Source organism: Lissotriton vulgaris, chromosome 1_1, assembly GCF_964263255.1.
Source record: "Lissotriton vulgaris chromosome 1_1, aLisVul1.2, whole genome shotgun sequence".
Classification (NCBI taxonomy): Eukaryota; Metazoa; Chordata; class Amphibia; order Caudata; family Salamandridae; genus Lissotriton; species Lissotriton vulgaris.
In genome coordinates this window covers 113,538,809-113,610,897 of record NC_141685.1, presented here as the reverse complement: position 1 = coordinate 113,610,897, position 72,089 = coordinate 113,538,809, and positions in this window count along the sequence as shown.

Here is a 72,089-nt window from a genome sequence, read left to right as displayed (position 1 = left end):
GTCACTCTCCGCCATGAGTCTATGGTGCAGGTGACAGTGGTAGGCGGCGTTTCGACATCCCCCACCGAACCCATCAGCATGCCCCTGAGTGGCAGTGGGTGTACGATCCAGTCTTCAGCGGCAACTTGGGGCATGAAGGGTGCGGGGTTAACCCAATGGTAGGCATGCTGAGCCTGGGCACTGAGGTAGTACACCTCCAGGTCTGGCACATCAAATCCCCCCCTGTCATATGGCTGTGTGAGGACAGTCCAGCTGAGGCGCGGCTGTTTGCCCCCCCAGAAGAGTCGCAGCAATTCAGATCGGAGACGTTTAAAAAAATAGGCCCCAGGGTAGTAAGGTATATTCTGAAATAAGTATAGAAACCGTGGGAGAACCACCATTTTTATCAGGGATGCTCTACCAGCCATCGACAGCGGCAGGGCCATCCAGCGGGTCACGTTGTCAGACAATTGTGAAATGGCCACGCCATAATTTAGTCGGATCAGGTCCTCTTTGTTAAGCGACACCTCGATTCCTAAGTATTTCAAGTCAGAGTCGCACCACTCCAAGGGGTAGTCTAGCGGAAAGCGGGTTACGGATGCCGTGAGGGGGAAGAATTGCGACTTTTTCCAATTGATGTGCACCCCTGAAATACCACCAAATACAACAAACTCCCGTAGCAGCGGATTGAGGTTGTCCTGTGGATGTCGCACATATAAAGTGACGTCATCCGCATAGAGGGATATGCCAATCTGCCGTTGGTTGCAATTAAAGGCACTGGCCTTATGTAGTTGTCGGATCCTGCAGGCTAGCGGTTCGATTGACAGGGCAAAGAGCAGGGGTGACAAGGGACAACCCTGCCTAGTGCCCCTCGTGATCGGCATCTGTGCCGACAGCACACCGTTAACAACAACCCTGGCGACTGGGGAGGTATATAGTAGTGTCACCCAGGCGATAAACATCCGGGGGAACCCCATCCTGCTCAAGACAGCCAAGAGATATCCCCACTCCACCGAGTCGAACGCCTTGGTGGCGTCTAAAAACACAGCAGCGACCGGAAGCTCGGGCGATATGGTGGGTGCGAGGGAGAACAGTGTGCGGAGGTTATGGGAGGTAGCTCTCCCCGGGATGAAGCCAGATTGGTCTGGCAGGACCAGAGTAGTCATGAGGAGGGAAAGCCTAGTCGCAAGCACTTTCGCCAGTATCTTCGCATCGCAATTTAGCAATGACAGGGGTCGATAGGCATCGGTATCCACCGGGTTCTTCCCTGGTTTCAGTAGCGAGGTGATCGCCACCTCCCTCATGGAGCCTGGTAGTATTCCCTCCTCCAGCGACTCTTCGAACACCTCCTTCAGTACCGGTGCCATTATATCGATATAGCATTTATAAAATTCCGCCGGAAGGCCATCAAGCCCTGCAGCCTTGCCATTGCTGAGCGACATGATCGCTTCCCGGATTTCGTCCAGCTCGAAGGGGCATCCCAGGAATGCCCTATCGCTGTCACTTAGCCAGCAGAGAGCTATATCGTCTAGGAAGTCGCCATACTCCACCGCATTTGACTGCTGAGTGGAGTACAGGCGTTGGTAATGTAGGAGGAAGGTGTCTTGTATCCCTTTAGTATCCCGGTAGGACCTGCCCTCACCATCAGAGATTTCCAGGATGTGTGTGGCGAAACGTTGGTGTCTCGTGAGTGCTGCCAGAACTTTCCCCGGCCTATCTCCCTCGCAGTACCGTCTGGCGGTCCAGTATTTGCCCCGGAACTTCACTTCTCTGGCAGCTTCTTCTTCATATGACGACAGTTTAGCCCTAAACGCCCTTTCCAGGTCAGGGCTGGGATTCCTGACCATCTCCGCCTCTAGTGTCTTAAGTTCTGCCTCAAGAGCAGTCAATGTACGGACGATTTCCCTTAGTACGCCACAGCTCTTGGAGATTGTGATACCCCTCACGGTAACCTTAAAAGCCTCCCATATCGTTTCGACCTTGTCGACAGACCCTTTGTTCCTAGGGAAGAAGGCTTCAATTTCCTCACCGAGTTCCTGTTTAAAGACAGGGTCAAGTAGGGCCGAAGGGAAAAGTCTCCACGGGGGTCGCATTCTTGCATATCCGGGCAGTTCCATAACCGTCATAACAGGACAATGGTCCGAGTATGTACGAGGCAGATGTTTTACCCGGACAATTCCGCCAGCCAGGCCCCGAGAGACAAAACAGTAGTCGATTCTTGCCCATGATCGTGCGTGTGTAGTAAAGTGGGTTCCTTCCCTAGTCCCCGGGTGTAAATGTCGCCAACTATCCAGTAAGCCCGCCTCCGTAAGTATGCCCTGTAGTGTGTCCCTAGCTTTGGTGTTATATTGTCCACTACCGTCCGATCTGTCCATCCCCGGATGCAGCGAGAGGTTGAAATCCCCCCCCCCAGACTATGTGTGTGGCCTCGACCTCTAGCACATGGCCCCAAAGTGTCAAGAAAAACCCCGGTGTGTCAACATTAGGTGCATAGCAGTTCACAAGCATTATCACATCGGTACCCAGGCGCCCCCACAGGATCACATACCTCCCCTCCCCATCTGTCCGGACCCCCAGCTTCTGAAACATCAACCGTTTATTTATCAGAATTACCACTCCTCTGGAGTACGTGGAATAGGAAGAAAATTCTCTCACATGCGCCCATCGACTGGCGAACCGAGGATCACATCGTGGGCTCAGGTGGGTTTCCTGCAGCATCGCTATCTGCACCTGGTGCCTATCCAGATATGCAATTACATTCCTACATTTCCGTGGGTCATTAAGACCACGAACATTCCAGGACAATATGGATACAGTAGATAAGGCTTGATCACCCGCGCTTATCATCACAATCTAAAAGCATGTACATTTCCAGCTCTCCAGCCCTTCGCAGGAGCGTAACCAGTACCAGTCTCTCCGACGTCATGAACCATCGTTGTGCTCGATCATCCACACAGTAACATTCCGCTACACTAGCAACAGCACACTTTCCATGTATTTCTACCTCAATTGCTCTACCTCTCTCAACAACATTCACCCCAACAGGTAACTTCCCCCCCTCCCTCCACGCGCAACATCTCAGCTCCCGTAGCCCCGTCCCTCCCCCCACCCACTGAAGCAACCCAAACTTGCCAGTATCAGAAACCCCCCCACCACCCCAATCCCCACTCACAAAAACCATAACTAAGCCACATGGGGTATCCCCTCTTGGGGGCATTAGAGGCACGCACCCATACACCCCTGCACTCCCCTCCCATCCCGCACAAGCCATACGGGGAAGACAGAGAAGAAGGGGTGGTGCCTGGCATATAGAACCCCAGTGGGCCGAAGCCTTTACATCACACCATAATATCTCCCGCTCGCCTCCCACCAGGCTGAGTCAACCATGAGGGCTGGGGGAGTAACCAAAGGTCCCTCCACTCCCCCCCTTTCCACCTGTAACACCAACAGTTTACGCAATCCATTAGTCATTCCAGTGGCGCATATTGGGCAAGCCATACAGTTCTCAGCAGCGAGTTGTCGTGTCCAGCAAGCATCTGCTCACGCCGCCACTGGTAGGTAGGGTCGCCCCGCCGGAAGCAGGGTACATGCTCCGAAGTAGGCTCCAGTAGTTCACGAGCAGTTCGGCGCCCAGACGACTGTGAGGGCTGCACCCCTCCGACGCCTCTATTTCGGCATTTAATGTACTATGCAAGCAAAGATTGTCGCCAACATGTAGTCCGCTGCACCTAATTATCTCCTCTGCGCCACAAGTACGCGCATTCCCAACACCATACCAGTGGCGGGGCAAAAATGTTCAAAAGCCCCCATCGCCCCACCGCTCATCTAGAGTGCAAGGTAGTAGTCATCATTGGCTCCGTAGGTAGGGTATGGAAGTCCTAGCATCCCAAGGGAACATTCTCCGAAGCAAGCATCAGCAGTTCAGAAAGGAGTCCTCGAGAACCCGAGCAGTAGGCCACCATCAAGATTCCTCTTGTTCGGCAGGATGTCCTCCTGCCTCACCCTCCTCATCATTATGCCTGTCCCTCCTAGCAGCGCGAAGTCTTTTTACGTAGTCCTCAGCTTGCTGCGGGTTCGTAAAGAAGTGTTGTTTGCCCTGATGAGTTACCCTGAGGCGTGCCGGGTAAAGAAGAGCATAGTCTACCTGCATGTCTCTTAGTTTCTTTTTCACATCCAGAAATTTTCTTCGCTGGTCCTGTACCATGGGTGTGAAATCTGGATACAGGGAGAACTGCACGCCATCGCAATTCAGGTTACGGCTAGTACGGGCCGCCCTCAGCGCCGCATCCCTATCCCGGTAGTTGAGTAGCCGTGCGATGATGGGACGTGGCTGCGCCCCTGGTTTGGGGACCGGGCCCAGTGAGCGGTGCGCCCGTTCAACAATGAACTGACTAGAGAAGGCCTCTTTACCTACTGCGGCTATCAGTATGCGTTCCACATAGTCCTCCATCCGTCCGGTATTGGTGGATTCCGGAACTCCCGTGACGCGGATGTTATTGCGCCTACTCCTCGCCTCCAACTCCTCATTCTTAGCCGCTATTACTCTGAGGACGTTATCCATTCGGCTTAGGCGTGTTTCGTGAGTATTGGACATGTCTTCAGTAGTGGAGATGCGCCGTTCCGCCTCCGTCAGCCGCTCCTCGTGGACCTCTATCTTTTGCGCCACTCCGTCCATCCTAGAAGACAAACGGTCGACCTTATCCACGATTGTTGCGAATCCCTGCCGCATCTCGTCGATAAGCAGTCTCAATTCCGGAGCGACTGGGGCAGAGGATGTGTCAGCATTCGATGGCCCCGAGGCGCAGCCGGACCCCATGGTGCCTCGTGTTGGTTTTTTGGAGGCTGTGGGTTCGAAGGATAGCTTGGGCTGCTTAGCGTCGTTCTTGCCCATAGTGCCAAGTCTGTTGGCGCCAATCAGGGTCGGCAAATGGCGTACAGTTATAGGGTTCTCCTCCTCCAGACTATGGTGCTCGAGTTGGCGGCCTCCAACGTGGCGATCCCCACCGAGGCAGCACCAGCCGATGAACAGGTCAGCAAGTCCCAGTGGCCCCCTGTCCCCCCTCCAGCCTCAACTGCAATGTCCAGGGCGTCTTGGAAGCTTACGCGCCGGCTGGGAGGGCGCAGCTCGCCCGTGCAATGATGTGCAATCTTCGGCGGCAGGAGCGCCTAGGAGGGTGAAGGTAGTGCGCCAGTACGGGGCCCAGTCCGCACCTAGGATGGTCACTTATCCGATCTGCCAGGCGGCCTTCCGTATTTACAACAAGGGGTGCTCCGCTATCACAGCCGCTAGAGCCAGCGGTAACAGTGTCCCTTAGGTGCCCCAGGGAGGCCGGCAGAGAGGCGCACAGTGAGGCTGGGTGGAGTGGTATCTCCGTGGCAGGCCTAGGCAGGACGCACTGTTTGTACCGGGAGCGCCAGCCGGACCCAGGTACCGGGTCCCTGCTTGTCTCTCGCTGCGGCGCTGCCAGCGGTGGCAAGACTCACCTCCGTTCGCCGCCGGTGCTCTGCCCGCTGTATGCCCGTCTCCCAGGCAGCGCTCCGCGACTTTGCGGCCTAGCCGCCTCGTGGGAAGCCGCGGCCTCGCGTAGGTCAGCGTCCTGTGCTCCACAGCGCTCCTCCGAGGCGTCCTCTCCCGGCGGAGACTCTCAAAGCCGTATCTCAGGCGTCGGACCTCGGATCCCCTCCAAACTCGGTCAGGCACTGCAGCACCTGTATGTCCACCCTCGGTGTGAGTTTCAGGCTCCAACTCCCAGGTTAAGCAGAGAAATGCAGGATAAGTCTGGCCAGGCAGCCAGAGCCTCACAGAAGTGCGGCCATTAGCTCGTGCGCCCTCTAGCGCCCCCTCCCACAGCCATTAAGAGACTTAATCAAGAAAGACAGTGTCTTCAATTGGGGTAAAGAGCAAGAGATGGCAATGATGGGCATAAAGAAGGCCATCATCGAGGCCCCGTTTATAGGAAAGTTTGACCCAAATGGCGTGACCATCATCTCGACGGATGCCAGCAACAGAGGTATTGGGGCCACCCTGGCACAAAGAGAGGGGAGCAAAATCAACGTGGTGGCCTTTGCAACTAGAACCCTCACTTCATCAGAGAAAAATTACTCTACCGTAGAGAAAGAAGCTCTAGCGGTCTATTGGGCAGTCTGCCACTACAAATTTTTCATCTGGGGAATTCCTTTTGAAGTGCAGACCGATCATAAACCATTGGTCTCACTGTTCACAAAGAAAGACATGGAAAGCATGACGCCCCGTATAGCTAAATGGACGGTGGGTCTGCAAGCCTACAACTTCAAAGTATCCTACATTCCCGGACAACAAAACAGGATAGCTGATTTCCTGTCGAGAGCGCCGGCAGAAGAAGAGGTGGAAGAAGAGTTGAGAGGTGACTCAATTCTGGAGTTGCGCTTAGCAGCGGTAGAAAAGAATACTTGGGAAACTCAGATGGAACGAGATGAAACACTGAAGAAGGTGAAGAGACATATACTCACGGGATGGCCGAAGAAGTGCAAGGACATGGAAACGGAGATCCAGCCGTATTGGAATGCGAGGGAAGATCTATCAGTAGAAGGAGATTTTATACTGAAATTCGGGAAACTAGTCCCTCCAGAAGCATTAAGGAACCAAATAGTGGATCTGGCACACGAAGGACACTTAGGCAGAAGTCTGAGCAAAGCTAGACTTCATACAGACTACTGGTTCCCAACGATGGACAGTGAAATGGAGGACAAAGTGCGTGATTGCTACGCGTGCAGTTTAAGTGACAAGTCTAAGACCACGAGAAGAGCACCCTTGTCACCAGTGGAAGTACCCGAAGCTCCGTGGAACAAGTTAGGCTTTGACATAGCCGGGCCAATCCATGGCAAAGGGCCCCAAGACTGGTACCTACTAGTCATGGTGGACTACTTCTCTAGCTGGATAACATGCAAGATTGTCCACAACGTGAACACCAGAGCGATCATTGAGTTCATGAAAGAGGTGTTCTCAAGAGAGGGGGTGCCTGCGACACTGGTGACAGATAATGGCGTACAGCTAATCTCAGAAGAAATGAAGGAATTTCTCAAGGACTGTTCTATAGTACATGTTCGCACGCCTCTGTACTGCCCCAAAGCAAACGGCAAGGTGGAGAGAGTAAACCGAATGGTGAAAGAGTGCATACAGTTAGCCAAGCAAGCGGGACAGAACATCGAAGAAGCGATAAGAGACATGTTGTGGGCATACCATACCACGCCAAAGTCTACCACCGGTTGCACGCCTTTCGAGTTACTGAGGGGGAGGAAAGCTGGCACCAAACTCACACCCAGTTGGATGGGAAGAAGACAAATAGAGGAGGCCAACCCCCAGGAGATCAAGAGGAGGATTGAAGCCAATCAACGCAAATACAAGGAATGGTACGACAAGAAGTGGGGAGTTAAGGAGAGAGGATTCCCGCAAGGACAAAGAGTCTATGTAAAGAAACCTGAGAGACTGAGGATAGGAGGTGACAAGTTTTATGCCCCCAGTACAATCAAGATACGAAACAAGAATTCGGTAGTCATGGAGGATGGTAGACTGTGGAGTCATGACAGGGTGGTGCCGGCTGGAGGGGAAGAATCCAGGTCTCACACGACAAGGTCAGAGGGTGGAGACATCAGTAGGGATACTAGACAAGACAGGAGGAGTGACAGACCTAGGAACGCCCCCCAGTGGCATAAACATTTCCAAATGAGATAGCTTCTTGTAGGAGAGCCCTGTTAGCCTAGCAGGTCCCCCGAGGTAGTCCCATAGCCTGGACAGGGAGGTGACAGCCCTATCATCTATCCCCTTGGGAGGGCCGTATATCTTCCCCATCTGCATCTTTTCCCTTTCTGTTATCTGTACCCATAGGGAGGATGATGTGTTGTATCTTACATCGTTTGCATTTCCCTTGCTTCATGTTTCCCCCCCTCTCATACAGCAGTACTTGGTACAGCCCAAGTGACAGCCGGCGCTCGCTATGGAATGTTGACATAGCAGCGCGGCTCCTGTGTTGACAGCTGACGGCATTCTGTGTGTTAACTTATCAAATAAAGAACCTACCTACACACCACGGCGTTCCTTATTTACTACACTGTGTCATTAACTCAACAAGAAAAAAACTGGATAAGGATATGGTAAGCAGGTTTGCCAAATTGTTCAATGGTACCATCGGAAAACTTAAGGGATTTCAGCATAAAATAAAATGGAAAGAGGATGCAATACCATGTGTCAATTAGGTAAGAAACATACCTTCCAATTTAAGGGAGGAGGTCAAGACACAGTTGCAGATGTTACTCAAGGCAAACATCATTGAGCCAACGGAGTCATCAGAATGGGTTGTGCCATTGGTGATCACGTGCAAGCCTAATGGCAAGATAAGATTATGCATTGACTTGCGTGACCTAAACAAAAACATCTTGGTAGACCAGTACCCACTACCAAAAATAAATGAAATGCTGTCTTTGACAAAACAGGGGAGGGGAATTCCGATTGCCCGACGCTCGAGACATCTAGATTTCTTGCAAGGTGTTAATGTCTGTTTTGTCCGAAGGACAAGAAGACTGTTCACTGTAGTAATCAAGACACCTGACGGAAACAAAGTGCTTTATATGAGATGCAGTTACTTTACACAGGGATTCATATTTTATTTTAAGGCACGGGGAGATTAAAAGATTTGCCCAGACTCACAGGATGTTGAACAGACACGGAGAACCAAACCTGGTTCTCCAGCTCCAAAGTCAGACGCTCCGGCTGTTAGGCAGCATCGTCTCCATTGAATTTGAATATGAGTATGAATATGTTCAAATTGGCAGGTTCAAACACAAATTGCACAGCGCTGTCAGCTGAGAGGTATTTGTCGGTCTCCACGCAGCTTTCATGCCGCTTCCAGGCGCCTCTTCTGGCTCTTTCAATCCTTAGAGCAAGAGGGAAAAATGATGCAGCTTCTGCCGTCCGAGAACAGCCACAGCATTGGCGGGTAAGAGCCTGGCAGACCCTGCTCTCACCTGGGCTCTCTGTTCACCCTTTTGATGCGCTGCCCTTGGGCCTCTCAGATACAGCCCCCAGCCCTCAGGTCACAACCCACTCACTCGCATTTGAGTCCAGGAGTGAAGTAACTATTCGCACATTGCTTTCCCTCTGCACTTATCTGGTGCCTGTGCTCCCCACCGGGCTCACCTGCAGCCCCTGCTCCTGCCCCTGGACATCTCATGGTTCAACCAGGGTGGACATTAAAGCTCCGGCCAGTACTTCCATTTCCATGAGCCTCTCACATTTCACTCGGTCCCTGCACTATGCCTTTATCTCTCCTCGTGGCTTATCTGGCCCTTTGACCCTTAATTTCAATTAAGTAATGTTACCAAAACCTTGCATTTAAAATGGTCAGGGACTTCACATGCTTTTCTGTGCAGCAGTAAGCGTGACTTTAGGGATGCACTGGGGCGCTAAACTAAGGGCGATCTCTTTAATTTAACACATGCCCAGGATCACACAAAGTGGTTAAGTGGTTGTGATTGGAGGCTCAGCGCCCTCATGTGGCAGCTGATAATAAAGCCACATTTCCATAAGAGCCTGGCGCATTGTGTGCCTACATAAGGCAGAAATGTACTTCAAATGTACTGGGAGGGGTAAATAAAGCAGCATGTATGGCAGGACAGTGTGTTTATGCAGTGTACAGAAACGTGTTTCTTAAAAATAGATAGGAAAGTAAACTGCGTTGAGAAGGTAATGTAAGTGTTTCCAAAGAAAATGTGCCTATAGAACCCCGGATTCTCTTTCACAGCTACATCTTGCAATGAAGCTGAACATGAAATTACACCACAGATCCAATACTTTTACTCCCAGGCAGTCAGGAAGGACGTTTTTTCTGCTGGAAAGTAATCCTATGCAAAACAAATAAATACAACACAGGGAAAAGTTCCAGTTAGAAGCTGCTTAAAGCAGAAACAGCTAACTTTGCAAAGCTCTCAGGAGAGGCAGCAGAAGCAATCGAATGTGTACTTATGCTGTGTTCCAGCTGGCATAAATTACAAACTTACCAACTATAGAACATCCTCTACTTGCTACGTAACACCCTAACCCCCTCAAGCTATGTCTACCACCCTTACCTTCTCCTGTTTGCAGTCTCAGAACTTGTCTTTTTTCTAATTCCCTGCTCACCCCATCTCCTTTCTCTTGCTGTGTCTAAAGTCTCTGCCATTAGTACAGTTTACCATTGTGGCCTAGTCTAACCCCCATGCTGTATTTCTTACCCAATAAAAGCCCCCTTTTTGTTGCTTTTTATATATATCCTTATACATCTCTCACCAACTTTGGCTCCCTTCCTTTGCTCTTAAACTACCAGGGTAAAACCACTATTCCTCCACTTCCCTGCTGCCCTCCCTTCTTTCTGCCCTCTACCAACCTTCTAGTTCCCTGTGTTTCTCATCTCCATTTTCTGTTAAATGCCAAACCATCTCTCTTCTTTAAAAATCAGCATAACCCCAGCTTTGTTGTATTCCCTACCCTGAAGCCAGAAGTGGTTCCTTCTTTAGGACCTCTCCTATATTTAGATGTTAACTAATGGGCCATCCGTGGTTCCCACTTTAACCCCCACCTAAGGGCATCGCTGCCTTCCTCTGCCACTCCTCCTTCCTCCTGCCCACCCTGTTACCTCGCTGCCACCCTGTGTACCTCCTCCCTCAGGACATCACTGCATCCCTCCGTAACCCACCCTGCACCCCCCCGATACGTCACTGGCTCTCCATGTAACCTCTTGATCGTCACTGACTCCCACTGTAATGCTGATGTGAATGTTTGTAAATGTTGTTACCTCTGTCATACATGTGATGGAGGGTTTTCCATGTTCTGGTGTCAGGGCGTGCTTAGAACATGTTACACCTGGAGGACTCTGACAGGTGCTTCATTTTAAAAATCTTGTGTACAGTGCACAGGTGCAACACTTGCCTCAGTGGTCTCTATTGACTTGTTCTCTGGCTGCTGTCCAGAGGGAGACACCTACGGCTTTGCGAAGTATTAATCACATACTGGGGATGTTATCAATTTTTGGAGGCTGAATACTGGGGCAGCCACCTCCATATTAACCGCATGACCAAGGTGACTGTCACATTTACTGTGAGTTCATTCTTGTTATCCTATTTTTCCATTCCTCCTTCTTCTTTTGCAAATGTCTGACTTTTTATGTTGTCTTTCTAACACCCAACTATGTAACCCTTTCTTTAAGTTGCCATTGATTTTTGACCCTATTCCATAACCTATCATTCCTTTCTGTCTATCTGCAGACTTGTGAGTTGGCTTTCCGGGACAAAATGATGGTTGACCACAAAGTAAAAACTATTCATAAGTTGTTGTTTCTGGTCAAAATCCTCTGTGTCTGCGCCTATGTCCTTTCAAAATGCCCCCACAATTTGCTAGAGTACTCTCAAGCCTCCATCTGAAAAAATTGAGAAAGTTTTGAAAACAAACAAGTTAATTCTTGTGGCTTTCGTCATCAGGCCCCGCAGATCTTTTTTTGCTAGATTTGTCCTGCCAGTCATATTATTCATGGTTCTCCCTGGATGTCTGCTTATACCACTGTGTACTTTATTAAAACATGCCAGTCTTGGTTCTAGCTGATTTGTGACAATCTTTTATATTCATTGTAAATATCTTGTACAAAAATATATGTCATGTAAGTATGCAATATTGATTTACCAGTATAGCATACACCGGGTAAAGTGTAATTTCTGATTCCTGTATGCTCCCTCTTTGTGGACATTGTTCTCCCAATGCTTCATTACTAGGATGCCTAAAATGCACTCTCTAAGATCAAACATACAAATTTGGCGGTCGGTTTAACTGATTTAGGAAATAGGTAAGACAAGTAGATTTCTTTGCAGGACAAGTAGTTTTCTGCACAATTTTGTCCACTGGACAAGTACATTTTTAAAAATATTCCACACCCCTGGACAAAAGGTATGAAGGTATTTTCAACAATAGTCTTAACTGCCGCATACCACCAGGCTTCTCTACACCCAGACAGTAGGTGCCTAACCAGCTTCATTTCACCGTTCGGATGTTATACGTTCAAAAGAGTACCTTTTGGACTAGCATCGGCAGGGGCACTATTTCAGAGACTCATGCATGAGGTATTTAAGGATGTCAAAAACATGCTCATCTTTCAAGATGACATCCTGGTAATGGGAAAAACCCAAACAGATAATGATCAAAAATTAATAAAAGTTCTCAAGACACTGGAAGAACGTGGATTGACAGCAGAATGCACCAAATGCAAATTTGCAGAGAGAACGGTGACGTACTTAGGTCATGAAATAACACAAGAAGGAATAAAACCAAAGAGAGAGTTGGTTAGGGCTATTGAGGATGCTTCTGAACCACAAACAAAAGAAGAATTAAGAGCCTTCTTAGGGCTAGTGGAATTTTATTCAAAATTTGTAAGGAATTTCTCAACAAACACATATGAATTCAGAAAATTACTAAAAAGTAAAAACAAATTTGTATGGTCTAGAGATTGCAACGAGGCATTTATAAACCTTAAAAAGGAAAGTTGTGATGCTCCACCCCTACAAGGGTTCGACCCAGAGCTAGAGAGTGTAGTCACAACAGACACGAGTGGAAAAGGTATAGGCGCTATACTTTCGCACGTTGGACCAGAAGAAAAGGAAGTGACAGTTGCCTTTGCATCACGGTCACTCACCCCCACCAAGGAGAAGTACTCGGTGATTGAACGGGAGGCACTTGCATGTGTGTGGGGTTTGGAGCATTTCTGCCAATATGTGTGGGGAAAAAGGGGGACCCTAAGGTGTGATCACAAACCTTTGACAAAGGTGTTGACTGTTAAGGGACTATATAACGCATCTCCCAGATTGGCAAGATTTTCTGTAAGATTATTGGACTACAACTACTAAGTAAAGTATCTTCCAGGTGCAAGAAACATAGAGGCAGGCTTTCTCAGCCGCTTACCCCTACCAGGAAGGGAAGAGGAAGAGGATAAAGAAGATGAGTTCTGCATGGCTAACATTAGCGAAGAATTTCCGAGCATTCAAAAAAAAGAATGGGAAAAGGAATATGAACAGGATGAAGTGATACAGGAAGTAAACAAATATATCATCAATGGTTGGGCAGACAAAAACCACATCAAAAACAAGATGAAACCGTACTGGGAACTAAGAAACGAATTATCTGTGGAAGGAGGATTAATATTAAGACAGGGGAGGGTAATACAACCCGAGAATCTAAGAAAGAAAATTCTGGAAATATGCCACGAAGGACATATGGGTATCAATAACACTAAACAGAGAATAACATTTTGGTACTGGTGGCCAGGGTGTGATTTGGAAATTGAGAGAAGAGTCAGGACCTGTGCTAAATGTGAAAACTCGGACAAGCCCAAAATCACACTCAAACCACCTTTGCATCCATTGCCTTGCCCTGAGATGCCTTGGGGGAGTGTGGGAATAGATGTCATGGGCCCAATACGATATCAGGAAGATCTGTTGTATATCGTAGTTTTGGTCGACCATTTTTCAAAATGCTCGGAGATCAAAATACTCCATATATATATCCGGATATCCGCGACGGCGGATAGAGAGTGTGGGGATGGGGGGAGTCCACGCTGTCCTTCCTACAGATACCTCACACGGGAACTCGAACGACCTTTAAGATGGCGTCGAGTGGAAAGGGGGCCCCCACCACGACAAGGGAAGTTACAGTTGGCAACAAGGGTAGAGTCCTCTGCGCATGCGCCACTCACACCGTGAATGCGAGAGTTTTGGTAGTAGGGATCTGACACCGGTTAAGACCTTGCCGTTGGCCCGTAATGCTAGGATGTACAATTTTAATTTAGAATGTATGCATTTGCAGGATGTTAGACTCGGCTAGGAAACCTTTGTATTAGAGATCTGTTAAGGTTAGCCAAAGAACATGTCTTCATCGAAATGTATAAATGTAAAATTGTACATAATTATGAAAATGAAACTTTTATTTATGTTTTAAATTTTGTTTCATATTTTAATAAATACGGCCGGGAGGGTGACTCCCTCCCGCCTTCCAAAAGTTCAAACCTGTGTCCGACTTCTCCCATCCTTGGGGATTGTGTTGGGAGGGGGTGACAGGCATCCCGGCCATATGGAAAGGGGCGACCACTCGGTCCCCCCGAACGTATGGCTGGGTGCCCCGATCCCCCCGGGAAGCCATTTTGGGCGAGGGCGTGGCTCAGCTGGTATGCCCGAAGCGGCGTAGCTGGGGCGCGCCTTTTCCCGCCCAAGAGGGGTTGTCCTAGACACATACACCGAAGACCACGCCCAGTAGGCGTACCGGAGGAGGGTACATGCCATCCCGCAGAAGAATAAATGGAGCGGGAATCCGAAGAAGCGTCCTCTTGTTCCTGTGCTCTGAAGGCTGCACCCACTCGTTGCTCGTGAGCCCTCGACGGAACAAGCAGCAATTTTGAGAACTTGTAATCTTGTTGTTTCTCTTTCAGTTATTCGGAGTTCGAAGAGTCCAGGACCTCGTTGATCGACTAAGAGCAGAATACTCGAAACCATGGCTGGCAAGAAAGCGGGAAAGGGTTCCGAGACGGATAAGGTGTTACGCCTATTGTCGAACCGGATGGCGTGCATGGACCGGAAACTCGGACAAGTCCAATCGATCGGTAGAGGTTTGACGGAGGTCAAAAAACAGCTGGCTGCACTGAGCAACCCGGGTCATCCTAAGAAGGTAATAGGCCCGGCCTTGCCGGGAGTCATCCCCGGGGGTAGAGGGAAACGGGTGAAGAAGAGGGCGGTTTCGGGGGAGGTCCCGGTTCCAGAGGTACCCCCAGTCGCCCCCCTCATGCCGGCAGACAACCCGGTACCAAACCCAGATATAGGTCAGCCGATCCCGGTTGTGGTTACTACCCCTAATGATGAGGAAATGCCTCCCGAATTGGCCATCCAGTTGGCAGCATGGCTCAAGAAAAAGGCAGGAGGCACAGTGGCCCCTGGAGACCCGGCCGAAGAGGCCAGAATACTAATCGAGCAATTGCGGCAGTCGAGAGATGTCGCAAAGGCGAATGTTCCTCTTGTTCCCCCACAGGTGGCACCAGTAGGACCTGCAGTTGGTCACGAGAAGACGGCGGGAACAACGGCCGAACTGGGTAAGCTCGCATTGCCAATGGCGGGGGAGGGTTCAATACCCTCGAGGCGGGAGAAGGTGGCACAGCACATCCCTATGGCCACGAAAGAGTTAATATGGGGAGACAAATATGTTAACATGTTTTCATTATTAACTGACCATCGCAAGATGGCATATGCTAAAACCCAGAAGGATTTGTGGCACCCGAGCGTCTGGCGCGCCAAGATGGCGGAATTTAGGGTGGATGAGACAGTAACGAACTGGGTTAAGGCCTTTCTATATTTACTGCAGTTATGGGGGAACGTAAACCCGAGGTGTTGACTGAATTGACTTGTTATCAAAATCGTATTATGGATTTTTATTCAATGTATGAGGGGGAGGAATGGAAAGGTTATGACATGAAATTCCGGAAAGCGAAAGAATATGATGCTACTTTGACTTGGGATTGCCTGGACTCGGTGTCATGGCACAAGCAGCTCCTGCCAGGGGCGGCAGGTACGTCCTCGCCAGGCGGGAGTGGGTCAGGAGTCGTCCGCCAAAAGCCCGCGGTGCCCTTTCGAGCGGGCGCCGGTGGGGATTACCAGCCTAAGACCGGCGGGAATGGCGGCAAGCGGGGGGTCTGTTGGGGCTTCAATCGAGGCAACTGTAACAGACCGCAGGGAACATGTAGGTTCAAGCATGTGTGTGCGGGCTGTGGGAATTCCTCACACCCGGAGAGTTCATGTAGATCTAAAAATAGCGGGACGGGAGGAAAAGGAGGGTCTAAGCAGGAGTGAGGTAGGACGTTGTGACCGATTGCCTACACCCGTTGATCTCATGGCTATGACTCCTAGGTTGAACAAATACCCTGATCATGTATCCGCTGGGGTGTTGAGGAAGGGATTCTTACATGGCTTCCACATCCCGGCGGGGGATTTTCGGGGGGACTCCTTTTGTAGAAACCAGTTATCGGTACAGCACAACCCAAGCGTGGCAGAGAAGAAAATAGCAAAAGAAGTCAGCTTAGGGCGAGTGGCTGGGCCGTTTCATCGCCCGCCGGTGGCGGAGTTCATCTGTTCCCCGTTGGGGGTTGTCCCGAAGAAAGACCCAGGGGAGTTTAGACTTATTCATAACCTATCTGCTCCGAGGGGTTCCTCGGTGAACGAGGCCATTGACCCAGAAGTTTGTTCAGTGCGGTACGCATCGTTTGACGATGCCGTGGCCATGTTAAATCGCCTGGGCCCTGGGGCGCTGATGGCGAAATCAGATATCGAATCGGCGTTCCGGTTGCTCCCGGTACACCCACAGGATCAGCGCTTGCTAGGTTTTGCATTTCAAGGGAGTTATTACATGGATAAATGCATGCCTATGGGTTGCTCCATTTCTTGTGCTTATTTTGAAATGTTCAGCTGTTTTTTAGAGTGGGCATTCACCGAGGCCACAGGGCATAGACATGTTATGCACTATCTTGATGACTTCCTGTTCTTAGGAGTAGCCGGCGATACGAAATGTGCGCAGGCGCTGCACGACTTCTGCATCCTCATGAGGGAGTTTGGAGTCCCATTGGCACCAGGTAAGATGGTTGGACCATCTACTTCACTGGAGTTTCTGGGAATTGAGCTCGATTCTGTGGAGGGATGTTTCCGTTTACCGATGGAAAAAGTGGCCAAGTTTAGGGCTGCCTTGACGCAATGCCTGGGCAAGAAGAAAGTGACCCTGCACCAGTTACAACAAACAGTGGGTCAGCTTAACTTTGCTTTGAGGGTGATACCAATGGCCCGCCCCTTCTCACGCTCTATTGCACAAGCTATGGTTGGTCTCAAAGAGGGGCACCACCGTACGAGACTGTCGGCAGAGGTTCGCCAGGATATGCGCATTTGGTTGGCATTTCTAGCGGACTTCAATGGTCGAGTCGTGTGGAACAAGCCGCCAGCGTCTTCAGAGGAACTAGGTCTGTGGACTGACTCAGCCGGGAGCGTGGGATTCGGCGCCATCTTAGGTAATCGATGGTCGGCGCAAACATGGCCGACGTGGTAGCATTCCAGCGGCCTCATAGGTAACATTGGGTTCTTGGAGTTATTCCCCATTTGGGTTGCTCTGATGGCATGGCCTGACAATTTCAGGGACCGCTCAGTGGTGTTTTGGTCTGATAATATGACTGTTGTTGAATGCATTAACCAACAGGCAGCACGCTGCAAATGGATCTTGAGATTGTTAAAAGAAGTTGTGCTGCTTTGCATGAGATTGAATGTACAGTTCAGGGCGAAACATGTGCCAGGCGTACTGAATCATGCAGCTGATGCACTCTCTCGTTCACATATGCAGGCGTTCAGGGGTTATCTACCTACAGCGGACCTGGGGGCGGCACCATTCCCCGAAGCACTATGGCTAATCGGTGCCCCGAATTACAAGACCTCGTGGCAGTGAGCTTAGCCCCCAGGACAAGAAAGGCATACGAAGGAGCGTTTCGTTCCTATTGCACATTTTTGGGCCCCACAGGGAGTCAGAGCTGGGGTCAGGAGGAATCCTTCCTGGGGTTCCTGGTAGCGCTGCACAGAGAAGGCCGATCAGCGGCAACGGCCAGTAGGCATAGGGCGGCCATTTCATTCATGGCGCAAGTGCATGGCATAAAAGACCCAACGGGTTCCTTTTTAGTGAAAAAGGCCCTTCGCGGCTGGCAGCGCCTCGAGGGTCGCAAGCAGGATGCGAGGCGCCCGATTGGCTTACACAGGTTGTCTCTACTCGTAGCGAAACTAGACGAGACATGCTCCTCCCATTTCGAAGCAGTTCTGTTCCGGGCAGCGTTCGCATTAGCATTCCATGGGGCTATGCGGGTGAGCGAACTGGTCGCAAGAAAAAAGACAGACGGTGAGGGAGGCTTGTGCAGGGATCACATCCAAATTAGAGGTGATTCGATGGTGGTCTCGATAGCCAGGTCCACGACCGACCAGGGGGCTATGGGAAATAGTGTTGTCGTGCAGCGCGCGCGAGGGTCCCCCACGTGCCCGATAAAGTGTATAGAGGAATACTTGGCACTAAGGGCGGCTACATGGGGGGGGAGTTTGCTAAGGCACAAGGATGGCACCCCACTGACGAGGTTTCAGTTCCAGAGGGTGCTAGCACTGACAATCGCTGCTGCGGGCATGGACCCGTGCGATTTTGGGACCCACTCCTTTAGGATAGGGGCTGCTACTGAGGCTACAGCCAGGGGTCAGAGTGCGGAGGAAGTGAAAAAGTTGGGACGATGGTCCTCGAATTGCTTCAAAAGGTATGTGCGATTGCACATGTTGTAAAGATCAATTGACATGCACTCACGCTTCTTGTCTTTTGTTTGAATTACAGTTTTGCGAGTCTGTCACGCGGGGCGGAATTTGCAGTCAACCCAGCACCAGGAGACCAGCGGTCAAGGATCACCGTCTGGAGGGAGAGTGGTATGGGTCGTGGTCCACTCATATGTGAGGCGCGTCGGGGACGTATTCAAAGCAGGTGACGCGACTCACGCAGCTGGGGAATACGGGTACAGAGTGACCTTCCATGGGAAGGGCGGGCTCTGTTTTGACCAATTCGAATAATTTTTTGAGGGTCTCTTAGGGCGGCAAAGGTCACCGCCATCTGTAGTCATAGTACACCTGGGGGGCAATGACTTGGTGACACTGGGTAGACGAGTGTTGTTTGAACAAATTTTGTCTGCTGTTAGCTGGTTGGCTAAAAGAATCCCGGGGTGCACGATTGCCTGGTCCCACATGATCCCCAGGAAGGTATGGCCGGGGGGCCTTTCGGTGTCAGCACTGAACCATTCGGTGAAAAGGGTTAACAATAAAATTGGAAAGTTGCTTCGCTCTTCGCAGTTGCATAGCATTCCTCACGGGTGTATTCGGGGTGATCTCATGTATCTGAATGATGGGGTTCACCTGTCCAGGGAGGGGAATGATTTACTCATAGGAGACTTCATAGCATGGCTAAGGGGTTTGAGGAAGCATGACCTTTAGGAGGAGTAGGGGGGGCCGGATAGTCGGTCAACTATCCGGCCGGTGGCGGTAAGGTCATGATCGGTGAGCAGTAATGTCAAGGTCCCTAGAGGGGGGCGCCACCCAGAATGGATGGGAGCGCCTGGGGGTAGGCGGCCATTGGCCCCTCCCACGGGGAGGCGGCACCCACTAAGGATGGGTCGCCTAGGGGGAGACGGCCCTAGGCCCCTCCCAGGGGGGGAGGCGGCTAGATGCCCCTCCTACTAATTTCCCAGGGGCCGGATATCCGCGACGGCGGATAGAGAGTGTGGGGATGGGGGGGAGTCCACGCTGTCCTTCCTACAGATACCTCACACGGGAACTCGGACGACCTTTAAGATGGCGTCGAGTGGAAAGGGGGCCCCCACCACGACAAGGGAAGTTACAGTTGGCAACGAGGGTAGAGTCCTCTGCGCATGCGCCACTCACACCGTGAGGGCGAGAGTTTTGGTAGTAGTGATCTGACACCGGTTAAGACCTTGCCGTTGGCCCGTAATGCTAGGATGTACAATTTTAATTTAGAATGTATGCATTTGCAGGATGTTAGACTCGGCTAGGAAACCTTTGTATTAGAGATCTGTTAAGGTTAGCCAAAGAACATGTCTTCATCGAAATGTATAAATGTAAAATTGTACATAATTATGAAAATGAAACTTTTATTTATGTTTTAAATTTTGTTTCATATTTTAATAAATACGGCCGGGAGGGTGACTCCCTCCCGCCTTCCAAAAGTTCAAACCTGTGTCCGACTTCTCCCATCCTTGGGGATTGTGTTGGGAGGGGGTGACGGGCATTCCGGCCATATTATCGTGAGTGACAATGGCAAGCAATTCACGTCTGTCGCCTTCAAGACGTTTATCGAAAGAAACGGAGTAACACATAAAACTACTTCAGTATACCACCCATCTGGTAATGGAGCTGTAGAGAGGTTTAACTGAGTGGTAAAAGGAACCATACAACTAGCAAATAACAACGGGTTGTGTTGGAAAATGGAAACAAAAAAAAAAATTGGGGCACACAGAATAACTCCTAGGGAGAGCACAGGAATCAGCCCGTTTGAAATGATGAGTGGTTTGCATTTGTGTTTATTGTCAACTTGCCTTTTGTATGCCATCTGTGCCTTCTGTACATTCTTCCTGGCCTCCTCTGTAGACCAATTGGCTTTACTACTTGTCTTGAGCCATCCTACATTGGAAGAACAGCACTATCCAAGGACAATGTCGGACTCAGGCTGGAACCTTGAGGTACTCCCGTCGACAGTGACTTCTCACTGGAACGGAATTCCCCCAAGGTCACCACTTGTCGCCTGTCACTAAGAAAATTCTTTATCCACTCCAGGGCAATGCCTTTAATGCCAGATGTTATTAGCCGGTCTATTAAGATAGCATGTGAGACCGTGTCGAAGGCCGCCGACAGGTCTAATAATATCAGGACGGCCTTCTTGCCTTGATCTAGAGCTGAGCGGATAGTTTCAGTAGTGAACAGAAGAGCCGATTCGGTGGAGTGTTGAGTCCTAAAGCCAGCTTGGTTGGGGTGCCATGCTTCACTATCTTCCAGAAAGCGTGTCAGCTGTTTATTAACTGTCGACTCTGCGATTTTGCACAGTGCCGGGAGCAGTGAGATTGGACGTAGATTTGAAAGTGTGGTGGGGTCGGGAAGTTGTTTTTTTTGTAAAGGTTTTACTGCTGCCAGTTTCCACTCTGGGGGGACGTTGGCGGTAGACAGTGAGTTGTTAACGATGTCATTTATGTCTGGGCTAACAATATCAGCAATGAGATGCAGGAGTCCTATAGGACATGGATCAAATGGTGATCCTGACTTGGTTGCCAGAATGGCACGTTTTGTCTCCTCCAGACTAATTGTACGAAAGGCTGTGAGCTGGGTGGCTTCCTGCCTTGTGTTTTCGTCCTCATGCCTTGGACCGAAAAAAGGAGCCTCAAAATCTTTCGTCAGACCCAGAACTTTTTCTTCAAAAAAGTCTGCGATAGAATCACAAAGCATTTGTGAGGGTGGAATGTCCTGCATTAAACATTTGGGTTTACTAAAATCCTTCACAATTTTAAAAATCGCTTTCTGTTTACTGTTGGCTGTTACTATGGCTGACGTGAAATACTTTGTTTTAGCCTGTTTAATTTGTGCGTGATACGCTCTCTTGATCGTTTTATATTTGCTACGTTCTGTGCTAAGGTAATTTTTCCGCCAGCTACGTTCAGCCCGTCTTAGCTCCCCCTGTTTGTTTTTGAGCTCTAGGTCAAACCAAGGGGCCGATCTCTTCTTTTTCCCGGGTCTGGGCTTGCGTCTTCCCTGCATTATACAAGTCATCATCCACACAGTTTACATGACAATTTGCCTTCGGGCCAATTTCTCCGAATAAGACGGAATTGCTCAGGTAAAAGTGATTATTTCATGAATGCAGAAATTCTTGTGAACAAATTAAAGGAACGCCGATACCCAAACAAGTTGCTGAAAATACAATGAAACGTGCTTGGTGGACTCCAAGAGAGACCCTTCTGGAAAATAGACCAGCAAATGACAAGTTAGAACGCATGGTATGCATCTCCACATTTTGTTCAAAGACTACCTGTAAGAAAGTGGGTTTCTGTTATAGTAACCCCCCACTTTTTGCCAGACCACTGATGCAATTTGACTTGATGTGCCCTGGTACCCTGCCAATCAGGTTCCCAGAGCCTGTGTTCTTTCCCCAAAACTAACCAAATTTGCCTATTTATTTATTTATTTATTTATTCGAGAGTTTTATATAGCGCTGGCTAGACCCGGAGGTATCAGAGCGCTTTACATGAGGTTCCACAAAAATTACATTACAAGATTACGTCAGTTCAATTTACATCAGTTGCCAGACAAATAAATGCAAGAGCATAGAAGACGGGATGATTGAAGTGTAGAGGGGAAGGGGGTAAGGGTAAAGGGATAGTAGGGAGATAACGGCAGAGAGACGAAAGGAAAGTCTGTCCAAAGTCCGACTGGGTAGGTGACGGTCGAGGGGAAGTCCCAAAACCCATCTCCTCTACAGCTATCAGGTGGCTCCACCAGGCGTTGGTCAAATAGCTTGGTCTCGATGTGAGAAAAAAAACAAAAAAAAGCATGGATGGCAAGATAAATGGACGCAGAGGGTAGGGGGCATGGAAGGAGAGAAAGGGGGGGATAGGGGAAGAGACAACAGGGAGAGACGAAATGAAGTCTGTCTAACGGCCGACTGGGTAGGTGACGACCAAGGAGGGAGTCTACGGCCCATCTCCCCTATAGCTAAACCAGGTAGCTCTATCGGGCATTCAACAAAATAGTTCAGTCTCAATACATTGAGAGAGTAGAGAGGGAGAGACAAAGATAGAGGGAGTACGCGGGAAGAGACGACAGGAGAGACGAAAGGAAGTCTGGCTGACGACCGATTGGGTAGGTGACGTTCAAGGAGGGAATCCCTGACCTGTCTCCCCTATAGCTAAACCAGGTAGCTCCATCGGGCATCAGACAAAATAGCTAGATCTCACATGACCACAGGTCAGCCCCTGGTAAATGGTACCACAGGTACCCAGGGCACTGTGACCAGAGAAGGCCTCTAAGGGCTGCAGCACTTATTGTGCCACCCTTAGAGGCCCGGTACCTCTACACACACATAATGCCTTTGCAGGCTGCGTGTTTTGATGCAGAACAAAGTGAAAAGTCAACATGGCACACATCCCTGTGAGCCATGCCTACAACCCACTGCCCTGGCCTAGATCAGCCACCCCTCCAGCTAGGTGTACTATACTAGTGGTGAGAGTACAGGTGAATGAGCCCTGTACCCCTACAGTGCCCAAGTCCATTCTTGGGCATTGTAAGTACAGTCCTGCCATTAAGAGTTTATGGTGCTGGGAGTTTGTCATTACGAACTCCACAACACCATAATGGCTACACTGAAACCTGGGAAGTTTGGTATCAAACTTCTCAGCACATTAAACCCACACTGATGCCAGTACCTCATGTATTTTTATCTGAAGTGTTTTAGTGCACCAAATTATATTTTGTACTGGGGGATTAAAATTAGAACTGTTTATAGGGAGTCACATACATAATCTCCTTTTTACGTACAAAGGAAATAACACGAGTTGTATTTTTCTATATTAAAGCTACTATGTGGAATTTCTTTCTTGGTGGTATAAATGTATAATTAACAGATCTTGTGTAGATGTGATTGAGTAGAGTGGGTTGTATGGTGGCTATAACTACTTGGTGATACTTTTGATTCCAAGAGGATATTTTATTTTCTACTCTTCAATAGAGATCAGATCTCCAGAGGACAGCTGACCTGTCCAGAAAACCTCTAACTTCAAGGATTTCAAACAATTGAACTCTGAAGTTCCGTTGTCTACCCTTCTCAACTCTCAACGCACCTCCAGGCCTGGCCACTGTGACTATAAACCTGTAAATTTACAAAGATGTGTTTTCTTCTTGGTTTCAGTGTCTAAAAGGTGTCAGCCCACTATGGTTATGGTATGACTCTCCTGGAGTTCACAGACCTAAGGGTTCGTTCCTGGTATATAGAATGGATGACAGAGGGCGTCCCCGCCCAGTGCCCCGGGTGATCTGAATAGCGTCTGAGTTGAGCCCATTTACGTAAACTCAGGCCATAGGCTGTGTGTCCAGCAGCTTCCTACGTGATCTCAAACTCCCTGACATACCAAGGCGCCTAAACGTCGCGATCATAAAAGACTGTTCCAGGGAGTCAAACGCCTTATCGGCATTATCATCCTTCATGTGTGTGTTTTCCCGATGCAGCACTGCGAATACCGTCCGTAGATGAACCGCTGTGGGTTTATGTGGGACAAATCCCAACTGTAACGGGGAGACAATTCTCTTTCGTAGGAGGGATAGCCGAGTCGCATCACCTCAGGCAGGAATTTATTTCTAAGCTTTGTAAAACTCTACACCTGACCTTCAGATCCCGGAGCCTTTCCTCCTCCTAGGGCGTGTTGGACTTGGCCTTTCTGGCAGGTTCACCCCTAAACTTTTTGATTTTACTTGTGACATGGTGTTAGTGATTTTTGGCTTCTGCGCACTTTACCACGGTGTCCCAGGGTAAAGTGCATGCGTGTAGTAAAGTTTGCCTGCCCTCCCGTAGGAATGCATGGGGAATGTAGTGTCCCTGGTAGTTCCTGATGCGTGAGGAGTGCAGGTGCGAGTTTGGTATGTGTGGACTCGTGTGATTAAATGCTGCGCAATGATGTGCGCGGCGTTATTGTGTCTAGTGTGGAAGTGCCACTTCTAGAAGTTCGCCTGTCTGTGTAATTTATGTGAATTGGCTATCTGGCTTGTGATTGGCTGGAGCTGGCTGGTGAGCCTGGCTCCATGAGTCATGATGGGTCTGCCCCGGTGGTGAGTGGAGAGATCTGCGTGAGTGATGTGAGGGAGGAGTGCACCTGGGACCTGAATAGGGCTAAGCTTTCCCCACACAATGCTGGCTCCGCCCCCTGTGGTGCGTCTAATGTCCCTAGCCTGGCCAATGAATGAGAAGAGGGGCTGAGCACATCAGCGTGCTCCAAAACCAGCTGCGACTGGTTTTTCCCCCACCCTTCAGCCTAGACAAAGGATTTCTGGGTATAAGAAGGGGCTGTGACCCCATACCAATGTTCTCTGTTCCTGATCCTAATCTGAGGGGGGCCTGCTGCTGCTGGGCGCCAGGAGGACCGCCACTGGGACTGCCTTCCTGCCTGGAGGGCCCTGTGAGCTGGCCTCTGAACCCAGCCTTTGCCCCCCCTTCTTTTCTCTTCTTCCTGGGAACTTTGCTGGACTTTGGCTAGGACTCTGCCTGTGGAGGCGCCAGGGGAGCGCTGTTTCCTGAGTGCTGGGAGCACTCCTACTTTTGTCTGCAGGCCGAAGCGGCTTTCACCTCTAACGAGGGATTCCCCAGCGTGGGGATCTCCCTGTCTTTGTTTGTCGGCACAGGTGCCCACCCTGCATTTCGCCTGCATTTTGCCCTAATCTGCGGCGCGTGTGCCTACCCCACTCATTGCCATATTTCTGCTGATTTTCGAGGGACTACCCCGTTGTTTCCGCGGCCCGCAAAGAATTACCTCCGGGCCGCTGCCTAGCGCGACCCAGAAGTACTGTTCCGAAACCAGAAGCCGCCGGGAGCCCACCCCCGCTCCGGCATCCTAGGGCGAGGTGTGCAGTTTGGGACACCAGCAGAGCTGTGCTGGTGTCCCGGGAAGTGTGGCCCTAAGCGACCCCAGGCGGGAGCCTACCCCGCGCTGGGAGTGAGCAAGACCCGGGGTGCGGGTCGAGGAGCAGCCGGAAGACAACGGAGACTCCGCTCCGGGGATTAGAGGAGCATCCGCCGCCGTAAAGAAGTCCTGCGGAGATGCCTCCTCCAAGCAGCTGGTGAGTGCGGGCGTCTCGGTGGGAGTTCCCAATTTAATGAGGAGCGGCCCCAGTTGGCAGCGGGTCGCTCCCCTGCTAAAGTACTGCATTTTTCAGGTGTTTCCCGAGTCCCCAGAAGGGGGACTCCAAAGTAGGGGCCATTATTGTTCGAGGGGGCGGCGGGGCAAATTGCCGGTGCCCGCCCCCCTACTGCTAAAGTGCTCGCTTCATTTTATTTTAGACCCTGCGAGGCTCCACAGACTTCAGGGGCCATTATTTCCCGAGTCCCTAGAGGAGGGACTCCAACAAAGGGGCCATCGTTGTTTAGAGCCCGAGAGGATCCCACACCCGCATTGTTAGGGGCGTTTTGGAGGGGAGAGCGGCCCCGGTTGGCAACGGGCCGCTCCCCCCTGTGAGGTGGCATTTGTTTCTTGAGCCCACAAGGCTCCAACGTGTCCTTGGGCCCCATTGTTGTTCAGAGCCCCACGGGAGAGCCAGGAGGCACGCTGGTGCCAGGCTCCCTGCTACAGCTGAGAGAAAGAAGAACAGGACAACCTGACCAAGTTTAAGCACAATCAAAACAATAGTAAAAAAGTGGATGTTGGTGCTGCACACTCCAAGTGCCTGTTGTCCTAGGGCACAGGTCCCAAATGGGTGAAGTTATAAACGAAAGTAGGAGGCGCACTCAAATGGATTAAGGAGACGATGTTAATGTTCCAAATAACTCTTCTTTATTTCGGTCAATTAAACCAGGTAAAAACAGCCAACGCGTTTTGTTACAATATGTAACTTTGTCAGGGCAAATGTTTAGGCGCGACGTATAGTAAGCCAATGTGTGGATTTCAGTATGCAGTTGGGTGTGTGATATGACGATGGGTCAAGAACAAAGTACTTATCTCTTCAAATTCAAAATTCAGGAGGCATCAATTTCACAGAATATCTCTGAGGTAATTGGCACAGCGAGAGCCGCCTTAAGAAGAACAGGGATCCGATGAAAGATAGAGTGTACTCATGAAAATATATATCAAATCCAGAGTGGGACGCGTATTTCAAGACGCTCTTTTCTATAAACTATTATGAGCCTGGTGCCCCAAGGTATTATAGAGCACCTCCTAGGTGTGACTGGTAGCGAAATCGGTCGACAGCATCTGCGTCCCAGCCTGATAACGGGGATGAACCTGCTACAGCTGCCCAGCACTTAGTGGGCAGCGGCTACGTTTAGGCCCTGGTGCATCTCCTTTGGCTGCCCACGCAGCTTGCCCTGATATTTTGGACACAGGGCGTTTCAGCCCCTGAGAGGCCAGTTGGCCTCGGGACAGTTCATGTGTTGTGCCCTTGAGTGGGGTACATGTTTTTGGCCCTATGTGATCTTTGCGCAATGTGTAATGACCTGCCTAGTGTGATTTCTGCATCATGTATAATGTCTTTGTGCCTATTCCTCTGAATGTGTTTTATCATGCTTAGGTGGTTTTTTCCCTAGTATTGTTATACTAGTGAGTTCATGATTCCCTGCGTGATACATGCCTAAGGTGGTTAGGGTTGCATAGGTGGTACATACCTGTTACTAGTGGCTACTGGTTGTGTGCTACATTTGCTATTTGGTGCTACAGTTATTATCAGGCACATGCATCAAGCGATTTTGGAATCGCAAACGGTGCAATTCGCAAAAATCGGCCGTTTGCGATTCCAAAATCACTTATTTCGATGCATCATTTATTTTTCATGTATCGCAATTTAAGAATTTGCAATTTTTTGCGATTTCTCAAATTGCGATAGCATTTAAGAAATCGCAAAATTTGCGATTTCTTAAATGCTATGCAAGATTAATTTTATTTTGCGAATTCGCAATTTTGTAAGGAAAAATTACCATGAAGTACACCTTCATGGTAATTTTGCAAAAAGTGTAAAAAATTCCAATAAATGCATATTTGACACTTACATGTTACACACACACATGCCCTTGGGACATGTGTGTGAGTAAAATGTACTTACGTGACATTCCAGGGGTGCAGGGGGGGGGTCCTTTGGACCCCCCCTGCACCTGTGAAATTGCAATCTCATTTTGTGATTCCTTAATTGCAAATTCGCAAAATGAAAATGCCTTCCCATTGATTCCTATGGGCCTGTAGGCCCATAGGAATCAATGTTAAGCGATTCCTTATTTGCGATTCGCAATTAAGGAATCGCAAATAAGGAATATTAAGAAATCGCTAAAACTTTTGCGATTTCTTGATGCATTGCCGTTTGCGATTCCTTAATTGCGATTCCTTAATTTTCGCAATTAAGGAATCGCAAACGGCACCAATGATGCATGTACCTGTATATGTTCTAAGTGCTATTACTAAAAGTATTCTATGTTCTACAAAGTGCTAATTCTACCTAGTGCTAGTTGTAAAAGTGCTCAGTCCTGACAGTGGCCCACGTGGCCCTGTCCCCTGTACATAATCCCCTGTAAATTCTGCCCGTGCCTATGGCACATTGTAAAGTGTGTGTTTATCATCTAATGTGTTTGGTATAGTACAAAGGCTATTTTTATATATAACCTTGTGTGGTGTTTCCTTTGTGGTGGGCTTTGGGTGTTGTTGCTGGGTACGTGCGCAAATACTTAACCTACATTGCCTCCGGGATAAGCCTTACTGCTCGCGTCACGTTACCTAGAGGGTGAGATGGGGTTATCTTTGACGTGTAGCTCCCTTGCCCTGACTAGAGTGGTGGTTTCTGCCTGACTTTGGCGCAAGCCTTAGCCAACCGGAAATCTCATTTCTAACAGGCGTCTATAGCTGCAACGATCTGTTGCCCCGAGATCGATGGCTTATGACTGGATGTGAAAGCAAATTAATATAGCACTGAATAACTAGTTCGGGAAAGAAGTGTCCTGGCACTAGTATAAGCACATACGTATCAAAATCCCACAGCCGCTGAACATGAACCGAAAGGTTTTGATTTGTTTCCTGAAAGAACTCATGTTTTCTTGGGCGCACAGGGCAGGTGGGAGGGCATTCCATTCCAGGTACCTGCAGTCACCACAGGCAGAGAGAAGCCATCTATTCTGATTTTTATAAACTTAGAGACTTTACGCCGCAAAGCACAGTAGGATCTAACCACTTGGCCAGCTAATACCAGGCAAAAGGCGAGGACATATAAGAATGAACCCCCTGATTGTAGAGCATTTATGACATGAAGTGCTTTATATTGACATCTTTTCAGGACAGGAAGCGGTTGCAATTTGACCAGTTTGTTGGAGATCGACCTTGATTTTATTAACCTCAGAACAAGCCCAACTGCTGTCTTTTTAGCAGCAACAATCTATGTAGGCGATATTCAGATATGCCTACGTATAAGGTGATGCAGGAAACCATTCTCGATAGAATCAGAACCTGTATCAGGTCCCTCCTAGATAAAGCAGGGAATAATGGAAGTATTTTTCTGATAACTTAGCAGTCAGAAGCCTATAGAGCAGGTGATTTTAATGTATCCTTTTAGGAACAGATGCAAGTCCACCCAAATTTCCAGTTTGCTGACCTGAGGGAATGGGGTGAGCAGAGCTCCCAAAGACACCGGCCGCCACCCTTGTGCCATGAGGCTCCGGTCCCAAATACCACTATTTCCGTTTTCCACTGTTTAGCGCCAGGGATTTTGAGCTCATCCAATCAGCTACTTCCTGGCGGCAGCTCCTGAAATTAGTGAGCATTTTATCTGTATTTAATTCTAAACCAATGATTTGTGTACATTCGAGTAGAGGTGATATCGAATGGCTCCATCAGGCGTATTTTCTTCGAATCTAATGATTTGTGTATCATCGAGTAGATGTGATATCGATTATCAAATGACTCGATCAGGTGTACTTTCTTCTATCTAATGATCTGTGTATCATCGAGTAGAGGTGATATCGATTATCGAATGACTCGATCAGGCTAGACAAATGGGCCATGTAAAGATTGAAAAGATTGTGGCTCAAAATCAGCCGGGGTGAGGGAGAATTGTCTTAGGGGTTGATCTGAAGTAAGCTGAGGCCACCGCTTGGGTCGGATCTTTCAAAAAGGATAAAAACCAAGCAGGCACTTTCCCCTAAGACCCACCATCTGCAATCTCTGTAGTAATATGGAGTGGGAGATGGTGTCAAAGGCTTCTGATAGATCTAATCAGATCAGAGCCCCACCTCCCCACCCCCATTCATAATTTCTCTAATATCCCACGTGGCTTTAGCTCTTTTGGAGCCCTGGATGGACGTTGTGCAGAAGTGGGTGGGACTCAAGGTGTTTGGTGAGCTGCTTGTTCACCGTGGCCTCAGTCAGTTTGGTGAACATCAGGAGCAGAGAGACAGGCAGATCCTTGGAGTTAGAACTGCTGTGACTACTGGAGCAGACATCTGGAAGTAATGTTGTCTAAAACACTCTGATTGGCTGCAGGCTCGTGTGCAACGGAGGGCGAGAACAAGAAGGTTGGGCTTGGATGTGTTCCCGAGTAATTACCAGAGCCTGGGACGAACTCAAACATCCCACCCATCATTTTACTTATTCATAAATACGCCAGGTGTGCCCAGATGTGGGACCCCTGCTCGCTGCATCACTGGAATCAAGTCGCACCCTAGAGTCAGAGCCCAGATGTGGGTTCCGTGCTCGCTGCACCACTGGAATGAAGCTGCACCCTACAGTCAGAGCCCAGATGTGGGTCCCCTGCTCCCTGCACCGCTGGAATCAAGCCACTCCCTGCAGTCAAGGCCCAGATGTGGGTCCCGTGCTCGCTGCACCGCTGGAATCAAGCCGCACCCTACAGTCAAGGCCCAGATAGGCTGAAACCGGTCTTGGGTTGATTGTGTTTTGGTTCAGAAAGGATCTGCTTTGGCTCTTCAGGCTGGACTGGCCTATTGGAAGAAGTCTAAAGCTGATTTGCATATGTCTGCTTCCTGTTTGAGGTGGCATTGTGGGCCAACAACCAATTGATCTCCCACTCCGTCTTGGCCTGGTGAGGACCTGGGCGTGAGCCGGAGTCTAGTGAGGAAGAGGATGTGGTCAGGGCCTGTTGAGGACCAGGACGCGAGCCGGGGCCTTGTGAGGACCAGGACATGTGTTGGAGCCTGGTAGGGACCTAGACGTGAGCCGGAGTCTAGTGAGGATGAGGATGTGATCAGGGCCTTGTGAAGACTGAGATGGGAGCCGGGGCCTTGAGAGGAACAGGACGTGGGCTGGGGCCTTGTAAGGATGATGGTGTGTGCCAGAGCCTGGTGGACAGGCCGTGAGCCTGGACCTTGTGAGGATCAGGACGTGAGCCTTGACCTAGTATGGACCAGGACGTGAGGCGGGGTCTTGTGAGGACCAGGACATGAGCGGGGGCCTTGGGAGGACAAGGACGTAATCCAGGGCCTTGTGAGGATGAGGATGTGTGCCAGGGCCTGGTGGACAAGGAAGTGAGCCTGGGCCTGCTATGGACCATCACGTGTGCAGGGATCTGGTGGATCAGGACGTGAGCCAGGGCCTTGCGAGGACCAGGACGTGAGCTGGAGTCTAGTGAGGACCAGGACGTGAGCCAGGGCCTGGTGATGACCAGGACGTGAGCTGGGGCCTAGTGAGGACCAGGACGTGAGCCAGGGCCTTGTGAGGAACATGACGTGAGCCAGGGCCTTGTGAGGACCAGGACGTGAGCCATTGCCTTGTGAAGACCAGGACTAGAGCCAGGGCCTTGTGAGGACCAGGATGTGAGCTGGGGCCTGGAGGACCAGGAGGTGAGCCGGCACCTTGTGAAGACCAGGACGTGAGCTGGGGCCTTGTGAGGACCAGGACGTGAGCTGGGGCCTTGTGAGGACCAGGACGTGAGCTGGTGCATTGTGAGGACCAGGATGTGAGCTGGGACCGTGTGAGGACCAGGACGTGAGCTGGTGCATTGTGAGGACCAGGACGTGAGCCAGGGCCTTGTGAGGACCAGGATGTGAAACTGGGCCTTGTGAGGACCAGGTCATGAGCCAGGGCCTTGTGTGGACCAGGACGTAAGCATGGGCCTGGTAGACCGGGACGTGAGCCAGGGTCTGGTGGACCACGACATGATCCAGGGCCTTGTGAGGACCAGTACGTGAGCCGAGGCCTGGTGGACCAGGACATGAGCTGGGGTCTGGTGGACCAGGACGTGACCTGGGACCTTGTGAGGACCAGGACGTGAGCCAGGGCCTTGTGAGGACCAGGACATGAGCTGGGGCCTTGTGAGGACCAGGGCGTGAGCGTGGGCCTTGTGGACCTTGTGAGGACCAGGACGTGAGCGTGGGCCTGATAGACCAGGACCTGAGCTGGGGTCTGGTGGACCAGGACGTGACCCAGGACCTTGTGAGGACCAGGACGTGAGCCAGGGCCTTGTGAGGACCAGGACATGAGCTGGGGCCATGTGAGGACCAGGACGTGAGCCAGGGCTTTGTGAGGACCAGAACGTGTGCCGGGGCCTTGTGAGGATCAGGACATGAGCCAGGGCCTTGTGAGGACCAGGACGTGAGCCATGGCCTTGTGAGGACCAGGACGTGAGCCATTGCTTTGTGAAGACCAGGACTAGAGAGCCAGGGCTTTGTGATGACCAGGATGTGAGCCGAGGCCTGGCCTGGCAGACCGGGATGTGAGCCGGCGCCTTGTGAAGATCAGGACGTGAGCTGGGGCCTTGTGAGGACCAGGAAGTGAGCTGGGGCCTTGTGAGGAATAGGATGCGAGCTGGGTCCTTGTGAGGACCAGGACATGAGCTGGTGCGTTGTGAGGATCAGGACATGAGCCAGGGCCTTGTGAGGACCAGGACGTGAGCCATGGCCTTGTGAGGGCCAGGACGTGAGCCATTGCCTTGTGAAGACCAGGACTAGAGCCAGGGCCTTGTGAGGACCAGGATGTGAGACGGGGCCTGGAGGACCAGGATGTGAGCCAGCACCTTGTGAAGACCAGGACGTGAGCTGGGCCCTTGTGAGGATCTAGGACGTGAGCTGGGGCCTTGTGAGGACCAGGAAGTGAGCTGGGGCCTTGTGAGGACCAGGATGCGAGCAGGGACCATGTGAGGACCAGGACGTGAGCTGGTGCGTTGTGAGGACCAGGTCATGAGCCAGGGCCTTGCGTGGACCAGGACATGAGCCGGGGCCTGTTGGAACAGGATGTGAGCTGGAGCCTGGTGGACCAGGACGCGAGCCGGGCCTTGTGAGGACCAGGACGTAAGCATGGGCCTGGTAGACCGGGATGTGAGCCAGGGTCTGGTGGACCACGACATGACCCAGGGCCTCGTGGGGACCAGGGCGCGAGCCAGGGCCTTGTGAGGACTAGGACGTGAGCTGGAGATTGGTAAACCAGGACGTGAGCTGGGGCCTGGTGGACCGGGATGTGAGCCAGGGCCTTGTGAGGACCAGGACGTGAGCCAAGGCCTGGTGGACCAGGACATGAGCCGGGGTCTCGTAAGGACCAGGATGTGAGCGTGGGCCTTGTGGACCTTGTGAGGACCAGAACGTGAGCATGGGCCTGGTAGACCATGAACTGAGCTTGGGTCTGGTGGACCAGGACATGACCCAGGACCTTGTGAGGACCAGGACGTGAGCCAGGGCCTTGTGAGGACCAGGACATGAGCTGGGGCCTTGTGAGGACCAGGACGTGAGCCGGGGCCTTGTGAGGACCAGGAAGTGAGCCGGGGCCTTATGAGGATCAGGACATGAGCCAGGGCCTTGTGAGGACCAGGACGTGAGCCATGGCCTTGTGAGGACCAGGACGTGAGCCGGGGCCTTGTGAGGACCAGGATGGGAGACGGGACCTGGTGGACCAGGATCCTGAGCCAGCTCTCACTCCCTTGGAGAGGCCAGACTAAACACATGGTTTGTCCTCTCTTGCAGGACCAGGGAAGGGTCAGTCCAGAGATCCAAGGATACCAGAGACTGGGGCGCCCCCTGTTTTTCCTTGTATTTCTCCCTGAAATAGATAAAACTGTGTGAAATCTCCTTGAGAGAGATTCATATTATCACAGATCTCACTGGACTCACAATCAGCAGAAAGAGGCTGAGAATGAACGTCCTTGCACATGAACTGTTCTACTCTTATCTGCCACGATGCCATGGGAAGTACCAAATATTTCCGTAGAGTGATCCCCTGAATATTCATGCCTGTACTTTCATGTAATACGTAAGTGCATTCTGGGGGTTGTAGTCTTGGTTACTTTACTAAAGACAGTGGTTTAAAAAATAAACTCCATGCTTGGAGGAGATGTGTGCCTTTGTCAGGGGCCATCTGCGGCTCAATGGTAACTCCAGATACTTTTCAAAAACTCTAATTATGAGCTCTTAAAATAAAATGATATGTCTGGAAAGGAGCATCTCTGGGCGGTGGCTGAGGCGGTCCACATTCTTCATACCAAGAGAACAGGACTAGCCTCACCTCCTACCCCTACAGGGCTGGTTTCATCCCAGCAGACGACACGCCTCCACTCCTCTGCATCCTCCTGGACACGCCTCAACCACTCTGCACCCCTCCTGGATATGCCTCACCTCATCTGCACCCCCGGCTCAGGACAGGTACCACCTCCTCTGCACCCCTGGACAGGCCTCAACCTCTCTGCACCCCTCCCGGATACGCCTCAACTCCTCTGCACCACCAGCCCAGGACAGGTACCACCTCCTCTGCACCCCTGGACAGGGATCACCTGCGCTTCACCCCCTGAACAGGACATGCTTCAACTCCTCTGCACCGCGGTCAGGCCTCGCCTTCTCTGCTCCCCCTGGACAGACATCTCCCCTGCACCCCTCAGGACAGGCCTCACCCCCTCTTCACCCCGGAACAGGCCTCACCTCCTCTGCACGCACCGGGACAGGCCTCACCTCCTCTGCACGCTCGGGACAGGCCTCACCTCTTCTGCTCCCCCTGGACAGGCATCTCCTCTGCACCCCAGAGGACAGGCATCACCTCCTCTGCACCCCCGGACAGGCCACACCTCCTCTGCACCCCCGTGGAACAGGCCTCAACTCTTCTGCATCAGCTTCGCTGGCCTCATCACCTCTGCACCTCTGGACAGGCCTCACCTCCTCTACACCCCTTGGACAGGCCACTTCCTCTCCTCCCCCTGGGGAGGCTTCACCTCCTCTGCACCTCTTGGACAGGCGTCACCTTCTTTGCAACCCCCTGAAAAGGACCTACCTCCCCTCGTTTGGAGCATTTGTACAAGCCTCACCTCCGCTGTACCCCCCAGACAGGCCTCACCTCCTCTGCACCCCGGACAGGTCTCACCTCCTCTGCACCCCTGGACAGGCCTCACATCCTCTGCACCCCTGGACAGGCCTCACCTCCTCTACACCCCCGGACTGGCCTCGCCTCCTCTGCTCCCCCTGGACAGGCATCTCCCCTGAACCCCTCAGGACAGGCCTCACCTCCTCTTCACCCCGGAACAGGCCTCACCTCCTCTGCACACACCGGGACAGGCCTCACCTCCTCTGCACGCTCGGGACAGGCCTCACCTCTTCTGCTCCCCCTGGACAGGCATCTCCTCTACACCCCAGAGGACAGGCATCACCACCTCTGCACCCCCGTGGAACAGGCCTCAACTCTTCTGCATCAGCTTCGCAGGCCTCATCACCTCTGCACCCCTGGACAGGCCTCACCTCCTCTACACCCCCTGGACAGGCCACTTCCTCTCCTCCCCCTGGGGAGGCTTCACCTCCTCTGCACCTCTTGGACAGGCGTCACCTTCTTTGCAACCCCCTGAAAAGGACATACCTCCCCTCCTTTGCACCCTTTGGACACGCCTCACCTCCGCTGTACCCCCCAGGACAGGCCTCACCTCCTCTGCACCCCGGACTGGTCTCACCTCCTCTGCACCCCTGGACAGGCCTCACATCCTCTGCACCCCTGGACAGGCCTCACCTCCTCTACACCCCCGGACTGGTCTCGCCTCCTCTGCACTGCTCTGGACAGGCCTCTCCTCCTCTGCACCCCCTGGACAGGCCTCACCTCTGCTGTACCCCCAGGACAGGCCTCACCTCCTCTGCACCCCTGGACAGGCCGTTCCTCCTCTGCCCCTGGACAGGCCTCACCTCCTCTGCACCCCTGGACAGGCCTCTCGGTGCTTCTCCCAGGAGCTCTCGGTGAAGGATTCTCATTAAGGACAGAGGAGCCCAGACTTCATTCCACCCCATACAGCACCTCTCACTCCGCCCTGAGCCTCGCGGCGCTATGCACAGTCCCCCGAAGAGAGACACTGCTCCCCTGGATAGGCCTCACTTCCTCTGCACCACTGGACAGGCCTCACCTCCTCTGCACCCCAAACAGGCATCTCCTCCTCTGCCCCTTGGACAGGCCTTTCCTCCTCTGCACCCCTGGACAGGCTTCTCCTCCTATGTATCCCTGGACAGGCCTCGCCTCCTCTGCACCCCTGGAGAGGTCTCACATCCTCTGCAACCCTGGACAGGCCTCACATCCTCTGCAACCCTGGACAGGCCTCACCTCCTCTGCACTCCTCTGGACAGGCCTCTCCTGCTCTGCACCCCCTGGACAGGCCTCATCACCTCTACTCCCCCTGGACAGGCCACTTCCTCTCCTCCTCCTGGGGATGCTTCACTTCCTCGGCACCTCTTGGACAGGTGTCACCTTCTTTGCAACCCTGAAAAGGACATACCTCACCTTCTTTGTACCCTTTGGCCAAGCATCACCTCCGCTGTACCCCCCAGGACAGGCCTCACCTCCTCTGCACCCCGGACAGGCCTCACCTCCTATGCACCACTGGACAGGCCTCACATCCTCTGCACCCCTGGACAGGCCTCACCTCCTCTGCACCCCGGACTGGCCTTGCCTCCTCTGCACCCCCTGGACAGGCCTCACCTTCTCTGTACCCCCAGGACAGGCCTCATCTCTTCTGCACCCCTGGACAGGCTTCACCTCCTCTGCACCCATGGACTGGCCTCGCCTCCTCTGCACTCCTCTGGACAGGCCGTTCCTGCTCTGCATCCCTGGGCAGGCGTTACCTCCTCTGCACCCCTGGACAGGCCTTTCCTCCTCTGCCCCCTGGACAGGCCTCACCTCCTCTCCACCACTGGACAGGCCTCTTGGTGCTTCTCCCAGGAGCTCTCGGTGAAGGATCCTCATTAAGGACAGAGGAGCCCAGACTACATTCCACCCCATACAGTGCTTCTCACTCCGCCCTGAGCTTTGCGCCGCTATACACAGTCCCCCGAAGAGAGACACTGCTCCCCTGGATAGGCCTCACCTCTTCTGCACCACTGGACAGGCCTCACCTCCTCTGTACCCTGGACAGGCCTCTCCTCCTCTGCCCCTTGGACAGGCCTTTCTTTCTCTGCACCCCTGGACAGGCCTCTCCTCCTCTGCACCCCTGGACAGGCCTCGCCTCCTCTGCACCCCTGGACAGGCCTCATGTCCTCTGCACCCCTGGACAGGCCTTACCTTCTCTGCACTCCTCTGGACAGGCCTCTCCTCCTCTGCACCCCCTGGACAGGCCTCACCTCCTCTACACCCCTGTAGAGGTCTCACCTCCTCTGCTCCCCTGGACAGGCCTTTCCTCCTCTGTACCCCTGGACAGGCCTTTCCTCCTCTGCACCCCTGGACAGGCCTCTCCTCCTCTGTACCCCTGGATAGGCCTCGCCTCCTCTGCACCCCTGGACAGGCCTCTCCTCCTCTGCACCCCCTGGACAGGCCTCACCTCCTCTGCACCCCTGGAGAGGCCTCAGCTCCTCTGCACCCATGTACAGGCCTCAACTCCTCGGCACCCCTGAACAGGCCTCACCTCCTCCGCTCCCCTGGACAGGCCTCACCTCCTCTGCACCCCTGGACAGGCCTCACCTCTTCTATACCTCTGAACAGGCCTCTCCTCCTCCACACTCCTGGACAGGCCTCTCCTCCTCTGCACCCCTGGACAGGCCTGTTAGACGGACCGGGAGGGTCGGCCGAGATTACGGGGAGAGGTCTCCAGGGAGAGCCGTCTCCAACGACTGTACAGACAAGTAACTTCCCCCCCACAGACGGACGCCACACAAGACTGAAGGTTAACGAGACTTTATATGCAATTCTTAGGTTACGTTGGTATGATACAAGGAGGTCTGGACTCAGGGGTCCCCTCGATTCTAGTCTTTGGTTGAGGAGAGGGGTAGCGGGACAGTCTTTAGTTACAAATGAGTACAAAATAGCTCTCAATCCTCGAGCTCGGCGTTCTAGATGATCGGGCCGTGGAGGAGCCAAGCAGGTCCCGAGATGGACGAAGGAAGGATGACGGTCCGCGGCGGAGCCTGCAGGTCCCGGTGAAAGATGACGGTTACAACGGTCCGCGGCCACGCCAGCAGATCCCGACGACGATGAAGGATGAAGGTTACGACGGCTGTGGCAGCGCCAACAGGCAGGACGATGGTGCACAGGACAGAGCTACGGCAGCGCCAGTAGTCCGTCCAGGATGAGTTCCTCTTTACGTCTCTCGACTCCAAGATACAACTGCCTTCCTGCTCTGGAGCTGCCCCAGTTATAGGGCTGGCGTGCTTTGATGTCCGGACCCTCGCACTTGGGGGTCGGGAGGTCCGGGATGAGGGAGTCCAGACACCCAGCAGGGGGGTGGAGCCAGCGCCCGGGGAGGCGATGGGCGAGCGGCACTTGGCGGGGGAGAGCCATCGGCACCTCTTTCTCCCATTGACTTGCCAAGTAGCCCGCTCACCTCCTGGGTGGAGGGTGGTGCCGGAATGTCTGAGGCCGGACTAGGCCCAGGGTTGAGGTCGATCGGGGGCCAGGCGGCCTCGTGATGAAGTGTCCAAGATGGCGGCCCAGGCTGGGCGCGTGGGCCGGCAGTGGGTCGGGCCCACGAGGTCGATATGTTTGAAGGCAGGGGTCCCTGAGGGGACGGAGGACGTGCAATGGTGGTGTGTGGTACTTGCGTGACCGGGCTCGGGCCTGGTCGAGCCGGGGGAGAGCGGCCCTTCACGTGGCCTGTCCAACATGCGTCCCCCCCAGCTGAAGGCGGGGAGAGCTACCCATCCTCTTGGGGGCTCTCCTCGTCGAGGCGGAAAAACCGGGACAGGCCATCCGCGTTGGCGTGATCTGGCCCGGGCCGGTGTTCGACTGTGAAGTCCATACCTTGCAGGGAGATGGACCAGCGTAGCAACTTTGGGTTTTCCCCCCGCATATGCATCAGCCACTGCAGGGGTCGGTGGTCGGTCTGCACCCGAAAGTGGGTGCCAAAAAGGTAGGGCCGGAGCTTCTTGAGGGCCCATACCACCGCGAAGGCTTCCCTCTCTATGGTGCTCCAGCGTTGCTCCCGTGGTAGGAGTCTCCGGCTGATGAAGGCCACCGGTTGATCGAGGCCTTCGGTGTTCACTTGAGACAGGACCGCCCCAATGCCCTGGTCGGAGGCGTCCGTCTGGACGATGAACTCCCGGCTGTAGTCGGGGGCCTGGAGCACAGGGGCGGAACACATGGCGGCCTTCAACTGTTCGAATGCTGTTTGACACTCTGAGGTCCAGTTCACTTTCTTGGGCTGATTCTTTGACGTGAGTTCTGTGAGAGGCCCCACTATGGTACCATAGTCTTTCACGAACCTTCGGTAATAGCCCGTGAGGCCCAGGAAGGCTCGTACCTCGGTTTGGGTGATAGGGGGCTGCCAGTTCTGGATGGCGGCAATTTTCAGCTGCAGAGGGGCCACTAGGCCGCTTCCCACCTGGTGTCCGAGGTAGGTCACAGACCCTTGTCCAATTTGACACTTGCTGGCCTTGATCGTGAGGCCAGCTCGCTGAAGGGCTTGCAGTACTGCTCGGAGGTGGTGAAGGTGCTCGGTCCAATGGTGGCTGTACACAGCGATTTCGTCGAGGTAGGCGGCGCTGAACCCTTCGAGCCCCGCCAGGACCTGATTGACGAGCCGTTGGAAAGTCGCTGGGGCATTCTTCATGCCGAAGGGCATGACCGTAAAATGGTAGTGGCCATCGGGGGTGGAGAAGGCAGAACGTTCTTGTGCTCGGGGGGTGAGGCCGATCTGCCAATAACCTGCTGTCAGGTCGAAGATGCTGAGGAAGCGGGCAGCTCCCATTCGGTCGACCAGTTCATCTGCCCGGGGGATGGGGTGTGCGTCTGTTTTGGTGACTTCATTCAGGCCCCGGTAGTCGACGCAGAACCGGAGTTCTGGGGGGGCTCCGGGGGCGGCTGCTTTGGGGACCAGTACGACCGGGCTGGCCCATGGACTGTCTGAGGGCTCGATGACCCCGAGCGTGAGCATTTTGGCCACTTCCGCCTGGATGCAGGCCCGTACCCGATCAGGTACGCGGTAGGCCCGGTGGCGGATAGGAGAGCTGTCGCCGGTGTTCACATCGTGCACACACCAGGAAGTGACACCTGGGGTGAGGGAGAACAGACTGGCGAACTGTGACAGGAGGGCTTGGCACTCTTGGCGTTGTTCTCGGGTGAGGGTCTCCGAGAGTCGGACCCCATCCACGGAGCCGTCCTGCTCCTGGGTCCGCAGGAGGTCAGGGAGAGGCTCGGAGTCGTCTTCAACCCCATGGTCTGTGGCCATCAGTAGGCTGAGTTCTGTTCGTGCAAAGTGGGGTTTCAGTCTGTTGGTGTGGAGAACTCGGAGTGGGTTCCGGGAGGACTCCATATCGATCAGATAGGTGGCAGGGCCCTTGCGCTCGATTACCTTGAAGGGCCCCGTCCATTTGTCTTGGAGAGCGCATGGCTCCGTGGGGGACATTACCCATACCTGTTGTCCCGGTTCGAATTCAATGGATGAGGCGTTCTGGTCATACCATTTTTTCATGTCCTCTTGACTGGCCTCTAGGTTGGCTTTTGCTAGGTCTCTGAACCGCCGGGACTGGTTGCGGAGGGTGAGGAGGTACCGGAAGACATCTGGAGGGTTCTTGGCCGGAGGCATCTCCCAGCCTTCCTTGATCAGGCTGAGCGGCCCCCGCACTGGGTGCCCGTATAGCAGTTCAAATGGGCTGAAGCCTAGGGATTTCTGTGGGACCTCTCGGTAGGCGAAGAGGAGGCACGGTAGCAGCACATCCCACTGGCGACGGAGGGGCTCTTCCAATCCCCCGATCATCCCTTTTAGCGTGCGGTTGAACCGCTCAACAAGTCCGTTCCCTTGGGGGTGATAGGGGGTCGTGAATCGGTAGGTGACCCCACACTGTTGCCAGAGGGACTTCATGTATTTAGAGATAAAGTTCGTGCCTCTGTCGCTGACGACTTCTCGGGGGAACCCTACACGGGAGAAGATCCCCATCAGGGCCCGGCCGACCACTGGGGCTGTCACGGTCCGGAGAGGAACAGCCTCAGGGTAGCGGGTGGCGTGGTCCACTAGCACCAGGATGAAGCGATGGCCTTGTTTTGTACGCGGGTCCAGGGGTCCCACAATGTCTATTCCGACCCTCTCAAATGGGGTCGTGACTACTGGAAAAGGTTGCAAGGGGGCCTTTAGTTTGCGGCCGCTCTTCCCACTGGCTTGGCACGTGGGGCAAGATCGGCAATGCTGGTGCACATCGTTTCTCATTTTGGGCCAGAAGAAGTGGGTCACTAGGCGACTGTAGGTCTTATCTTGTCCCAGGTGCCCTGCCAGGGGGACATCGTGGGCCAGGTTTAGCAGAAAGTCTCTAAAGCGGAGGGGCACTACTAGTACTCGGTTGGCCCCCAGCTCGGCGATTCTTTGCTCGCTGTACAACAGATCACTGTCCCAGTAGACCCAATGAGTTCCGGAGGTATCCCCTGCGCTTTGGGCGAGCGCTTGTTGGCGAAGTCCCTCTAGGGAGGGACAGGTCTTTTGTTCCTGGCGAAATTGTTCTTGGGTGGGCCCCCCCTCTTGGGCCCACTGGTCAAGGTTAGCGAGGTCGGAAGGTTGAGCAGGTTCGAGGGGGGTGTCATGGTCGGAGGTCTCGGCTGGGGTGACCGGAGGTGGTGGCGCCGGCCATTCTGGTTCTTCCGGGTGATGGTTGGCACGGGCGGCCATGGACCGGGTGGTGACGCACGCCCAGTCCGGGACGCCTAACATCCCCAAGTGTTCTTTTCGCTCCACGGCTGCCCACGGGGAGCTCTCTAGGTCATTTCCGAGGAGGCAGTCCACGGGGGCGTCGTCTCGGACCGTCACCTTCAACATGCCGGCGACCCCTCCCCACTCAAAGGGGACGCAGGCCATCCGACACAGACTTTCCGAGTTGTCGGCTGATCGCACAGGGCAGAGAATGTTCGGTAGATATTGTTCTGGGGTCACCAGGTGACAGCGGACGGCTGTCACACTGGCCCCGGTGTCCCGAAGGGCTTCGGCCCGTTGTCCATTGATGCTCACCCATTGGCTGTACTTCTGGGTGTTAGCGGGTAGGGGGACCCGCGGGACCATGTCTCTTCCCCCTAAGCACGCGAGAGTCATGGCGGCTGGCTCCCACTCCTGATACTCTTGCTCGCCTGTTTCTTGTTCCTCGGAGATCTGTTCTTCCCCTAGTGCCGCGGCGGCCACTTGGCGGGGTTTTGGACTCTGATACTGCGGGCAGCTTGGGTCGTTTGCATAGTGGCCGACTCGTTGGCATCGGTGGCACGTGACATTGGCTCTGTACCCCGGTCGCGCCGGGGTGCTGCCCCGGTTGGCCGGGGGGGTGGTGCTGGTAGCGGGGGCGGCCGGAGTGTTGTCTCTCCCTCGTCCTTGGCCCCCTCCTCCTCCTCTGGGTCGGTAGTGACCATTGTTGTTCCTGCTCTGCTCGTAGGACCCATTCCGGCCCACTCTGGTGATCTCCCACCGGTCAGCTTCGGCTGCGAGCTGCCGGGGATCGGTTAACTTGCTGTCGAGGAGGTGTTGGCGTAGTTCAATGAAGCAATTGTTGGACAGATGCTCCCATACCATCAGATTGAACAGCTGCTCGTAGGTCGTGACGTTGTTTCCTTTGATCCAGCCTTCGAAAGCTCGGCTAAAGTACGTGACATAGTCCACCCAAGTTGTACCCGGGATGCGTGTGCAGTCTCGGAACCTCTGACGGTACATCTCGGGCGTGAGGCCATAGCGGGTGAGGAGGGCCGCTTTCATATGGTCGTAGGAGGTCATCTGGTGGTCTGGGAGCTGTAACAGGGTATCGCGGCCCTCATTGAGGAATCTGCCCCATAGGCCGGCTCCCCAATCGTTTCTATCGATCCGGTGTGCAGTCATAGCGATTTCATAGGCCTTAAACCATTGCTGGATGTCGTCTTCTCGGAAATATTCTCGGACCACATCCTTGGGGATGTGTACCTTTTTCTCCGTGGTCCCTGGGGTGTGTGGTCTCTCGGGCACCCCTAACTCTTTATTCTGTTTGCGCAGGTTGATCTCGGCTAGGTTCCGTTCGTGCTCGTACGCCAGTTTCTTTTCCTCGAGCTCCCTTTGTCTCTGTTTCTCCTCTCTTTCTTCTCGGAGACGTAGGTGCTCTAAGTTGATTTTTTGTTCGGCTAACTTGAGTTCTATGTCCATTTTGAGTCGGGCCATTTCTAGTTCGTGCAGTCGGGTTTTTTCTCTTTCTTGGATCTCGTCTTGCGAGAGACCGGTTCTTTGCTCTTCAGGGGCCGTGTTGGTTTTTTTTGTGGTGCTTTGCTCAGGGGCTTCGGCATCCCCGGTCTCTGCCCAAGATTCTAGGGCATGCTTAAAATCGTCCTTGGTGCTTAGTCCGGTGGTAGCGATACCTAGTTCGATGCAGAACTGCTTTAGTTCACGATGGCTGTACTCCTCTAGTTTTTCCATTTGGAACTTCTCAGTTGATCCGCTTTCTTTAGTTGTCATTGTGGTTCGTTGTGGGGTGAGCTACTCTCTGTACGTTATGCGGTGATTCGGATCGCGCCGCTGGCCACCAATGTTAGACGGACCGGGAGGGTCGGCCGAGATTACGGGGAGAGGTCTCCAGGGAGAGCCGTCTCCAACGACTGTACAGACAAGTAACTTCCCCCCCACAGACGGACGCCACACAAGACTGAAGGTTAACGAGACTTTATATGCAATTCTTAGGTTACGTTGGTATGATACAAGGAGGTCTGGACTCAGGGGTCCCCTCGATTCTAGTCTTTGGTTGAGGAGAGGGGTAGCGGGACAGTCTTTAGTTACAAATGAGTACAAAATAGCTCTCAATCCTCGAGCTCGGCGTTCTAGATGATCGGGCCGTGGAGGAGCCAAGCAGGTCCCGAGATGGACGAAGGAAGGATGACGGTCCGCGGCGGAGCCTGCAGGTCCCGGTGAAAGATGACAGTTACAACGGTCCGCGGCCACGCCAGCAGATCCCGACGACGATGAAGGATGAAGGTTACGACGGCTGTGGCAGCGCCAACAGGCAGGACGATGGTGCACAGGACAGAGCTACGGCAGCGCCAGTAGTCCGTCCAGGATGAGTTCCTCTTTACGTCTCTCGACTCCAAGATACAACTGCCTTCCTGCTCTGGAGCTGCCCCAGTTATAGGGCTGGCGTGCTTTGATGTCCGGACCCTCGCACTTGGGTGTCGGGAGGTCCGGGATGAGGGAGTCCAGACACCCAGCAGGGGGGTGGAGCCAGCGCCCGGGGAGGCGATGGGCGAGCGGCACTTGGCGGGGGAGAGCCATCGGCACCTCTTTCTCCCATTGACTTGCCAAGTAGCCCGCTCACCTCCTGGGTGGAGGGTGGTGCCGGAATGTCTGAGGCCGGACTAGGCCCAGGGTTGAGGTCGATCGGGGGCCAGGCGGCCTCGTGATGAAGTGTCCAAGATGGCGGCCCAGGCTGGGCGCGTGGGCCGGCAGTGGGTCGGGCCCACGAGGTCGATATGTTTGAAGGCAGGGGTCCCTGAGGGGACGGAGGACGTGCAATGGTGGTGTGTGGTACTTGCGTGACCGGGCTCGGGCCTGGTCGAGCCGGGGGAGAGCGGCCCTTCACGTGGCCTGTCCAACAAGGCCTCATCGCCTCTGCTCCTCTGGACAGGCCTCTCCTCCTGCGCTCCCCTGAACAGGCCTCACCTCCTCCGCTCTCCTGGACAGGCCTCTCCTCCTCTGCACCCCTGAACAGGCCTCACCTCCTCTGCACCCCTGGACAGGACTGTCCTCCTCTGTACCCCTGGACAGGCCTCTCCTCCTCTACACCCCTTGACAGGCCTCATCTCCTCGGCACCCCTGGACAGGCCTAACCTCCTCTGCACCCCTGGACAGGCCTCACCTCCTCTGCACTCCTGGACAGGCCTCACCTCCTCTCCACCCCTGGACAGGCCTCACCTCCTGTGCATCCCCTGAACAGGCCTCACCTCCTCTGCACCCCTGGACAGGCCTCTCCTCCTCTGTACCCCTGGATAGGCCTCGCCTCCTCTGCACCCCTGGACAGGCCTCTCCTCCTCTGCACCCCCTGGACAGGCCTCACCTCCTCTGCACCCCTGGAGAGGCCTCAGCTCCTCTGCACCCATGTACAGGCCTCAACTCCTCTGCACCCCTGAACAGGCCTCACCTCCTCCGCTCCCCTGGACAGGCCTCACCTCCTCTGCACCCCTGGACAGGCCTCACCTCTTCTATACCTCTGAACAGGCCTCTCCTCCTCCACACTCCTGGACAGGCCTCTCCTCCTCTGCACCCCTGGACAGGCCTCATCGCCTCTGCTCCTCTGGACAGGCCTCTCCTCCTGCGCTCCCCTGAACAGGCCTCACCTCCTCCGCTCTCCTGGACAGGCCTCTCCTCCTCTGCACCCCTGAACAGGCCTCACCTCCTCTGCACCCCTGGACAGGACTGTCCTCCTCTGTACCCCTGGACAGGCCTCTCCTCCTCTACACCCCTTGACAGGCCTCATCTCCTCGGCACCCCTGGACAGGCCTAACCTCCTCTGCACCCCTGGACAGGCCTCACCTCCTCTGCACTCCTGGACAGGCCTCACCTCCTCTCCACCCCTGGACAGGCCTCACCTCCTGTGCATCCCCTGAACAGGCCTCACCTCCTCTGCACCCCTGGACAGGCCTCACCTCCTCTGCTCCCCTGGACAGGCCTCACCTCTTCTGCACCCTGGACAGGCCGCTCCTCCTCTGCTCCCCTGGACAGGCCTCACCTCTTCTGCACCCCTGGACAGGCCTCACCTCCTCTGACCCTCCTCTGAACAGGCCTCACCTTGTCTGACCCTCCTCTGGACAGGCTTCTCCTCCTCTGACCCTCCTCTGGACAGGCCTAACCTCCTCTGCACCCCTGGACAGGCCTCACCTCCTCTGCACCCCTGGACAGGCCTCTCCTCTTCTGTACCCCCAGGACAGGCCTCACCTCCTCTGCACCCCTGGACAGGCCTCTCCTCCTCTGTACCCCTGGACAGGCCTCCCCTCCTCTTCACCCCAAGCCTCACCTCCTCTGCACCCCTGGACAGGCCTCACCTCTTCTATACCTCTGAACAGGCCTCTCCTCTTCCGCACCCCTGGACAGGCCTCATCTCCTCGGCACCCCTGGACAGGCCTCACCTCCTCTGCACCCCTGGACAGGCCTCACCTCCTTTCCACCACTGGACAGGCCTCACCTCCTCTGCACCCCTGGACAGGCCTCACCTCCTTTCCACCCCTGGACAGGCCTCACCTCCTGTGCATCCCCTGAACAGGCCTCACCTCTTCTGCACCCTGGACAGGCCTCGCCTCTTCTGCACCCTGGACAGGCCTCACCTTGTCTGACCCTCCTCTGGACAGGCCTCACCTCCTCTGCACCCCTGGACAGGCCTCTCCTCCTCTGTACCCCCAGGACAGGCCTCACCTCCTCTGCACCCCTGGACAGGCCTCTCCTCCTCTGCACCCCTGGACAGGCCTCTCCTGACAACACCATTAATGGGGGGAGGGGAATCTGATCCAGTGATTAAGAAATTGCTGCACCTCCTCTGCACCCCTGGACAGGCCTCATCGCCTCTGCTCCTCTGGACAGGCCTCTCCTCCTGCGCTCCCCTGAACAGGCCTCACCTCCTCCGCTCTCCTGGACAGGCCTCTCCTCCTCTGCACCCCTGAACAGGCCTCACGTCCTCTGCACCCCTGGACAGGACTGTCCTCCTCTGTACCCCTGGACAGGCCTCTCCTCCTCTACACCCCTTGACAGGCCTCATCTCCTCGGCACCCCTGGACAGGCCTAACCTCCTCTGCACCCCTGGACAGGCCTCACCTCCTCTGCACTCCTGGACAGGCCTCACCTCCTCTCCACCCCTGGACAGGCCTCACCTCCTGTGCATCCCCTGAACAGGCCTCACCTCCTCTGCACCCCTGGACAGGCCTCACCTCCTCTGCTCCCCTGGACAGGCCTCACCTCTTCTGCACCCTGGACAGGCCGCTCCTCCTCTGCTCCCCTGGACAGGCCTCACCTCTTCTGCACCCCTGGACAGGCCTCACCTCCTCTGACCCTCCTCTGAACAGGCCTCACCTTGTCTGACCCTCCTCTGGACAGGCTTTTCCTCCTCTGACCCTCCTCTGGACAGGCCTAACCTCCTCTGCACCCCTGGACAGGCCTCACCTCCTCTGCACCCCTGGACAGGCCTCTCCTCTTCTGTACCCCCAGGACAGGCCTCACCTCCTCTGCACCCCTGGACAGGCCTCTCCTCCTCTGTACCCCTGGACAGGCCTCACCTCCTCTTCACCCCAAGCCTCACCTCCTCTGCACCCCTGGACAGGCCTCACCTCTTCTATACCTCTGAACAGGCCTCTCCTCTTCCGCACCCCTGGACAGGCCTCATCTCCTCGGCACCCCTGGACAGGCCTCACCTCCTCTGCACCCCTGGACAGGCCTCACCTCCTTTCCACCACTGGACAGGCCTCACCTCCTCTGCACCCCTGGACAGGCCTCACCTCCTTTCCTCCCCTGGACAGGCCTCACCTCCTGTGCATCCCCTGAACAGGCCTCACCTCTTCTGCACCCTGGACAGGCCTCGCCTCTTCTGCACCCTGGACAGGCCTCACCTTGTCTGACCCTCCTCTGGACAGGCCTCACCTCCTCTGCACCCCTGGACAGGCCTCTCCTCCTCTGTACCCCCTGGACAGGCCTCTCCTCCTCTGCACCCATGGACAGGCCTCTCCTCCTCTGCCCCTCTGGACAGGTCTCTCCTCCTCTGCACCCCTCTAGACAGGCTCAGCAGGAGGAAGAGCTGAGCTCTTCTGATGTCACCGTGAATGCCAGGTCGGAGGAAATCTGATCCATGGATTAAGAAATTGCAGTCAAGTGAGTTAGCAGCTCTACTACCTGAGCAGAATCCTGTCCAGGCTCTCTCCTCCTCCTGGGGGGCAATCTGAGGTCTGAGGGGGGATCTGTGAGGGTCTGAAGATGGAAGTAACTGCAAACACAGACAGACAGGGCTCCTCCCTCCTCTGCAACAGGCTGGACACACCGGAGAGACAGGAAAAGATGTCTCTGCCGCCGCTGACCCGGAAAAGGAAACCCTTCTCACTTTCATCCAACATGCAGCTCAGCGGGTTTCACCAGCAGATGAGGAGCGCCCTCTGGTGGCCGCTGACGAAACCGCCGCCTCCAGGCTCCAGCAGGGAACACATTTCACACAAACAAGTACAGGGCCTCACTTGGTTGCTGCTGTAAAAAAGTATTTATAGCTTCACTTCAGATGAGCATCTTCCAATCACTGATGTAGAGGACTAAAGAGTATTTACAGAAAGGTGACAACTGGAAGTGGCAGTCTGTATTTCAATGAATATATCTGTATTTCAATGAATATATGAGTATTTCAATGAATATATCTGTATTTCAATGAATATAGCTGTGTTTCAATGAATATATCTGTATTTCAATGAATATATGAGTATTTCGGTCAGTTTTGCAATTAAACTGGACAGCTTATTTATTTTTTAAATAATTTATTTGCAGATTTTTCAAATCCACAGTGTGGCACATAGGAAAGTAAACAGAAGAAAATACCATGGACTTTTAAACACCGGATCAAATAAAATTTGACAAACGTCATGTGTCAAAGCGACAACTAAAGGAACAGTCCTGTGTCTGTCGCTTATTCCTTATATTTGATACAGTTTTATATCCTCGAACAAGATTGAAATGTAGGCCCTAATTAGGTCTTGAGTTTCTTATTTAAGAGCACAACTGTCTCCTAAATTATTAAGATACCGGCCTCTTCCAGGCTTTGTTGTTTTCTTTACAGTAACCACCTCCCTCTCTCAACAAAGATTTACTGACAAAAAAAGCAATTTATCTTTGAAACAATTAATTCCTAAGATAGAGATATCAAGTATGAACCAGACATTTCTCACACAGTTCGCATTGTTTCATAAAAATGAGTGGGTGTTACTGGCCTGAAGAACAGGGGAGGGGCATTTCATTGCTCTAAAATATTCTACTCCTTCACATAGGCCCCAATATCACAGTACGCTCGTCATCAATACACTGTTGATTAGTGAGGGCGTCAACTCTTTGTAGCATTGTCATGCAAGCAGCCTTGAATGCCTCAACAGCAACATTAGTTCGGACGTGCATACATCAGAGCCCTCAAGCGTCACCCATCACGAGTGACACTAACACATTTGGGGGTCGTGCTGAGGTCTCACTCAAACCTGGCCCATTCTTCCAAACTATGGGGATAAACTAGAACTTCACACAAGACTACTCGGCACAGAGCAGACCCTCCATCCCACATTTTATTGGCAAAACCTTTCTCATATTTCACCATGAGTACTGCACACAGTTCAGTAGATTGTTAAATTGAATGTCTATTTTAGTGAGACTTGGTTGTTAATTTTATCACTTTACATTTGTTCTGATCATATCTATAAATTCAGTAATGTCTCTTCCTTTGGAATTGTCAAAGTCAAATGTTAAGTGACAACACTCCCTGTGTCTTTTTTAAATACCTCAATTCTCTATTGATTTTTCATATACAATGAGCATATTACATGGATGGAAGTTTATCGATTCAGCAGAGTCCAAGATACTGTGTAAACTAGAACTGGTGAGACGACATTGATAACAGGAAAAACAATAAATAAGATAACCCGTCCAGATAGAGGTGATGTAACCCAGAAGATCCTGCAGATTATCAGGTAAGGAGGACAAGGGGAGCACAAGGGAAAGGGACGTGGGAACAGGAGAGAATAGTCAGTGTGCCAGGCCCATCGTCACCACCATATGTGCTTTATAGACCCACTCCGGCATCCAGTGCCAGTGGTGTAGGAACTTGAAATAACTGAATTTCAACCTTACCACCTCGAGGAAACCTCCTTGGTCTTTCCAAAGGTCATGCCAGTCCTGCTCAGAGAGTGAGAGGCCCAGCCTCTGCTCCACAAACAGCGTAAAGTGTGGGCAGTGGTGCTCGAAAAAAGGCTGTTCATAGCTGTAATAGTGTCCTTGTATCCTTTCCGCATCAGGATATAATGCAACATTGGTTCAGTGTTAGACCTGGCACCTTTGTCGTGAGTCGTCCTTCCATTTTTCTCTTTTGTCTCCTCTGTCTTTGCTGGTGTTAGATGCTCTAGGCGCTGTGCCACTGCCATAGCGCGAATGCTCCATATTGTAAATTGACTGTATGAATTAGTATAATCCTAATTGACCCAAGGAACATGATAGGAAATTCGAATTTAGTATGCCTGAGCTCCGAATATTAAAGTGCATGTTTTAGTGATGATTATTTTTATATTCTGTCAATCAATCAATCATTTCCATTTATAGAGTGCGCTACTAACCCGTGAGGGTCTCAAGGTCCAGAGGGGGGGGGGGGGGGGGAGGAGGGTGCTGCTACTGCTCGAAGAGCCAGTTCTTGCTTGAGGTGCTTCCCTTCCTGAAGCTGAGATGGTCCTGATTCAGTCGTAGGTAAATGGGGAGGGAGTTCCAGGTCTTCGCTGCCAGGTAGGAGAATGATCTTCCCCCGGTGGTGGTTCTGCGAATCCGTGGGACGATGGCGAGGGCGAGGCTGGTGGAGCAAAGCTGGCGGTGGGGGTATAGAACGAGAGGCGGCCGTTGAGGTTTTCGGGGCCCATGTTGTGGAGCGCTTTGTGTTCATGGGTGAGCAGTATGAACGTGATTCTTTTGTTGACGGGGAGCCAGTGGAGGTTCCTCAGGTGGGTGGATATGTGGCTGTGGCAAGGGATGTTGAGGATGAGTCGTGCGGAGGCGTTTTGTATGCGCTGGAGGCGATTCTGAAGTTTGGCGGTGGTTCCTGCGTATAGGGCGTTCCGGTAGTCCAGCCGGCTTGTGACGAGGGCCTGGGTGACTGCTCTTCTGGTTTCTGTGGGGATCCATCGAAAGATCTTTCGAAGCATGCGCAGGGTGTTGAAGCATGAGGATGAGACGGCGTTGACTTGTTTGGTCAGGAGTCCAGGATGAATCCCAGGTTGCGTGCGTGGTCCGTGGGTGTCGGTGCGGTGCCCAGCGCCGAGGGCCACCAGGAGTCATCCCAGGCAGATGGGGATTGTCCAAGGATGAGGACCTCCATCTTGTCCGAGTTGAGCTTAAGACGGCTGAGCTTCATCCATTCTGCTACGTTTTTCATACCTTCCTGAAGGTTGGTTTTGGCGATGTCTGGGTCCTTGGTGAGGGAGAGTATCAGCTGGGTGTAGTCGGCGTAGGAAATTATGTTGATGTTGTGTTTTCGTGCGATGGTGGCGAGGGGGTCATGTAGATGTTAAAGAACGTTGGACTGAGTGAGGATCCTTGAGGCACGCCGCAGATGATCTCGGTGGCCGCGGAACAGAAGGGGGGAGGCGGACTCTCTGGGTTCTGCCAGAGAGGAACGAAGTGACCCATTCCAGGGCCTTTCCTTGGATTCCAGTGTCGTCGATTAGGGTGCGGTGGCAGACGGTGTCAAAGGCCGCTGAGAGGTCTAGGAGGATGAGGGCGGCTGTTTCTCCGTTGTCCATCAGGGTTTTGATGTTGTCAGTGGCTGCGATTAGGGCGGTCTCGGTACTGTGGTTGGGTCGAAATCCAGACTGGGTGGGGTCGAGCGAGTTGTTTGCCTCGAGGAAAGCAGTCAGCTGTTTGTTGACGGTCTTCTCGATGACTTTAGCCAGGAAGGGGAGAAGAGAGATGGGGCGGAAGTTCTTGAGGTCCTTGGGGTCTGCTGTGGGTTTCTTCAGGAGGGTGTTGATCTCTGCGTGTTTCCAGCTCTCAGGTAAGGTTGCTGACTTGAAGGAGCTGTTTATGACGTTCCGCAGGTGGGGTGCGATGGTGGTGTCGGCTTTGTTGAAGATGTGATGGGGCATGGGTCGGAGGGGGAGCCGGAGTGGATGGTATTCATGACGTGGATGGTGTCTTCACTGCTGGTGGGGGTCCAAGAGCTGATGGTGGTGGTGGGGGTCGCTGGTTTTGTGTCTGGAGGTGGAGTTTGGGGTCCGAAGCTGTTGTGTATATCTGCGATCTTGCGGTGGAAGAACGTCGCGAGGGAGTTGCAGAGGTCTTGCGAAGAGGTGATGTCGTTGTTGCTGGCGTTGGGGTTGGAGAGCTCTTTGACGATGCTGAAGAGTTCCTTGCTGTTATGGGTGTTGTTGTCCAGTCGCTCTTTGAACGTTGTCCTCTTGGTGGCCCTGATCTGGTGATGGTATTCGTGGGTGGCGTTTTTGAGGGCTGTCATGTTTTCTGTTGTTCGTTTGTGGCGCCAGGTCTTCTCGAGTGTACGGCAGGATCTCTTTGCGGTTTTGAGGGCGTCTGTGATCCATGAGGGTTTTCCGGTGGCGGTCTTGCTGTGGGGGTTCTTCAGTGGGGCGAGGTCGTTGGCGCAGCTGGTGATCCACTGTGCAAGGTTGTTGGTGTCGGCAGGTGGGTTCTGGCTCAGTGATGTGGTAAGCTGGTCTGTGGTGATTTTGCTCCAGCATCTGCGGGGAATCTGATGCCTGAGGTGGTGAGATGTAGTCTTCTTGAATGTGAAGTGTGTGCAGCTGTGGTCGGTCCAGTGTAGTCCGGTTGAGTGGCTGAAGGTGACGTGGTTACTGGCGGAGAAGATGGCGTCAAGAGTGTTGGGAGCGAGGTGGGTGGGGGTGTCCACCAGTTGCTTGAGTCCAAGGTTGTCGAGCATGGTGGTGCTGTTGTTGCTTTTCTCCAGGTGAAAGTTCAGGTCTCCTAGGAGGATGTATTCTGGTGAGCCTAGGGCGTGCGGGCTGATGAGGTTGGCGATGGTTTAGCTGAATTGTGTACGCGGGCCGGGGGGTCTGTAGATGAGCGTTCCTCTGAGGGTGGTCTGGGGGTCGGTGTGGATCTGGAAGTGTAGGTGTTCGGCAGTGGAGAGGGTGTCTTCAGCGTTGGTCGTGACGCTGATGGTGTTTCTGTAGATGATGGCGATCCCTCCTCCTGTTTTGTTGACGCAGTCCTTCCAGGTGATTTTGTAGCCGTCCGGGATGGCTATAGCGATGTCGGGGGCTGAGGAGGCGTTGTTCTGACAAGGTTTTTGTTCCCCTTTTTGAGTGAAGGTGACTTTAGTCTACTATCATTCTAATAGAGGGATTAGAGCCTTAGATCTGGCCTATTTACAAGGTGCTTGACATAATTCCCTATTCTTTTCTCTATTTTAGGGCCTATAAGCTTATGTTAGGGGATAGATTCCTTAGTATTAGTATTATTCCGTCCTTTTGTAAGGTTACTAGTATATTCCTGATAGAGTTATTCATCTTTATGCTTATTTCGGGCCTTGTAGGCCTCAAACGAGAGAGACTCCATCTTTCTTTCTGCCTCGGCTGCTTGAGATGCTTTTAGGTCAAATGTAATGTTTTAGTTATAAGGTGTTGTTCGCTTGGAGAGAACCGGCTCGGGCTGGCCCTTATCGAAAGACTGTATTTTTCTTCGTGTCGAAGACATAACATCAGGCCGGCCGGCTGAGAACGTGTCCTTGGCACGGGGTGGTACAAGAATTTGGTGGGCGGCAGGTTACTGGCCGGAAATTTCCATGCATGAACAAGGTTCTATATTAGCAAAAGTACGGAGAGGAGGAGAGTTCATTCAGTCAGTTAGTAGACGGCAGCTAGTCGTTAGCATTATTGCAGTTAATCAACTTAAAGCAGACAGTCGCCATTTTGAAGTCCGAAAAGACCGAAGGCTGATACTCTCTCAGAAAGATTGAAGTTATTTTAGTTGGAGCAGCTGGTGAGCTTTTATACTGAGATCAGAGCATGCAGAGTGAAGAAGTTAGCAGAGCGAACGAATACTAGAGCGGCAGTAACTGATTTATAAGATCGAAGTCGGAAGGTGAAGATAGTTCGTGATCGAGAGGGGAGAGGAGTAGTGCAGAACGACGAGAGTGAGACAGACGAAACAGAGAACAAGAGGGAGGTTCCAGTGACTTGGAGGGGAGCAGAGGAGACAGAGCATAGCGGTGCAGACTTGTAGCCGTGACTGCAGGGGTGATCCTAAGATGAGCCAAGGCACAGACGAGAAGGGAACCCAGATGACAACTGAGTGCAGACTTCGTACTCATAAGGTGACGTCGACCCTTTCTTATTAGCGCGCACACACATTCTAATTCTTTCCTTTCAGGCTATACGTTATATTGATTATATTGTGATGTTATAATTTGCTATTGTGTAATAAAGGGACCCCAGTTCTTAGTGAACCATTGTGTAACTGTTATTTATATGATGAAGTTAACCTTTCTTCTAGTCAGATGCTGTTATGTGGACGGATGCGTTTCCCGTCCGGGTAAGTGGTAACTGAGCAAGGGAGCAGGGAGCACTTAAATCAGAGAATAACCTTTGCATATAGTAATTTGGCCATTCTTGTGTGAAAGGATTGAACTGTCTTATTCCCAGTAGTATATAGTGAAACTTCCCAACAGAGAGAGAGAGAGAGTTAAAGGTATCAATAGGACAGTGATCGCCGTTGTGTAGCAGCGTTAGTGAGAGCACCGGGAGAACACGGAGTGTATACCCACAGGATTGTGGCTTTTGTGAGCGAGTGAGAGCACCGGAGGGACACGGTGTGTATACCCACAGGATTGTGGCTTGTGTGAGCGAGTGAGAGCACCGGAAGGACACGCTGTATATACCCACAGGATTGTGGCTTGTGTGAGCACTGATTGTGGTCAGTGTGTAATGGTAAGTAATCAGAACTGGCCCCTTTCACTATGAGTAGGAGGGTAGCATACTCTGGGCCTAAGTTGCAGCGAGACTATAAGGTATGAATGTGGTGTAGAATATTGTTTCTAGTAATCCCTATGGATTTGGTGGTGTTTTGGATGATCTAAGCTTGTATATTGCTAATTCCCCATCCCCAGGTAGGTACCCAGGTATCATGGTAAGTAGGTCCTGAGGAGGGAGGTGGTTACGTTTCGGCTGGGTTAGTGGTGTTTTGGTGAGCTGATTTCATCTGGTCCGAAAAATCTGGTCGTTACATCTGGCGTCACGAACCGTTTACGTAAGCCTGTTAGCGCGGTATTGTTTCTATCTTGTTGGTTTGCGCTTGGCGCGTATGGAGTATATTTTGTACATTATTTGTTTATAGTTGTATATCTCTCTTCTTTTTGGCACGATGTTTTTGAGAAGGTCAAAATCTACTTTTAAATTGCCTGTTGAAATTCCCGGATGGGAATCAACGCCTTACGAGGCATTGGCCCGTGAGTGGACCGATTCTACTGGTTTGAGTGAAAATTGGAATTCTTGTTTAGAACTGGCGGATCCGACTAATGTGATTGCTTGTTTGCAGAAAGCGCCGGTTGTGAAGGGTGATGAGCTTCCTATTTTGGGACGCAGAGGTTGGATTGTTTTATCTGCGTACAGGATTGTACATGAGAAATTTCTGAAATTGCAGAAACAATATGCTGATATTGAAGAGAAGTTTGTTGAAGTGCAAAATGCTCACACTCTTTTGCCATGTCAAAATAAATTGCTTGCCGATAAACTTGAGACTTATCAGACTATTGCTGAAAGAGCTGCTGTTCGTATTGCTAAATACAAATATAAGAATCGTCGTGGTCGTGTTTGCAAACGGAAAGTGCGTCTGGTCGTAGCGAAAACTGGACTGGACTGGAATCCTGATGAGTGGGATGGTAATATCTGGGACTCGAATGATTCTGGCTCCTCGGCTGAGGAGTCTGACAGACGCGAGTATTCTCGCACCGGACGTGATTGTAAATCTAATACTTTTGACAAACTAGATGATTCCGGCGACCATGGTCGGTGTTCTACATCTGATGACATTTCTCAATCTACATGTCCCTCTAAATCTGTTGATCGGGCTCCTTGTGCCCCTCGTACCGAGGTTTCGGCGCATCCGGTTTTTCGGCGAAAATTACAGCCGGCTCCTGGTAATCCGAATGGTATTCCTTTGGATAGCTTAGAAGATTTTACACAACAGGAAGTTAGTGACATTTTGCAACGATTTCGACAGCGGCCCGGTGAGGCCTTGTTTACATGGATGGTGCATCTCTATGAATTGGGTGCTGCTGGCATCATGTTGGATGCGGGAGATGCTTTGAAATTTTGTTCTTTGAGTTCTGATTCTACTGTACAAGATCATTTACGAAACTATAATGGTATTGGTCAAATGAGTTTGCTTCAGTAAGCGACTGATGGTTGTAATCACAAGTACCCTACTGAATCTGATTGGCCTCTGAATGTTAAGCCATGGTATACTTTACAAGATGCGGCACAAAGACTGAAGGAGGAGGTAATGAAAACTGCGATTTTTCTGAGTACTTCTGACAGGTTGTTGGATGGTTTGTTGACATCTTCTGTGCGGAATTGCATTATCTGTTCTTCCCCTGTTGCATATAAACAAGTTATGATGACATTGTTGATCAATCAAACTGGTAAAGCATTGTCCTTAGTGCTTGAATCTGTACGTCAGCTTGGTGAATTGGGCGAATGGCTTAAACCTGAAAGACAATCCAGACCTGAGGGTCGTACTGCTGGAAATTATCAGTTTTCTAGACGTGTTATGTTTCTTGCCTTGTTGGCTGACGGTGTGAAGAGAGAAGACATTGATGGTGATTCTAATAATCGCTTGTGGGATATGTTTCGCAAGCGTGGTTTGGACAGGAAGGAGGGTGCTCGACGTGTACGAAAGAATGATTGTGATCGTGAATATTCTGATGACAGTGGGGATGACAGACGTCGTGATGATTCAGATCGGCGTGATAGACGACAGAATGATCGAGATGTGTCCCCTCGGCGTGAGAGAGAGAGGGGGAGAGAGAGAGGGGGAGAGATGAGCGTGTTGAGAGCAGATACAGAGATGAAAGGGATCAGTCCCCCGAAATGAGGAGAAGAGATGAACGACACAGGTTTTCTGAACGAAATTCACAATACCATGCAGATGACAAAAACCCGTTTCGTGATGGGAATGGATATGAACAGGAAATTACATTGTCCAGAAAATTTGAGAGTATTTACCCTGATTTGTCTTGGTTGTCAGAACGCAATAAAAATGACTAGGAAATAGGTCAAGCTCCAGTACGCAACTGGGCTCAAAAAGATAATAGACCCTATGTAGATATTGAAATTTTTTGGAGACATCGTAATATACAGAGGGCCCGAGCATTGGTAGATACAGGAGCGGAGGCCACTTTAATTCATGGAAAATCAAAGAAATTCAAAGGACAATTTTTTACAATTACTGGTTTAGGTGGAAAAGAAACCCCCGCAGTTCAAACAAATGTTGAGATGAAAATAGGTAGAATTCCCTGAAAAGAATATTCTGTTTTAGTTGTGCCCCTTTTGGAATACATAATTGGAATTGATATCTTAAAAGGTATGACTTTACATTTAGATGATGGATGTTATCAATTTGGAAGTAGAGGCTATATATCATCTAGACCCGTACGAGTTGGCCGTTTGAGAATGCCTCCTATAAAGATTCCCCAGGCTACAAAAGTCATTTCCCAAAAACAGTACCGTATTCCAGGAGGTCATGAAGAAATTAGTGCTACTATTCAGGATCTGGTGAATGCAGGAGTTATAACTCCGGTTACTTCTGCTTGGAATAATCCTGTTTGGCCTGTGCGTAAAAGTGATAATTCTTGGCATATGACTGTTGATTACCGCGAACTGAATAAACATACACCCCCTTTGAATGTTGCAGTACCAGACATGATTACCTTAATTGAGAGAATTCAGAAACATCCAGGAATGTGGTATGCGTCTATTGACATTGCTAATGCTTTCTTTTCAATTCCAATTGCCCCTGAGTGTCAGGAACAGTTCAGTTTTACATGGAATGGACGTCAAATGACATTTAGAAGTCTTCACCAAGGCTATGTACACAGTCCTACGATCTGTCACCGGCTGGTGGCGGAACATTTATCTGAAATACCCATAAACCCACAGATACAGATTTGCCATTATATTGACGTAATTTTGATTCAAGGTGAGACGCAGGATCAAGTTCAGACTCAGTTAGATCAGGTTATCAATCATTTGCGAGAAAAAGGTTGGGAAATCAATCCCGACAAGTTGCAAGGTCCATCACAGAGTGTAAAATTTTTAGGCATCAATTGGCATAAAGGAAACAGAGAAGTAATTCCACAGGTAAAACAGAAAATTCTTGATTTTGCAGTCCCCCGGAACAGAAAAGAAGCCCAGAGATTCAACATGACCACCTTCAAGCTTGCCACCCGGAAGCACCACCAGCTAATCCGCGCCGCCAAGAAAACTGCATTCAAGGACCGACTGGACAACAACGCACACAACTGCAAGGAACTCTTCAACATCGTGAAAGAGCTATCCAACCCCAGCGCAGGAAACAACGACATCACCCCATCGCAAGACCTCTGCGACTCCCTGGCCTCATACTTCCACAACAAGATCGCTGACATACACAACAGCTTCAACAACCAACCAACGCACACCACGACCGAACCACCACCCCCCACCACCACCCTCCGCGCCTGGACTCCGATCAGCACCGAAGACACCGTCCGCACGATGAACTCCATCCACTCCGGATCTCCGACCGACCCTTGCCCCCACCACGTCTTCAACAAGGCCGACGCTGTCATCGCACCCCACCTGCGAGACATCATCAACACATCCTTCGACACCGCCACCTTCCCTGAGAGCTGGAAGCACGCCGAACTCAGCGCTCTACTCAAGAAACCCACAGCGGACCCCACCGAACTCAAGAATTACCGCCCCATCTCGCTCCTCCCGTTTCCAGCCAAAGTCATCGAGAAGACCGTCAACAAGCAGCTGGCCGCCTTCCTCGAGACGAATGGATCCCTCGACCCCTCACAGTCTGGCTTCCGAGCCAACCACAGCACCGAGACCGCCCTCATCGCCGCCACCGATGACATCCGAGCCCTGATGGACAACGGAGAAACAGCGCCCTCATCCTCCTGGACCTCTCTGCGGCATTCGACACTGTCTGCCACCGCACCCTAGTTCAGCGCCTCAGCAACGTTGGAATCCAGGAGAAGGCTCTGGAATGGATCATCTCCTTCCTCAACGGAAGAACACAGAGAGTCCGCCTACCACCGTACAAGTCAGAGGCCACCGAAGTCATCTGCGGCGTCCTTCAAGGATCCTCACTGAGCCCCACCCTCTTCAACGTCTACATGAGCCCCCTCGCGGCCATCGCACGCCAACACAACCTGAGCATAATCTCCTACGCCGACGAGACCCAGCTGATCCTCTCCCTGACCAACGACCCCGCCGCCGCCAGAGCCAACCTGCACGAAGGGATGAAAGAGGTAGCCGAGTGGATGACGACCAGCCGCCTGAAATTGAACTCAGACAAGACGGAGGTCCTCATCCTGGGCTCTTCCCCCTCCGCCTGGGACGACTCCTGGTGGCCTCCAGCCCTGGGCACGCACCCAAACCGACAGACCACGCACGGAACCTGGGCTTCATCCTGGACTCCTCCCTCTCCATGACCAGGCAAGTCAACAACGTCTCCTCGGCATGCTTCAACATCCTACGCATGCTACGAAAGATCTTCTGGTGGATCCCCACCGAGACCAGGAAGACCGTCACCCAGGCCCTCGTCACCAGCCGACTGGACTACGGCAACGCCCTCTACGCCGGTACCACCGCCAAGCTCCAGAAGAGACTCCAGCGGATCCAGAACACCTCAGCCAGACTCATCCTCGACATCCCACGAACCAGCCACATCTCCGGACATCTGAGACCTGCATTGGCTCCCCGTCAACAAAAGAATCACCTTCCACCTCCTCACCCACGCACACAAAGCCCTACACGACCAAGGCCCGAGCTACCTCAACAACCGAATCAACTTCTACGCTCCCAAACGCCACCTCCGATCAGCCAACCACGCCCTCGCCGCCGTCCCCCGCATCCGAAGAGCGACGACAGGAGGAAGGTCCTTCTCCTACCTGGCCGCCAAGACCTGGAACTCCCTCCCGACCGACCTGCGCCTGACCCAAGACCACCTCTCCTTCAGGAAGAAGCTGAAGACCTGGCTGTTCGAGCAGTAACGGCACCCCCCTCCCCCCAGCGCCTTGAGACCCTACGGGTAAGTAGTGCGCTCTATAAATGTCTTTGATTGATTGATTGGTTTATTTGGTTTTTGGCGTCAACATATTCCACATTTAAGTCAGATATTAGCCCCTTTGTACAGAGTCACTCGTAAAAAGAATGCGTTTGAATGGAGTAAACCGCAGCAAGATGCGTTTGATTTGGCGAAAGAAGCGATCCAGTATGCTTTGGATCTGTGGCCTGTACGTGATGGTGATGTGGATCTGAATGTGTCTGTGCAAGGTCCTTATGCGAATTGGAGTCTGTGGTAAAAACAAGGTAGAAATAAAGTACCGTTAGGTTTCTGGACTAAAAAGTTACCCGATGCTGGTGAGCGTTATACACCTTTTGAAAAACAGTTACTTGCATGTTATTGGGCTTTGGTGGATACCGAGCAATTGACTTTGGGACATGATGTGATGTTGAGACCTGAAATTCCTATTATACAGTGGGTTTTGAGTTCGCCGGAAACTCATCGAATTGGACATGCTCAAGAGGCAAGTGTGATTAAGTGGAAATGGTACATACAAGACAGGGCACGTGTGGGACCGAAATGTGTTGCGATGTTACATGAGCAAGTGGCGCTGGCGCCATCGAATGAGACTGGGAGTGATTGCTCCGTACCTATAGTACAGGAATCCCCTGTTAAGTGGGGTAAACCATTTGATGATCTGTCCGCGGAGGACAGAAACCATGTGTGGTTTACGGATGGTTCAGCAAAGTACATAGGAGAGAAGAGGCATTGGAAGGCAGTGTCCTATAATCCTATCACACAAAAATTGCTAAGTACAACTGGTGAAGGAAAAAGTAGTCAATTTGCTGAATTGTATGCTGTTTATCAAGTTTTGAAACGGGAACTACCTGGTATGTGTCACATTTTTACTGACTCCTGGTCCACTGCTAATGGACTGGCGGTCTGGTTACCAACATGGCATGCTCGTAATTGGGAATTGCATTCTAAAGAACTTTGGGGTAAAGAATTATGGCAAGAAATTTGGGAATTGCTTCCGCAAAGTACTGTTACAATCTTTCACGTGGATGCCCATACACCAATAGACTCCCGTGACAAATTCTTTCACAACATTGCAGATGAGAAATCTAAAATTGCTGAGGCAGAGGTGGACATACAGGATTCTGATTTGGCAGGATTGGCGAAATGGGCCCATCAGAAAGCAGGACATTTTGGAGAAAGAGCCACTAGCAGGTGGGCTGCTGACCGAGGAATTTATATTCCTCTAAATTTGATCAAAGATACTATAATGGATTGTCCTATCTGTCAACATTCTAGACAACGAAAAGTACCCCAAATTGTCAGAGGACAATTACACCGAGGTAAATTACCCGCTGAAATTTGGCAGATTGATTATATTGGTCCACTCCCTATGAGTAAAAATTGTCAATATATATGCACCATTGTCGACACGTACAGTGGTGTTTTAGTGGCCTTTCCTTGTAAACGAGCTACCCAAGTAAACACCATCAAAACATTGGAATTGATTATGCTGTATTATGGTGTCCCATTTCAAATTCAATCTGACAATGCATCACACTTCAAGGGAAGATTGGTGCAGGAATTTTGTGTAGAGAACAACATTGAATGGGTGTTTCATATACCGTACTATCCACAGTCAGCAGGCCTTGTGGAGAGAATGAATGGTTTGCTAAAAGATCAATTGCGCAAATACACTGATGACAAATATAAAAATTGGAGAGATTATTTGTTTCAGGCACTGTTAATTTTGAATAATCGTCCCTTTTTAAATGCTGATTCCCCATTAATGCGTTTATTTCCTCCAGCTGTTGATGCTAAACCAAACACAGTCAAAAATACTGTAATGTATTCGGAAATTTCCCCTGGAGCCCTGGCTCCATGCAGAGCGACCCTAGGTTCCGCAGGCTTAGACCTACATGCCATGAATGACATTACTGTAAAAGGAAGAGATCGAGTTATCATTAAAACTGGCATTGGTGTCAGTATACCAACTGGAAATTTTGGACTAATTGCCCCAAGATCGGGCCTGGCCTTAAAAGGCATTCAAGTGCTTGGAGGTGTAATTGACAGTGATTATCAGGGAGAGATTAAGGTACTCCTGCTGAATAGCAGTGAGGTTGATTTACTGATTCATAAAGCTGACCGAGTTGCTCAATTGCTAATCATGCCTGTTTTCAGTGGTGAGATTCAGAAAGGCACTGCCCCAACCCTATTACCTGTTCGAGGACAAAAAGGTTTTGGCTCCACTGATAATCCAGGAGCGAGAGTGTGGGTGCAATCGCCTAAAAATCCCCCTGAGCAAGCTGAAATTATTGCAACAGGTCATGATAATACAGTACTTGTCATGAGACCAGGGAGAGATAGCTGGGAGGCTGTCCCAGCTGACAAATGTTACTTACGAGAATGAATAATGCCTGTATTTGATTTTATTTCAGATCATTCTCTGGACTGCTGTTGCAGGATGTGCCGGCGTTGGACTCCTTTTTGCCTGCTACGTCGGGAGAGGGCGGAACCCCCAGACTCTGGTTGATTGGAGAATCAGAGTGCAACGTTCCTTTGCTACGTGGGATTCATTATCTAACTTTTGGACTACCCTGGCACGGAGGGTGACAAACTCCCCACATTTCTGTTTAACACCGATGCGTTCGGTAACAGACATATTAGCGACCTGTTTGGTTGCCGTCCCAGCTTCTTTGGAGACCCTTGCCCATATTTTCAATATATCAAATGCCCGTCCTAATATTATTATAGGTGATTTTGTGACCCATGAATATTGTCCTTTATGTACAGTGCTGTTGGATCCAGTACCACCGATTCATTCTCAAATCACTACATATAATATCACGCAGGGTGATCTATGTTTTCTCCTCACATGTGATCCGAGCGCCATAACTGAATGTGTTCGTTTGAAATTGAAAGGTGCTACTTCATTTACAGATCATGAAAAAACTTTATGTTCCCGGAGATCATCGAAGTCATGTATTTCAGTCAAAAATAATATGACCTGTAAAAGTCTTGTAGTTACCCCTAGCCACTATCGTACAATGCAATTACCTTCTGGATGGCTTTTCTCTTGTGGCAATACACCTTGGCCTTATATCCCTGCAAATATTACCGGAGGACCCTGTGCTATTACTCGATTAAGCTTATTAATGTTTTCTTCACATCCTAATGTGAATTCCCGTATTGTCCGTGATGCTGTAAATTTAAAGGACAATTGTGACTCTACACTACATTTATTTTCTGAATCTGAATATCTTAGTTTGGCTTTCTCTATTTTAGGTGTCCCTGCCTTGGCAGTATATAATGCTAAATCTATTGGAAAAATGGCCTGTTGGATGGTTAAATCCATCAATCACACTTCTATGATTCTGTCTGACATGCTATTGGATGCCCAGGGTGAGCGTAGGGCAATTCTTCAAAATAGAGCTGCTATAGATTATCTTTTACTTAAACATGGTCATGACTGTTCTGACTTTGAAGGTCTTTGCTGTTTCCATCTATCAGACCATACAAGGTCGATTCAGGCTCACATTGACAAACTCCACGACTTGACTAAACAAGTTAGAAAACACATAGATCAGGGCTGGTTTGACTGGCTCTTTAATTGGTTACCAGATTTACATTCTTTACGTCAGATATTAGGGGGTATCCTGCTTGCTGTTTGCATTTTAGTTGCTATTTGCTGTTTTATTCAGTGTATTCCTTCTTTACTTCAAACTTGGTGATGCAGCACCAGAAATAGATCTGTCAGTTTTGTTTCATATTATACTTCCACAGATGTTAGTTCCATTTAGCGAATGATTAGCTGTCTAAAGTCAAGGGTGAAATGTTCTGACCAGGTTTTTGTTCCCCTTTTTAGGTCTCGCCTGTCGATGCGCATGCGCATCGAGCAAGGCGAGAGTATTGCGAGTTATCCACTCTTTATCTACACTGCAAGGAATCGTGGCGATTCCTTGCAGTGCCCGTGACTTTTAAGGTCAATGCGCATGCGCATTAAGCTTATGCGCATGCGCATTGACCTTAAAAGTCACGGGCGCGTGCATGTCCGTCTTTGTTTACCCGCTCCGCCCCCTCCCGCCGTGTCGCCTTGCCTACTCTCTTCCACAGCCTCCCCCAGCTCCGCCCCCTCACTACTTGATTGCACGGCCGCTAGGCCGTGCCTCCCCTACTCTCCTCCCCCCTCCTCCTCTCCTCCCCTGCCTGCCTGCCGCTAGGCCGTGCCTCACCTACTCTCCTCCCCCCTCCTCCTCCCCTCCCCTGCCTGCCTGCCGTGTCGCACCTCTCCCCTCTCCGCCCCCTCCCCTGCCCGCCCCCTCCCCTGCCCGCCGTGTTACGGTGAAAGGCTTGTTTCCGTTTGTCTCTCCTTTCAGGTATTCCCTTCCTGTATTCTTTTTCCTCGTTTTTTAGGCGATGCACGGTGCTAGGAGTAGATTGTCACATCCTGTGGATCGCCTCGCCCCCGGACATCATGGGCCAGCCTTGCTCTGCACAAATGTTTCCCAGCACCAGTCCCAGCATCTCTCAGCAGCTCCGCTCTTCCTGCACTGCTAGAACGCAGAGTCTCCCACCACTGAGGGTAAGACAAGGAAGCGATCCCTGAAGACTGCGTCCAAGGGCCTCCAAGGCAGCCTGCCCCCAGCCATTTGGTTTCCGCACTGGTCTCTGCTCACAGAGGGGGTGCAGCTTCCAGGGCAGAAGGATCTGTGGCTTCCGCGTTGTCCTAACATGAGTGGCATCCAACACGACGAGGCCCCGGTCGCCGTACCCACCTCAGAGCCTACGTGCAGCCTCACGGAAGCGAAATCACCACCGCTGGTCGGTTCCGCCTCACCTCAGACCCTGGTCTTTGCAGACTGATCCAATCTGCTCCAGGGGACAGCAGGGCCAGGCTTGAATATGCCACTTTTTCGTTTGAGTTTTGAGTTTCACTATATATTTAAAATAATCATACTTTTAAAGATATAACCGTAATTTTGACTGAAGTCTAAATTGATTATCAGGCTACGAATCCAGGTCATCCTTCAGTCTCACAGATTGCTTGGTATGTTATTAATCACAGTGATAAACCTTCTACTGCATGCCCTTTTCAACGTTGTTTAACCCCTGAGAAGTGTGGCTCAGGGGTTAGAGGCGGCAGACCCGGAAGCTGAGATCGGCCCTGGACCAGGGTTCAATTCCCCGCCTCGGCGGGTCTTGGGCTCAAAAAAATCCACGGACTCGATAATTCTCGCTCCGGTGCCTTCTCAACTCACGGGTTCACACTCTGCGACTCTGGGCAATAGCTTGCTTAATCTCCACAACGGCCCCTCGCGGCGGGATGCCTGGCTTTCACCTTGTGGATACCCTGCCGGGGTTATCTCACAGGGGAATACCAGGACGGGTTCCCTAAGCAAGCGCTGGGAAACCCTTTGTGGGTAGCTGTGCGCTATATAAGCTCAAATACATTTACATTTACATGAGAGCAGGTTTGAAATGTTCGCTATAGCCCACTAATGAGCTATTGCTTGTGGCCTAGGTTTCTTGGAAGCAGATTATATAATTATATATGATATGTGGTTCAGTGCTTCTGAAGTTAAGGTGATTCTTGTAATACCCCTGATGTTTCATGAAAAGATTATCATTGAGTGGTCTTGAAATGCTCTTTTGCTAGGAGTAGTGATTTGATTACACTAATTCCTAGCTCTGTTCTTTATCTGGGTTTACACTTTTCTTTCGTGTTTTGGCCTTTTATATTTTATTCATTTTGTTTCAAAATTGCCATCACATTCCAGAGCTCAATTTAAAAGGGAGACTATATTATTATTGGTTCGCAACTGCAGTAATTGTGGGGCCAGATTACATTCAGATAAATGAATATATCTGACCGGTTCCCGGAACAGGATCCTCCTTCCCCAATTAAGGGGATGTTGTTTGATTTAAAGTTTCGTTCCTCGCAAGCGTAACGGTGGTGAGTTTGCTTTGCACTCCAAACTTTAATGGTTTAAAAGTTATTGCCATGGTGTCTTTAAATTCCTTACCTTAAAGTGCTAGCAAAACCGCTAGGCGCCCTATAATATTGCCATGATTCCGAATTTCGCTACCGAGATTTGTATTCTGGTTGAGAGAGCTGCTTAATGTTTTCACTCATTATTTCTTCTCTATAGTGGCAAAGGAGGGAATTTCATGCTTAATATGTCAAGGAGCCAGCAGTCTCTGCCTCGCGCCCGCCATTGCCCCCTCCCCTTCAAGGGGACTGAGCACGTGCTCTCATTATCTCACCTCCCTTTATAATTAATTTACGGTCTTTGCAACTCCCCAGCCATATGTTGCTTTGTTTTCGCTGCTTCTTTGTTGTTGTGTCGCCACACATCCGCCTCTCACCGCACCGACGCCACTCACCCTCACTCACCCTCAACCCCTCACCCTCAACCCCTCACCCTCACTCACCCTCACTCACCCTCACTCACCCTCACTCACCCTCACTCACCCTCACTCACTCACCCTCAACCCCTCACCCTCAACCCCTCACCCTCACCCCCTCACCCTCACTCGCCCTCACCCTCACTCACCCTCAACCCCTCACCCTCAACCCCTCACCCTCACTCACCCTCAACCCCTCCCCCTCAACCCCTCACCCTCACTCACCCTCAACCCCTCACCCTCACTCACCCTCAACCCCTCACCCTCACTCACTCACCCTCAACCCCTCACCCTCAAACCCTCACCCTCACTCACCCACCCTCAACCCCTCACCCTCACTCACTCACCCTCAACCTCACTCACTCACCCTCACTCACCCTCACTCACCCTCACTCACCCTCACCCTCACTCACCCTCACTCACCCTCACTCACCCTCAACTCCTCACTCACCCTCAACCCCTCACCCTCACCCTCACTCACCCTCAACCCCTCACTCACCCTCACTCTCACTCCTCACTCCCCCTCACTCACCCTCAACCCCTCACCCTCACTCACCCTCAACCCCTCACCCTCACTCACCCTCAACCCCTCACCCTCAACCCCTCACCCTCACTCACCCTCACCCTCACTCACCCTCAACCCCTCACCCTCACTCACCCTCACCCACCCTCACTCACCCTCACCCTCACTCTCACTCTCACTCACCCTCACTCACCCTCACTCACCCTCACTCACCCTCACTCACCCTCACTCACCCTCACTCACCCTCACTCACCCTCACTCACCCTCACTCACCCTCAACCCCTCACTCACCCTCACTCTCACTCATCCTCACTCACCCTCAACCCCTCACCCTCACTCACCCTCACTCACCCTCACTCACCCTCACCCACCCTCACTCACCCTCAACCCCTCACCCTCACCCTCACTCACCCTCACTCACCCTCACTCACCCTCACTCACCCTCACTCACCCTCACTCACCCTCACTCACCCTCACTCACCCTCAACCCCTCACTCACCCTCACTCTCACTCATCCTCACTCACCCTCAACCCCTCACCCTCACTCACCCTCAACCCCTCACCCTAACTCACCCTCACTCACCCTCAACCCCTCACTCACCCTCTCACCCTCAACCCCTCAACATCAACCCCTCACCCTCACTCACCCTCACCCTCACTCACCCTCACTCACCCTCACCCTCACCCACCCTCACTCACCCTCACCCTCACTCACCCTCACTCACCCTCACCCTCACCCTCACTCACCCTCACCCTCACTCACCCTCACCCTCACTCACTCTCACCCTCACTCACCCTCACTCACCCTCACTCACCCTCACTCACCCTCACTCACCCTCACTCTCACTCACCCTCAACCCCTCACCCTCACTCACCCTCAACCCCTCACTCACCCTCACTCACCCTCACTCACCCTCACCCTCACTCAACCCCTCACCCTCACACAGTGCAATAGGTCTCGGAGCATTTGAGTTAGAGCTTTTAGAAATGTTTATGGCTTTTTTTTTAATTCTTTAGCATTGGCTACAGGAAACAAAAATGCTAAAGATTTACAAAAAAACCCATAAACAATTCTAAAAGCACTAACTCTAATGCTGCGAGACCTATTGCATTTCCAATGCTTGTTGAGTGAAGGTGACTTTAGCCTACTATCATTCTAATAGAGGGATTAGAGCCTTAGATCTGGCCTATTTACAAGGTGCTTGACATAATTCCCTATTCTTTTCTCTATTTTAGGGCCTATAAGCTTATGTTAGGGGATAGATTCCTTAGTATTAGTATTATTCCGTCCTTTTGTAAGGTTACTAGTATATTCCTGATAGAGTTATTCATCTTTATGCTTATTTCGGGCCTTGTAGGCCTCGAACGAGAGAGACTCCATCTTTCTTTCTGCCTCGGCTGCTTGAGATGCTTTTAGGTCAAATGTAATGTTTTAGTTATAAGGTGTTGTTCGCCTGGAGAGAACCGGCTCGGGCTGGCCCTTATCGAAAGACTGTATTTTTCTTCATGTCGAAGACATATCATCAGGCCGGCCGGTTGAGAACGTGTCCTTGGCACGGGGTGGTACAAGAATTTGGTGGGCGGCAGGTTACTGGCCGGAAATTTCCATGCATGAACAAGGTTCTATATTAGCGAAAGTATGGAGAGGAGGAGAGTTCATTCAGTCAGTTAGTAGACGGCAGCTAGTCGTTAGCATTATTGCAGTTAATCAACTTAAAGCAGACAGTCGCCATTTTGAAGTCCGAAAAGACCGAAGGCTGATACTCTCTCAGAAAGATTGAAGTTATTTTAGTTGGAGCAGCTGGTGAGCTTTGATACTGAGATCAGAGCATGCAGAGTGAAGAAGTTAGCAGAGCGAACGAATACTAGAGCTGCAGTAACTGATTTATAAGATCGAAGTCGGAAGGTGAAGATAGTTCGTGATCGAGAGGAGAGAGGAGTAGTGCAGAACGATGAGAGTGAGACAGACGAAACAGAGAACAAGAGGGAGGTTCCAGTGACTTGGAGGGGAGCAGAGGAGACAGAGCATAGCGGTGCAGACGTGTATCCGTGACTGCAGGGGTGATCCTAAGATGAGCCAAGGCACAGACGAGAAGGGAACCCAGATGACAACTGAGTGCAGACTTCGTACTCATAAGGTGACGTCGACCCTTTCTTATTAGCGCGCACACACATTCTAATTCTTTCCTTTCAGGCTATATGTTATATTGATTATATTGTGATGTTATAATTTGCTATTGTGTAATAAAGGGACCCCAGTTCTTAGTGAACCATTGTGTAACTGTTATTTATATGATGAAGTTAACCTTTCTTCTAGTCAGATGCTGTTATGTGGACGGATGCGTTTCCCGTCCGGGTAAGTGGTAACTGAGCAAGGGAGCAAGGGAGCAGGGAGCACTTAAATCAGAGATTAACCTTTGCATATCGTAATTTGGCCATTCTTGTGTGAAAGGAGAGAGAGAGAGTTAAAGGTATCAATAGGACAGTGATCGCCGTTGTGTAGCGGCGTTAGTGAGAGCACCGGATGGACAAGGTGTGTATACCCACAGGATTGTGGCTTGTGTGAGCGAGTGAGAGCACCGGAAGGACACGGTGTATATACCCACAGGATTATGGCTTGTGTGAGCACTGATTGTGGTCAGTGTGTAATGGTAAGTAATCAGAACTGCCCCCTTTCACTATGAGTAGGAGGGTAGCATAGTCTGGGCCTAAGTTGCCGCGAGACTATAAGGTATGAATGTGGTGTAGAATATTGTTTCTAGTAATCCCTATGGATTTGGTAGTGTTTTGGATGATCTAAGCTTGTATATTGCTAATTCCCCATCCCCAGGTAGGTACCCAGGTATCATGGTAAGTAGGTCCTGAGGAGGGAGGTGGTTACGTTTCGGCTGGGTTAGTGGTGTTTTGGTGAGCTGATTTCATCTGGTCTGAAAAATCCGGTTGTTACAGGCGTTCATCCAGGATTCTGTGAGGAAGGCGACGTAAGGTGCTGTTGTGTCGAGGAGGTATCAGAGTTCGATGGCGTGCTTGTGAATGGAGCGGGTGTAGAGGAGGATGCACTTGAGGTGTTTGTTGTTAAGGTTTGGTTTGGCGGGTGGGGTGCAGGGTCGGAGGCAGGTGAATTTGCAGGCTTGACAGGGGAAGGGTCCGTGGGTGGCTTGATAGCAGGCGGGTGGTCGTCCGGTGTTTGAGTGCGTTGAGGGCAGCGTTGTCGTACTTCAGTCGGATGTCCAGGTTCCTGCGGGGGCCAGGGGTTCTGGCGCTGGGCGCAGCCCAGGCATGGACGGGCGCAGACGGGCTTGCCTTTGGTGCGCCTTGGTGCGCCAGCGGCGCGTCCGCACGGTCTCCTCCATAAATGGCGATGTGGGAGGGAGGAGCAGCTGGGAGGCGGGAGCGGGGTGGCGAATGAGTGTCGGGGAGAGGAGAACAGAAGAGAAAAAGGGGCGGGTCTGCCGGGGAGCAGCGGCGGGAGCGGTGGGCACAGAGCGGGAGAAATACAGTCACCGGGAGTGCAGAAAACAGAAAAGAGCAAAACTCAGGGCACAAACCAAATACAATAATGGGCACAGTAAAAACACAAAATACTCAGAGCAGACGGAGCACAGGAGCAGCGGTGAAGGTCCTGGTCACACACGTGGAGCCGTGTGGTGCGTGGAGCGACCGGCCCTGCGAGCAGGGTAAGGATCACAGCTCACCACCATGCGGTCTCCTCCATAAATGGCCAAGTGGGAGGGAGGAGCAGCTGGGAGGGGGGAGCGGGTGGCCAATGGGCATCGGGGAGCGGGTACAGAAGAGAACAAGGGGCAGGCCGCCGGGGAGCAGTGGCGGGAGCGGGGAGTGGTGGGGCACAGATCAGTAGAAATACAGTCACGGGGAGTGCAGAAAACAGAAAAGAGCTAAACACAGGGACAGAAAGGAGCTAAACACAGGGATGTGATTGAAAATACCACTTTTAGGAAGAAGGTAATTTCTTGCCTAAACCTTCCAGTGTGTGCTGCTGTTATGTGTATTGGCTATCTGGTTTTGGAGGGTCAGGGCAGGCTGATCCCGACCAGGATTGAATAGAGATATATGCAGTTGGAGTATGGGGAGGAGTGACCCTTTGATGTGAGCAGGGCTGTGCCTGGCAAGGTCAATGATGGCTCCACCTCCCACTGTGTGTCTGATAGCAGACCCCTCTTCCTAAAAGGCAGGATGTTATGTTATTTTATAGAAAGCTTGTATCGCGCACTAATACTCAAGAGTGTCGTGGCACGGAAGTGAACTGGGGCGGAACAGATGGAAACCAATTAAGAGAGCTGACTAAACAGATGTGTCTTTAGGTGTTTTTTAAAAAGTTGGAAGTCTTGAGTAAACTGAAGATCCGCAGGGAGCGAATTCCAAGCCACTGCTGTTTTAAAAGAAAGAGACTGGCCTCCCAAGCGAGCTCTGCGGAAACGCAGCATTACCATTTGGCGTAAAGCGGCAGACCGCAGAGATCGATTGGGTACATACAGGGCAAAGCGCCTCCTTAGATACAAAGGACCAAGACCATGAAGGGCCCTGTGCGCGAGAGTGAGAGCTTTGAATTGTACTCGCTGGGCCACAGGCAGCCAGTGCAGATCCCGCAAATGCTGTTGAACACTAGATCTCCAGGAGATGTTAAAAAGGAGTCTAGCTATGGCATTCTGTATAGTTTGCAGTTTTTTCAGCAAATATCCCGGGAATGCCAATGAACAAGGCATTGGCATAATCAAGACGGGAAAGAATCAAAGCACGGGCTACTGTTTTTTTGGCCTCTCTAGGGACAGGGGAAATAACTTTCTAAGTGCCTTGAGGGTGCCAAAGAAGACAACAGTCAGTTTTTTAGGCTGAGGACCGAAGTTTAAGTTTAAGTTTAAGTTTAAAATATTTATCAAGCGCAACGTACACCTGGACGGTTTCTTGGCGCTAAAGTAGCAGGCAGCCAGCTGGACAAGAGCAGGTGCTAAGGCGTCGACTGGAAGAGCAAACAGGGCTTACGGTAGAAAAGCCTGAGAAAATAAAAAGGTCTTCAGGGCTTTGCGGAAACTAGAATACTGGGTGAGGGACCTGAGATGGAAGGGGAGAGAGTTCCAAAACATGGGGGCAAGAGTGGAAAATTTCGAGCCACCCTGTTTTTTTTTCCGGTAGCGAGGGACTGCTAAGAGAAGATGTGCCGAGGATCGGAGGTCTCTGCCAGGGACATAGGCCTTGATGGCGGAGGATATAAAAAGGGGGGCCAGGCCAGTCCTGGCCTGAAACGCCATGCAGCCTAATTTGAACAAGGCGCGTTCCCGCACAGGGAGCCAGTGGAGGGTTTTCAAGAGGGGGGAGGTATGATGGAATTTGGGAAGACCGAAGGCAAGGCGGGCAGCCTGGTTCTGCACTAGTTGTAGTTTACGCAGGCTGTACTGAGGGATGCCATTGAACAAGATGTTCCCGTAGTCCAGGCGGGACAGGACCAGTGCGGACATAATTAGTT